The sequence below is a fragment of the Hippichthys cyanospilos genome, chromosome 8 (genome assembly GCF_059441005.1).
Source record: "Hippichthys cyanospilos isolate Australia breed blue-spotted pipefish chromosome 8, RoL_Hcya_1.0, whole genome shotgun sequence".
Lineage (NCBI taxonomy): Eukaryota > Metazoa > Chordata > Actinopteri > Syngnathiformes > Syngnathidae > Hippichthys > Hippichthys cyanospilos.
This window is the reverse complement of record NC_142376.1, coordinates 8943938-9015276: the sequence shown is the minus strand read 5'-3', so window position 1 is coordinate 9015276 and position 71339 is coordinate 8943938. Positions and strand designations below refer to the sequence as shown.

At 39.4% G+C, this 71339-nt stretch overlaps 4 protein-coding genes across 10 annotated transcripts in view; 3 read left to right on the top strand and 1 right to left on the bottom strand.

Moving 5' to 3' along the window:
- vax1 (ventral anterior homeobox 1) overlaps window positions 1-5930 on the top strand; it is a 6820-nt gene extending 890 nt beyond the window's left edge. For both annotated transcript variants that reach the window (XM_088422250.1, XM_088422249.1), the window contains 2 exons: window positions 1098-1285; window positions 5394-5930. In XM_088422250.1, the coding sequence (XP_088278376.1) occupies window positions 1098-1285; window positions 5394-5924 (719 nt within the window). In that variant the 3' untranslated portion in view covers window positions 5925-5930. The remainder of the gene's footprint in view (window positions 1-1097; window positions 1286-5393) is intronic.
- Window positions 5931-19315: 13385 nt separating this feature from the next.
- atp6v1ba (ATPase, H+ transporting, lysosomal, V1 subunit B, member a) lies at window positions 19316-40112 on the top strand. The gene is made up of 14 exons (XM_088421588.1): window positions 19316-19535; window positions 27178-27233; window positions 27867-27965; window positions 29729-29822; window positions 30261-30338; window positions 31131-31270; window positions 32543-32644; window positions 33663-33760; window positions 33835-33958; window positions 35787-35937; window positions 37394-37476; window positions 37558-37662; window positions 38598-38727; window positions 39222-40112. Exons 1-14 carry the CDS (start codon window positions 19430-19432, stop codon window positions 39362-39364), a joined length of 1509 nt encoding a protein of 502 aa, XP_088277714.1. The 5' UTR covers window positions 19316-19429; the 3' UTR covers window positions 39365-40112.
- Window positions 40113-40314: 202 nt separating this feature from the next.
- On the top strand, window positions 40315-55367 carry shtn1 (shootin 1). The gene is made up of 15 exons (XM_088421564.1): window positions 40315-40460; window positions 42338-42390; window positions 42720-42780; window positions 45611-45705; window positions 48146-48308; window positions 48966-49063; window positions 49727-49808; window positions 49949-50043; window positions 50162-50308; window positions 51956-52109; window positions 52569-52689; window positions 53232-53311; window positions 53509-53609; window positions 54679-54729; window positions 54950-55367. The coding sequence occupies exons 1-15, from the start codon at window positions 40406-40408 to the stop codon at window positions 55091-55093; spliced, it is 1500 nt and encodes a 499-aa protein (XP_088277690.1). The 5' UTR covers window positions 40315-40405; the 3' UTR covers window positions 55094-55367.
- eno4 (enolase 4) lies at window positions 50502-67916 on the bottom strand. Of its 6 annotated transcripts, none has more exons than XR_015866397.1 (16): window positions 67717-67916; window positions 66804-66932; window positions 65902-66086; window positions 64877-65010; window positions 63932-64098; window positions 63688-63819; window positions 62549-62617; window positions 61917-62081; window positions 61693-61818; window positions 61436-61610; window positions 61228-61305; window positions 60126-60203; window positions 59434-59495; window positions 57358-57450; window positions 54044-54121; window positions 50502-53746 (listed from the first exon to the last, which is right to left on the bottom strand). XR_015866397.1 is itself a non-coding variant. In XM_088421560.1 (16 exons), the coding sequence occupies exons 1-15, from the start codon at window positions 67876-67878 to the stop codon at window positions 57377-57379; spliced, it is 1860 nt and encodes a 619-aa protein (XP_088277686.1). In that variant the 5' UTR covers window positions 67879-67916; the 3' UTR covers window positions 50502-54121; window positions 57358-57376. The 6 variants fall into 6 exon arrangements, 5 of the variants coding, with proteins under 5 accessions (XP_088277686.1, XP_088277689.1, XP_088277685.1 ...); XM_088421560.1 differs by adding an exon at window positions 57849-57966 and having other exon boundaries at window positions 50502-54121; window positions 59428-59495; XM_088421563.1 differs by having other exon boundaries at window positions 50502-54121.
- Between the last annotated feature and the right edge of the window lie 3423 nt (window positions 67917-71339).

Here is a 71339-nt window from a genome sequence, read left to right as displayed (position 1 = left end):
TTAATTGCACATTTCTGTTAGTTCAATAAAATGCCGTTCTGAGGTCCAGTAGTTTTTCCCTATTGGGAATTCTTTCTAATTGTACAGTTATGGAATCATTATAGTGAATTCAATGGTCACTTGAAAAGCAATAAGGACAAAGATGATCATTTTAATTATTTAAAAAACAACAAACAATTACTTAAAACAATGCATTCTTCATTGCGGACAAAATTCAATCTCAGTTCTTTTACAATTTTGTTCTTAATTGTTGCTTGAAACTTGGGAGCAGGAGGGAATAATCAAGGTGAAGTTGTTACTTTTCTTTTGGCAAAAAGAAGATTTTTTTTAAACAGAGTTTTTCTTAATCTATTGTAATTTACATTGGTAAGAATGATATGAATTGATTTAAATAGATATTAACCTATTGTCATTTACATTGGTAAGAACGTTATTATGAACTGATTTTATATCGTTATTATTTAATGATTAGTCTACAATATAGGCGGTTTGCTTAATAAATGAATGAATTATTTGATAATACTGTAGATAATCAAATCACTCAATTTGTAATAACTATGTTTGTATTTCCTGATAAATAATTTCAGTAAATTATTTTTCTGCATCTAAAATGGTTTTCTTTCTCCTGTTTGTTTAATTAGTATATTACTAATACATTTCTATAAGTATTATTCTATGTTTTAATTTATATTCCTTAGTGGACAGCACTCCGAATGTACAAAAAGAAGGGAGGGGGTGGGGTGATGGGTTTGAGTTAAACAATAATTTAATCAATCAATTTGTTTAACACTTTAGCACCCGTTCATTTTATTTTAAGGGTTTTATTATTTTGAGTATTCAATTTTTTTCATCACATTGTATTGATACATTGCCATTCAATACGTATATTTTTTTAGTAGTCATTGATTATAAAGGTCTTGGATTGTGATTTAAACAATGATCGAAAATCATTTGAAAAATAATTTGTCTGTCCATTGCAGGAAGAAAAAATAATTTTTAAAGTGAATGATCAAAACGTTATTACTTGGAGCTGTGATTCTTTTGATGTCAGACTATGCTGTGCGGTGTGTGAGTCAGCTTTGTCGTCATTGTTGCAGATGCAAAAGGCTCCATCAGAGAGATTATCCTACCAAAGGGTTTGGATTTGGATCGGCCCAAAAGAACCCGCACCTCTTTCACTGCGGAGCAACTCTACAGATTAGAGATGGAGTTTCAGAGGTGTCAGTATGTTGTGGGAAGGGAGCGAACTGAACTGGCCCGTCAGCTCAATCTGTCCGAAACTCAGGTAGGTGCTCATTTTTAACTGTGCCTTTTTTCAGTGTAAAAATTATTCATTGTCCTGACGTTTCTTCCCCTTTTAGTTTGTTTTGATTATAATAGCTAATGGGTATACTTTTTGTCAATTATTGTGTGAAATGTAATTACTTCAAATGAATGTGTTGATCCCATAGAATTTATTGGGAATAGATTTTTGCAGGTTTAACAATACAATGCTGAGTTCAAAAAGCAAAATAAATTATGTTAATATTTCTTAAATAATATTAGGTTTTTCTTTGTGCCTTAAATGTCATTTTTGTGTTTTATGTAGGCATTTAACTCAACAATGAAAAAAATAAATAATGAGATTGGTGACATATTCATCCTTTAATGGCCATTGTATTTTTATAATAATCCTGATTAACCCACACTCCGAAATGTTCGGAAATTTCGAATTTGGGCACCAGAAAAATCATTATCACGCTTTTCAAGAAAATGAGAACGCAAAACAAGTATTTTTAATCTTTTTCATGACATTTATAATTGTATCAAAAACAAAAAATAAATATTATGTTCAGTATATTGCACTCCAATGTGATATTGTTATCTTTAGCTGCGTTTTGAATTTATAGGCCTAGTGAAGTTGTGGTGGTAATTAGACTTCGATTTACTGTACCTTGGCCAGTGAAGAGGTACAAGGTCTATAGGACACTTTGACTCTTTTTTTTTTTTTTTTTTTTTTTTTTTTATGTTTGCTGCAAAATGTCTTACTTGAACTACAATAGGTTTCAAATCATATTAAGCAAAACAGCTTTGATTGAACTTGTATTTCTATTCACGTACACGTAAACATGCTTCAATTCTCAATCAAGGATTGTGCCGATGAGTGTAATGGGCCTCACAGATACACACCTTAACAGAGTGGTTGAGCGCTTTTTAGAAGAATGTTATTATCACGCTTGTTTTTTTTTTTTTTTGTTATGGTTTTTCAAAATTAATCTAGATGGGAAACATGAATTTTACATTTCTGTAATTCTATAAGCCCACAATATTATACAAAATAGCTTTTCATTTTCAAGATTACGAAATGCAATGATTAAACTCCCCAAATATTTTATGAGCATACAAACACAAATACAATGTGTGTAAAGGTTAGACTATTGTACATTTCAGTACCTCATATGCTTCATATAAAACTTACACGGAGCTTACAATGTGCTCGATTACAACTAGGGCAGCGATAATGAAAGTCGCCATGAAACATATTGCGGACGTCCTCACTTATATGTTCGAGGGGTCAGCTAGAGTTCACGCCTCATGGATGAACTGCAGTTGCACTCTTGAGTTTGACATCTCATTTCAAAGCAGGTCAACTCCTAACTTTGTAGGCTTTGGACTTGAAGGAATCATGCCAGTCGTTTCAAGCTAAAGTGCGGTTTGTCCATTTTCTCAAAACAGGCTAACCGTATTACTGTCCTTATCCTTGCTGCAAATTAAATTGTGTAATTAATTGTGGTCGTCATCAATGGCTGAAGATGGTAGGTTCTTTGCAGAGGTTAAGCTTTTCACACAAAATGAATTCAAGACCAAAAACACTTTTTCTTTCAGGAAACGAAAACACAGGTGCTAATCTTGAAAGAAAAGTAGGACCTCAGTATTTCTCAGTGTTTGTTCTCACTAACCAAACGACAATGACGAGGTTAACGTTTGGCCCATAGAAGTCACATGCGATTACTATAAGCAATCCTTTTTATTTTCAGCTTCTCCTTGATGTGTGACCTCGAAACCGGACTAAAATATCCTTTGCTCCTTTGGTATGAGCGGTAATGCTTATCAAGAGAACTTTGTTTCCATCAAATGGTTCAATTCATTCAGTCATGGAAGTCAATCACAATATACTTTTGGCTTTTGGGATTAAGCAGTCACAAAATGTAAACATCACCTCTGAACAAATAACAAACACTAGAAATATTCTTATTAACAACAATCTTGCATTCACGTTTACCGAATATGAACTACGTGCACAAAAATTACTGGTGAGCCATCACTTCCTCATAAAAAAATGATTGATTTTATCGATGCAGTTCATTTAGTTTATTTTTATTTTATTTAAATAACGTACCCCAAAACAAATATGAGATGATAGATGACAGTGAATGGGATTTAAGAAATGAAAATTGAATAACAAATTAGAAATAATGCTATATATGGCTGTCTTTATATTGTCATAAATCTTTATTATATTCAGTACTTATAACAAATATACATTATTGAATATGTTACAGTTAATAGTTAAAAAATGATTATTGAGTTACTTTCACAAGCCATGCATTTCTATGATAATAATAATGCATGATTATGATATGACATCAATTTTCAATACAATCACTTCCTAACAACAGCATCTAAACTTCCATACAAGCTAAAAGGAAATATCAACAAATTCAACATTAACTCATTCATCTACTTCTGCACATTAACTATATTTAAAAATATTTTATAGTGTAATTCTCCAAAAGGTTTGTGCAAAATGTAGATTTAAAAAAAAAGGAGAAGAACAGAAAATAGTTAATAGAAGTGCTATAACTTACTCCTTGAGATTCAATATTGTTTAGCAAGTAAGTTCTAGTAGATGAGAAAATATATTGGATTCAACTAACCGTACCAGGTAACACTTTTACAGATTACGTGGGTGATCCTCACAAACCTCAAATGAATTCAAATCCAAACATGTAAAATGTCCCGGACAGTTATCTTCAGATAAAGTTATTTTAAAATTCACGCTTAGCCTTTGAATGTACACAAATGAGTAAAACACTATATGTGTAAACATGAACGCTCGGCTCATAGATCTGTTTTGTCTGAAATCTCATTCCATGGACGAAACATTCTCTGGTGTTTTGAAAATAACTGCATTATGCAGTGTTTGTGTAAACCTTTCTTGCATCTTTTCTGTCTTTCATACTGAACATCCACTTGTATGTACATCACACTGCCTGAATAATGCAACCTTGAAATATAATTCCATTGAGTGTAACCTGGGATTTTACTGATCACTGGCAAAAATGCTTTGAGTCATTGAGAAAGGAATTAATTAGCAACGCTCCATAAAACACCTTTTGTGACCAACACAACAAGCAAGTTAATTCGGTATTTAATCAACATGGCTGTCGAGCAACGGCAATAATTTGTGCATCGCTCTGCTGTCAGCTTCAAAAGGAATAAGAATGGCCCAAAGGTTAGTTAATAGCTAAATCAAAAACAGTAAGCTCCAATGGCACCCTAATATATACTGTACCTCCGATAATACTGTACCTGAAATGGTACAGTTCATATTCCATTTCGGCACAGTAAACGCAAATTGATGTAATCATTTCAGTGCGTTTCATTAATTTAGCTCTGTTTATGTTTAATCAGCAAATAAAATTTCATCAAGTAGCTCGAGGCTCTTGAGATGCCCTTGAGCAAGGCCTTAGCTCAGCACCATTTAACATTTCTTCTTGAATGCCAGTATGTGTGTGGTGAGGAACCCGAATTGCAAAATACATTTCTGTGGGATTACAATGAACATATTTTCAAACCTTGAAAAACTGCATGTCATAAAATGGTGTCAGTAAATCAATAAATATTGTCAATGTGTGGGTGTGGCTGATCCCAATTGAATAGAGGGGGGTCAATGGCCCAATGTAAACACGTTTTTACAGACTAACTTGTACTAACTCGTCAATCAGCGATCGGCTCCAAAATCCTGTTTGTGTGAAGGCATTTTTTTTTTTTTGGATCATTTATCAGCTGTAGGAAATGAGAAGGGTTGACTGGCTTTAAAGAGCCATGTGTGGAAGCCATATGTATTAACATGAATGACCAATAACGGAGTGCTATTATTGGCGTAGTGGGTCATACGCATGGCGCGCAATCACTCCATCCTTCATAGTCACACTGTGTTCAATTGCCAGCAATTCTAGAATATTGTTGGCCTGTGATTACGCAGTCATACGGGTAGCATCCACTGCTCTTGATTCTGAACAATGTATGTATTTATGTTGGTGTTTCCTCCCCACCTTTGTACAGTACAGGTCTAATTGCGTATTTGCGTAATTACCTTTTTTTTTTTTTACATGCGCCTTTGTTTACAGGTAAAGGTTTGGTTCCAGAACCGGCGCACAAAGCAGAAAAAAGACCAAGGGAAGGACTCAGAGCTCCGCTCGGTGGTTTCGGAAACTGCAGCGACCTGCAGTGTCCTCAGACTGCTGGAACAAGGCCGTCTGCTCACGCCCTCAGGCCTACCGGGCATGTTGCCCCACTGCGGTAGCAGCACTTTGGGCTCGGCTCTGCGGCCGCCCTCCATCAGCATGGGCGGCAATAGCAGCGGCATCGGAGGTAGCAGCGGAGCCGCTGGCGGCAGCCCAACTCTACCCGCTGTCACCAGTTCCGGGACAGTGCCGGGGCTGCAAAGCTCAGCGGCAGCTCACAGCTTATTTAGCTTCCCCGTGCCCTCCTTACTTAGCGGTGTCGCCAGCCGCATGTCGTCGAACCCGCTGACCATGGCCAGTTCATTAGCCGGCAATCTGCAAGAACTCTCGGCCCGCTACCTTAGCTCTTCGGCTTTTGAGCCTTACTCGCGGACCAATGGCAAAGAATCCATGGACAAGAAGATTCTGGACTGACTGGTTATGTTTTCACGTGGACGTATGCTTGTTTCCTTTGGAAATTTTTGGCTGTTATTTGAATCAACCTGTCTTTGTTATATTCACCGCCTCATCTGTCTGTGACATCACGTTCTGTGACTGTCTAGTAATCTAGATACTTAGCAAGACCCACATACACTCATCTCAATCAACAGATATAACTTTTGGCAGTATTATCCGTGAAACGATAATAAAGAGATAATTTAGAAAAACAATTCTTAAAAAATTAGAAAATGGTCAAAAGTATTTAACTTCCAACTATTCATTCGAAAAGGTGAAAAAGAAATGGAGGACCACACAGTACAAAAAAATTTCACATGGCAAAAGGAAGCCGGCATAAAAGACATTTCTTTATTGCGTAATATTATTTAATTGTATCGGGTAGGTCAAGCCAGACACTACATGTGAATAGTAGTAGAGAAAGGAGTCATTTTGTGTAGCAATATTTCAGATGAAGCAAATCATAGTCAGCTGGTTGTATATTCATTTGTGAGAAAACCTGACTTCAACAAAAACATTCAAGAGATATAGTCATGTCTATTCAACAGAATCACGCATTGTCTTCTCACGGCTTATTGAACACTGAAATGTTTTTTTCAACACATCTGTGGCGTTTTTGTCCTCAAGTTTCAGTACCTAACCTTTACTTTTGATCATTTTTGTCATCTGTGATTTGGGTACCATTGTGAGTTTTGCTGTATAGTCCTAAAGAAAAGCTTTGCTTTTCACCATCTGTGTGCTGCTTGCTGTGATTATCACCAAAATGGGAAAAAGGTTTATCAGCCTTGAAGATGTCCCTTTAGCTCCTTTGTGACATCAGCGGCCATTCAGGCAGACGTATTTGGAGAAAGGGTGAAATGATTGTACTATAAAAGTATGTGAATGAGAGATGTATGTTTAAAATTGTTATTTTATTGTAAATTATTCAATTATTGTCATGGTTTGTTGGGTTGTGGGTTTATTTTGAGGGGTTCTGTTTCTGTTTACGTTTATAGTTCCGGTTTCTGCCCCTGTCGCGTCTGCCTGCGTTAGTTTTGATTTGGTCCACCTGTCTGTTACCTGCGCCTCGTGTCCTCCAATCTGCTCCCTTTGCCTGTTGTCCCTGCCCAGCTGCCATGTGTTAGTTTGATTAGTTTGTGAATGTATTTAAGCCTAGTGTCTGTTACAGCCCGTGTCGGATCATTGTCTCTGTCGTGTCAGGTCTTTGTCGTCTTGTAGTCCCGTCTCGTCTCGCCCATCAGTTTCGTGTATTCCTGCCAGCCTGCCCGTAGTGTTTGTTTTCCGTTTTTCCAGCTTGCCTGCGCCCTTAGTTTTTGCCGTCCTGTTTTTCCCGCTTTTTGTTCCCGTTCGTTGTATTAATAAACATGGATTTCATCAACCCCCTGTCCCGACGCTCCCCTGCTTTTGGGTCCTCCGCAACCACGCCGGCGTTCACACCCGCCGTGCACCCCCGTGACAGAATGATCCGACCAACGCAGGACCCAGCGGGAAGCCCGCGGCGGCGGACACGACGCCGCCGCCCCGTCCGCATCCGCTCTCAGCCCGCCGGCCAGCCCCGTTCCCCCAGTGTAAGACCTCTTGTTTTTTCTTCCGTGTCTTTCCCCTCGGAGTCCGCGCCTGTCCCCGCTTCTGATCTGTCCCCCGCGTCCGTCACTTCCGCGTTTCCCTCGTGTTCCTCCGACCTCCCTTACGACACGATTCTGTCCCCGCACGTTTTTTGTAGTTCCGATTTCGCTGATTTGCGTAGTTCACCTTCCGTCCGTCCACCTGATCACTCTTCCTCTCCTGCTCGCGCTCCTCACTACACGTTAGAGTCTAATTTTTCCGACATCGAGGATTGCCCTCCCTTCGTCACGTTTCGTTCCAGTACCGGTCCTGATTTTGTTTACCCGCGTCCCTCTTCCGTCAACACTTTTTATCATATTCCGTATTCGAGCCCGTGCACCTCTGATTATGATTTTGATTCAGATTTTGACTATCAGTCCGGCCAGTCCTTTAACAGTTCGTCCGAAGACTCCGATTCAGAGCCCCTATTTGGCCGTGACCTTTTCGTGGGCTCCCGGTTGGCATTTCGTGGCCGCCGGTGGAGGGGCCCGCGAAAAGGCCACCGCCCCAGTGACCACCAGAACCCATCTGTTCAGCCTTCCGATCCGTTCCCTCCTGTCTCTGTGTCCCCCTCTTGCCGCGCCCTGCCTACTTCCTCCTGTCCTGTACCACCCTCTTCTTGCACCCTGTCCCAAGCTCCTGTCGCGTCTGTACCACCGGTCTCTGTTCCCCGAACTTCCTGCCGGCGGGCTGAAGCGGCACCCGCCCCTGTCCCAGCGCCAAGGCGGCTACCCGTACCTGTCCCTGCGCCAAGGCGGCTACCTGTCCCTGCGCCAAGGCGGCTACCTGTCCCTGCGCCAAGGCGGCTACCTGTCCCTGCGCCAAGGCGGCTACCTGTCCCAGCGCCAAGGCGGCTACCCGTACCTGTCCCTGCGCCAAGGCGGCTACCTGTCCCTGCGCCAAGGCGGCTACCTGTCCCTGCGCCAAGGCGGCTACCTGTCCCTGCGCCAAGGCGGCTACCTGTCCCTGCGCCAAGGCGGCTACCTGTCCCTGCGCCAAGGCGGCTACCCGCCCCTGTCCCTGCGCCAAGGCGGCAGACCGCCCCTGTCCCAGCGCCAAGGCGGCAGACCGCCCCTGTCCCAGCGAGCCGGCGCCCGGCCTCTGCGAACCCTGCGAGCCGGCCCCCGGCCTCTGCGAACCCTGCGAGCCGGTCCCCGGCCTCTGCGACCCCTGCGAGCCGGTCCCCGGCCTCTGTGACCCCTGCGAGCCGGACCCCGGCCTCTGTGACCCCTGCGAGCCGGACCCCGGCCTCTGTGACCCCTGCGAGCCGGACCCCGGCCTCTGTGACCCCTGCGAGCCGGACCCCGGCCTCTGTGACCCCTGCGAGCCGGACCCCGGCCTCGGTGACCCCTGCGAGCCGGACCCCGGCCTCTGTGACCCCTGCGAGCCGGACCCCGGCCTCTGTGCACCCTGCGAGCCGGACCCCGGCCTCTGTGCACCCTGCGAGCCGGACCCCGGCCTCTGTGCACCCTGCGAGCCGGACCCCGGCCTCTGTGCACCCTGCGAGCCGGACCCCGGCCTCTGTGACCCCTGCGAGCCGGACCCCGGCCTCTGTGCACCCTGCGAGCCGGACCCCGGCCTCTGTGCACCCTGCGAACCGGACCCCAGGCTCTGTGAACCCTGCCCGTCTGCCTCCCAAGCCAGTCGCCCGTCTGCCTCCCAAGCCAGTCGCCCGTCTGCCTCCCAAGCCAGTCGCCCGTCTGCCTCCCAAGCCAGTCGCCCGTCTGCCTCCCAAGCCAGTCGCCCGTCTGCCTCCCAAGCCAGTCGCCCGTCTGCCTCCCAAGCCAGTCGCCCGTCTGCCTCCCAAGCCAGTCGCCCGTCTGCCTCCCAAGCCAGTCGCCCGTCTGCCTCCCAAGCCAGTCGCCCGTCTGCCTCCCAAGCCAGTCGCCCGTCTGCCTCCCAAGCCAGTCGCCCGTCTGCCTCCCAAGCCAGTCGCCCGTCTGCCTCCCAAGCCAGTCGCCCGTCTGCCTCCCAAGCCAGTCGCCCGTCTGACTCCCAAGCCAGTCGCCCGTCTGACTCCAAAGCCAGTCGCCCGTCTGACTCCAAAGCCAGTCGCCCGTCTGCCTCAGTCATCCCAAGTCAGTCTCCTGGCATCCCCGCCGTTTCTGATTGGCCCCCAGTGGCTGTCTCTGTCCAGCCGGCCGTTCCCAGTGCTGCCAGCCACGGCGCCGCTGCCTCAGCCTCCTGAGCCACCAGCCACGGCGCCGCAGCCTCAGCCTGTTGAGCCACCAGCCACGGCGCCTCAGCCTCCTGAGCCGCCAGCCTCTGCGCCGCTGCCACAGCCTCCTGAGCCGCCAGCCTCGGCGCGGCAGCCGCAGTCGCCTGAGCTGTCAGCCATGCCACCATTGCCGCAGACGACAGAGATGCCAGACGGTTCCCTGTGGTCGCCCCTGTCCCAGGTCAGTCTTGTGCTCTCACTCGTGTCTGTGGTCTGCACCCAGTGGCTGTTCCCTGATGGCACCCCGACGACGCCTCCGCACCTGCCTGACGGCGTCCAGCCGACGCCTCCGCACCTGCCTGACGGCGTCCAGCCGACGCCTCCGCACCTGCCTGACGGCGTCCAGCCGACGCCTCCGCACCTGCCGGACGGCGTCCAGCCGACGCCTCCGCACCGGCCTGACGGCGTCCAGCCGACGCCTCCGCACCGGCCTGACGGTATCCAGCCGACGCCTCCGCACCGGCCTGACGGCGTCCAGCCGACGCCTCCGCTCTGGCCTGACTGCGTCCGGCCGACGCCTCCGCTCTGGCCTGACTGCGTCCAGCCGACGCCTCCGCTCTGGCCTGACTGCGTCCAGCCGACGCCTCCGCTCTCGCCTGACGGCGTCCAGCCGACGCCTCCGCTCTCGCCTGACGGCGTCCAGCCGACGTCTCCGCTCTCGCCTGACGCCGCCCTGCTGACGTCTCCGCTCTCGCCTGACGCCCCGCCTGCCGATCTTCAGGGGCAACCGGGATACAAGCCTACCTGGGGTGGCTTGCTGTTCGCCATCGGGCGCCCAGGTCGCCCACCTGACTCGGCCCGCCGGGCACATCTGCTCTGGCGTCCTGGCCGCCCGCCTGATTCGCCTCGCCGGGCGCCTCTTGTCTGGCGTCCGGGCCGCCCACCTGACTCGGCCCGCCGGGCACATCTGCTCTGGCGTCCTGGCCGCCCGCCTGATTCGCCTCGCCGGGCGCCTCTTGTCTGGCGTCCGGGCCGCCCACCTGACTCGCCCCGCAGGGCACCTTTCGTCTGGCGACCGGGTCGCCCGCCTGACTCGCTCTGGCGACCGGGTCGTCCTCTGGACTTTCCCCCTCGGGTGCATCCCGTTTGGCACCAGGGGTGCCTTTGGACTGTTTTTGTTTTTCTCCTGTGCCCTCCTCCGGTCCCCCTTCCGCCCACCCTGCCTCGGTTTTGTTTGCTTGTCGGTTTGTTTTGGGACGTCTGGGATCCGTCCCTTGAGAGGGGGGTTCTGTCATGGTTTGTTGGGTTGTGGGTTTATTTTGAGGGGTTCTGTTTCTGTTTACGTTTATAGTTCCGGTTTCTGCCCCTGTCGCGTCTGCCTGCGTTAGTTTTGATTTGGTCCACCTGTCTGTTACCTGCGCCTCGTGTCCTCCAATCTGCTCCCTTTGCCTGTTGTCCCTGCCCAGCTGCCATGTGTTAGTTTGATTAGTTTGTGAATGTATTTAAGCCTAGTGTCTGTTACAGCCCGTGTCGGATCATTGTCTCTGTCGTGTCAGGTCTTTGTCGTCTTGTAGTCCCGTCTCGTCTCGCCCATCAGTTTCGTGTATTCCTGCCAGCCTGCCCGTAGTGTTTGTTTTCCGTTTTTCCAGCTTGCCTGCGCCCTTAGTTTTTGCCGTCCTGTTTTTCCCGCTTTTTGTTCCCGTTCGTTGTATTAATAAACATGGATTTCATCAACCCCCTGTCCCGACGCTCCCCTGCTTTTGGGTCCTCTGCAACCACGCCGGCGTTCACACCCGCCGTGCACCCCCGTGACAATTATGTAATTATTACATTATTAGTATATCTGGTACATCAAGGAAGAATGAATGTACTGAGTGGATTGAGTAATCAGTTAAAAGCTATTTGGTGCTGTATTGTGAGATTTGTAAAATGTGCGGTCCAAATGTGGATATATAATCTGTATATCATGTATACTGTTTGACTACATGCTATGTTTCTTTTCTTTAATTCATCTTCTTATGAATCAAGTTAACTGATAAATTCCATGACTGTTAAATATCCAATACATAGTGGTTTGATTAATTTAGACTTAGATTCTTTTCCAATCGTTCAATGCACAAAATTGCCATAACTGTTAATGCCAAAGCAAAGCCTCTTTTTAAAAGAAAGATATTTAAATAAGATTTTTACGAAACATTTCACTACTCCCTTGTTTAAATGTAGAATTGAAATAATGGCTGTTAAAAATGGACATCATATTAATGAGTAGTCAGTGAAAAAGATTGTTTTTCAGAACGCTATGGCTAATCAAGTTTATGTGGCGTTCCCACCAGTCCACTGTCTTCTCACAGTTTTGGATGTAATATAGTTTGCAATTTTATTACATGCTGAACGAGTATTTCTCGAACAACCTGTCGAGCCTCCCAATTTTTTGGGCTGTACCTTTTCTCTCAGAGAAAATGACATATGAAGCAAGTGACTGCTGCATTCAATTGATTAATACAAGGTGGTTGAAATGTAACCTACTTTTTCACATGTAATATTTTTCTCATTTTTTTGTGTGTTCCATGATGAACGCGAACTACATCTATGTTCTTGCTTTAATTTCTTTTGCAGATTGACTATTTTATTTCAAATTTGAAAGACTATAAAATTGACTGGACGTCTGACCGTACAGGAGCATCTTGCGCAAGCTATGCTCAAGTTGAAGCAAAGACGATCAAGAGAATTAACGTGTAAAACTCATCGGTACAGGATCTGGAGCTGATACCCAAAGAAACTGGGCACGTTCCTGTAGTGTCAGATGTCCAGCCATTTTTAGAGGCTTTCAATTTTCAAACAAAATGATCAGTCTAGGAAAAAAAACAGAACATAAATGTAATTCTCATACATCAATGAACATACAGTACAAAACTAAATTGAGAAAAATATGACAAGATATGAAAAAACTAGATGTATTTTACAAACATTCATACACCACTTGAAAAATCAGTAAAAACAGAAAAATGGACTCAGAACGTCAACTTTGAACCCAAGCATTACAAAATAACAATGTGTCACGTAAACTAGACTTGAATTATATATAAACTTAGCTGAGGAGTACAGGAATAATGACAAGACTTTTATGAGGAGGTAACTATTTGGGCTCAGTCTTTCTAAAAAAAGAATTAAATAAAAATCTGGGGTTAGAAAAAAAAAAAAGAAACCATTTGTTTCAACAGCATCTGTCTTGGGAATCCCCCTGGAAGAGAACAGGGTGGTGGGGGTCGCATTTATGCTTCCTAACACCCCTCCAATGACCCTCCAAAGCTCCCCCACCTATTCTCTTCCTTCACCCTAAATCCAATTAGGATGAAGATATGTGTTTTTGTGTGTGTGTGTGTGTGCGTGTGTTTGTGTGTGTGAGAGAGAGAGAGTGAGAGAGAGAGAGCGAGCGTGTGGATGTGTGTGTGTAGGTGTGTGTGTGTGTGTGTGCGTGCGTGTGCGGACTAAGGTGGGTGGGTAGGTTGGGGGGGCTTCCTCTACACTGTCAAGGAGCAGACCACCAACATTTCCTCTCATCACATGTTCCTCAGAGTATTCAAACTCTGTCTGAGGAAAGAGAGGTCACATCCTGTCTGTTTTCCTCTTTTTCTTTCTTTTACTTTTGCTTTGTTGTACCATGGGTTTCAGTGCTAACTAACATGCCTCTTGCAACAGTAATCCTGAGGTCATTGCACTGTGCAAAATATTTCAAGGAAAGCACCTTTTGTCAGCAAGCGTGTAGGGAGAAAAGATGCTGCATAGCTTTGTATCCTCGTTTTCAAAATAATTAATCCTATTAAGTCATCAAGTAATGATAAATGCTCAACTTTTGGATTTCTAGAACAGAAAGCCAATGTACGTAATAAATTGTTGGCTTGCATTATTTTCTGAGTGTTGTGGGGTGGCCTCTAAAATTTTGGGGATGGTGAGGCAATCAATAAATGAGTATTCAGTCGATTAAAAAATTCAAGTATTTCTCTTTTCATTTCAGGGCTTGGAAACAATTAACTTAAGCGCAAGTTTGTAAAAGACAACAACTACATTAATTAACAGGAGTAACATTAATGACTATATTCATAAATAAACAGATAGCTAAAAATAATGAGAATATGGAAGCTAGGAGCTATGACACAATTTTGCTCATTCTTTGAATTCTTAATGTCTTTCAACTGTGAGCGTTTTAATCCGATGAGGGAAAGAAAAAACTGTGAGAAGAGTGTGAAGCGCCCTTTAGGATGCTTTCTCATTTGGTGGACAATATGCCGCAGTATTAGAGGTGTAGTCGTGTAAATGACCCACTAAGTGTAATTTAAACATCTGTACAGCAAATCTATTTTAATCTATCTTTCGTAAATTCTGCGCAGAAAAAAAAGTTACTCCCCTTTGTTAAATCATTCATTACTTGCGGCTAATAGAATTTCTGAAAGGCTGAGTTCATTTAGACGAACCACGGTTGACTACTTTCAGACCAGTGCAGTCAATAAATCACTTGAACCCAGTGTTGGGAGTAAAAGTAATAGTAATATTTTATTTGGTACAATTGAGAGTAACACAATGCATTACAATGCATTTTTAGCTTGACAGTGATGCTTTTCCCCAAGGTTAGCCAAAAACACCACAAGATCAGAGGATAAAAATCAGAGGAGTAAAATGTTTACTTGCTCTTGTTAGTACATATATACTTCAGCAGAGATGAATGCAGCAGCATCAGAGAACAGGTTGAATATGGACAATATGTACACAGTTCATCAGAGATAAAGACAAGAAGAATATAATAGGTACACTGTGTGCGTGCCACCTAAATGTCTGTCCAATTCGCATAAAAGCTCCGGTAATTTGACAAGATTTAGAGCGGTGCCATAGTCACGTAAAGTTAGCGAAAAGAAAACACATGGAGGATTGAAAACAAAGCAGGAAAAATGATCGTTCTCTTGCTCAGAGATGCCACTTCGACCTCAATAGGTTACGAAACTCCCGGCGGAGTATGTCGTACGTAAAAAAATATGCTGCAGTGTTCTACAATGGATTCACCAGCATTTCGAGACCTTGTCAGCAAGTTCCCCATCACAACTCGCAATAATGACAAGGTAAGCTAATGCTAATTTTCACTGTACAATTGCTATTAATAGTAGTCTATAAATAGGTCTGGTCAATGGGTATCAAGATGAAGCATGCAAAAACTCATATTAAACAGTATGTTAAACACAATAATGATGATGAAGGAGGTAGCTGCTAAAGTCAGCCCCACCAAAACCATCTATTTTTGAATCATCTGTCCCTAACCTAGCCGACTGAACTTGAAAAATTTACATTGAAATTGTGGAATGCACCAACTGTTTTTGCCTGAAGCAGAAATAATGCATCTTGAGGCTGTGAAGGTAAGTAAATTGATTAAAATACAAAAAAAGATTCAGTATCTTGTCATGTCTTTAAAGCTTTACAATACAATACCGATCAAATGATCTGTACTGTGCTTAGGCTTGACCCAACCTTCAGCTGGATGTGTAATGAGCACAATACGCAACAACTAGAATGGCAAATTCATATTCCTAGTTATGCTGGTGAGAATAATGTAAAAGTAATATTAGCAATAAAGCAATAGTAGTTTACTGCATTACAATTCAAATACAGTAATGTAACTACTTATTTTGAAATGACAGTAATAAGTAATAAATAATCCATTTCAGTTTTGAAGTAACTTGCCCAATATTGCTTAAACCAAATCTACCTATCTGACAGGGTATGGCCAGAAATGTTTCTATGGGGTCACCACAGTGTTACAACACCTCAGTGAAGGGTGGCCAGGCGTGGTATGCACAGTCAGGGTTTCCTGGCGTAAAACAATTGTATCTTAACATGTGAATTTAAATGGAAATATGCCAGAAATATACAGTAAATAGCTGGCCCTCATCCATTGATCTGGGAATAATGCAGGCATCTAAAAAAGACAGAAAAATCTGATTAAAAATCAAATCAGACCTCATATAGTTTTACTCCTGCTGTAAAAAAATGAATAAGTAAATAAACAAATAATTAATAAATCCATAAATTAAATTGTCCTCAAAATGTTTGCCAAAATCCATCATACAAAATACATAAAAGAACAGATGAGAAAAAAGTACCACTAATTGACATCTGTCTTTCTGGAAAATTTTACAAAGCCATTCCTAAAGCAGCGAACCACACTGAGAACCGTTACCGCAATTGGAGACAAGAGGAAATAGTGATACGGCTTTTCATACAGAAGTGTGATTTTTAATCCTCTTCGTACGGCATGCAGGTTTATTTAATTTTACATATCAAGGAAGCTTGGGTTTAATTGCTCAGCAATTATACTCATTCACAAAAACATCAGTCATTGTAAAAGATAAACTGTTCATTGTTGGATTGTTTAAAAATGTTGATCCCCAACTTCAAACACAGTAATTTGGCAGTCCTTTGTTTGATATGCCTTTCCAGGTGTGCTCTGTGACCCGCAGGATCTTTTGTTGATACTCATTATCGCACCCGAGATATGATGTTTTCAAACATGCCAAAGACCATTTCTTCAGTTACTTGACTGCATCTTGGAGAAAAATAAAAACGTCGCCTCATTGCGGCCAATTGAATTCAGGAATAGGCTGTAACCTCATAAGTCATGCACAGGTCTGTAAATGATTGATGAAAATAAAATTAAACTGCAAACTAGGGCTATAAATATTATTATTGTTCTTGTTAAAATGTACTAATTTAATGTGTCCCAGTAATTTTCGGTCGAACGATATAATAACAAAAAAATAGCTTTATTCTTTATTTTGACTCATTGACATACCAAACACTGGAAGGGAAACAAAATTAAGTTATTGTAATTAAAATATTACTAATGTTAATAAAAAAAGCATTAAATATTAAATGTAAAATTTCATATTATAATATTTTTAATAAATAAAATTAATTAAATTATGAATTGTGTAATTTTTAAATTACACATCAAGTAATTACTATTAAATTATTTTCTAAATTAAATTCTTATTATTAAATTATGAAAGTAATTTCACCTCTATAATTCTTTTTGATATATGTCAGCTAATGTAGATTGACAGGAAGCCCACATTATTTAAAATTAATATTTAATGCACTGATAGATATTTTTTATGTCTGAGTTTGAAATGTCTATCGGGGTTTGAATGCACCACCATTTATAGTTAGCGGCTAGCGCAAAGGCCATATCATACAATGACGGCATAATTGATTAGCAGGGTCTTCTGTGTTATCTATGGCAAAGAGTTCAAGGGGAGACAAAAATGTGAAATACATTATAAAGTTTGCAGCCTTAATCTAAACTGTTTGTTTAAGTGTTAGACTGTTAAAGTATGATTATAAAATACAGTTTTCATACCAGGGGAGATCAAATTCCTTTGAACTCATCATAAAAGAGTGGAGACATTAGGTATTTATAAAATGAGGGCACAGCTTGTGTAGGCAGAAGTCCTTCAGTTGCATTAATTTTCTATTTTTGCATGCAAACTGAAAGAGCTCTGGTGGGACTGTCATCAGCCTCAACCTGGCAGTGCTTCCCTCTTCGGTTTTCTAGGGCTTTTTTCCACCACCATTTAATCTATGCATGTCTGTATGCATGGCTGCAGTTGTGCTGGTTAGGTTGGGGGCATGGTTCGAATATCATCTTCAAACACATACTTAAGAGCTATCGAGAGAACGTTACAGTGCTTAAAAAACAACAAAAAAAGTGGCCAATACCACATGCGGCATGGAAGAACAATTTAACACAAAGTCAATTAAAAAAAAGTCCATCAGTACACAAGTTGTAAGATATATGTCAAATTGGAACATAAATGGAGCAGAAAATAATCTGGGGATACCATATTGTGTACAGTAGTTTAATTTGTAAAAAAGTAAGAATTTTGATCTGATCTCATGCTGTGTATATATTTTCTGTCATTAAATAACAGCACAACAAAGGTTAAGCATGTTTGCCTTACTGATTAGAGGTACTTCTTCAAATATCATCTGTGCACGACTTTAATGCCCAGCGCAAGACAAGCTGACGCGCTGTCCAACTCTGTGTGGAGGCAGGCTCGACAAAGTTTGGGTATTTTCACAGGGGCACACAGTTTGGCATAATTAAAAACCAGTATTTTTACAACGGTGTTGGCTGAAAATGACATCTTAGTTGTTCAGGACTAAGGTAACAACAACCAATCATAGCTTTTTTTGAGGCGGCAATCAGTACATGAATGCCATTTTAGATTTTAAAAACAAGAAAGCACTTAACACTGTAGTAAAGGCGTACAAAAACACTAGGAGATTAAAATATTGCATATATTGTCAAAACATGACAACTTTCAATTTGCCATGCTGCCGTCCCTTCTGAGTGCTTGCAGGTGTCAAATTTTTCGAAATCGTAAATAGTGTATTGTCAATTTTGGACATGTTGAAAACCTGATGCTTTATCATGCATTTCTCCCAGTTTTTTAATTAATCCTTTCAACAGCGACTCAAGAATGGGGCACAACAGAAATGTTTGCGTTGACACCCCAAAACCACCGGGTGGTGCTAGTGGCCAACCAACCTGTGACATTTGCAAGCCTTTCAATCACTTTGATGGTTGGCTTAGCCTGGACTCCATATGCATAGATAGGACTGATGCCATTGAACATTTTGTTGGGTCATAATATGGCTAGGCTAGTGAAAAATCACCTGACACCCAGGGGTTAATATGATCAATCAAATCGATTTTAACCAAGGTAATCCATCCATCAATCCTTTACCTTACCCCCTTATGCTCAAAGGTTTTGTAGGTGTGCAGGAGTCTAACCTAGCTGTCTTGGGCAATGGGTAGCGTATGGTTGTCAGGCAATTGAAGGCACAAACAAATTCACAAAAACATCAAAGGAAAATTTTAGAGTGGAGAAATTGGGAAAGAGTAGAGCACCCAGAAAAAAGAAAAAAAAATACACAGGCACAAGGAGAATATGCAAACTCCACACAAGATGGCCGGAGCTGGAAGTGCACCTGCAACCTCTGAAATGTGAGGCCTTTGAATAATTACACATGACACCAGATCAGATTGACCCAGGATGTTTTTATTATTTTGGAGTAGCAAACATAACACACTGGTATAATTTAAATATTGTCTTTGTTACTTTGTGAGTGGGTTTCCGATTAGAAAAAAAAACAATGACAAAAAAACTGAGTTTTTAACACATGAATACACACATCTCTTGATCATATTGGCCCAGAGACATCATTGATGTTCTTGAGAAACTAACAGACATTACTGTTTAAAACAAAGTATTGGATTATGACTAAACGCATTTATGTGATTTAATATGCCCCCTGTGTCAAAATGACCTGGGGAGATTATTGCTTTTCCTTGCAAACAAATATAACAGGATGGTTTAAAGCAGACAGCGGTAAACAATTTGAATATTACAAACGTAAGTTTCACTGAAAAAAGCCAGGTCATTACTTTTTGCTTTTCTATAACTACTATCAAAGTGCAATCTGAATTTAAAAGACCGTGTGTGTGCGCGCGCGTGTGCGCGCACGCATGCGCATGCAGCGTCATCTGCTTCTGCAGTCATATGACCAATCCTCCACTGTCAACCGTGTTTTGCACCAGCAAACGCAGCAGTTAGCTAAGCTCACCGACCGAAGACCGTTGACCTTTCGCGACTTTCCGTACGTTTATCCAGCAATGGCAACGTTGGTGGCAAACAGGCCGATGGACAACGGCTTGGCAGCAGGAGCGAGGACGCACACTCAAGCTGTGACCAGAAATTACATCTCTCAACCAAGGCTAAGTACGTAGTGGCTATTTTGAGATGCTATCGTAGCTAAAGGCTAACGCCAAAACACACACTACATTTGCAGTGATTTAAAGGAGATTAAATGTTATCCGTTTCTTTAAATGTTATTACCGTTCTTATGTGAAGAGTTTGGCTATAACAAGTTTCGTGTGTACAAACGAAATAGGATTATCTTGTCGCTGTATCATGCATGTAAAATCAGACGACGATTAAATGAATTAAAATGGGGAGATTTGAAGCAGCCTACAACCAAACGAACGACGAAATGATTGTTTACGGTTCCAGGTTTATGTGCATTTGACCTGTACCTTGTTGGTTTTTGACAAATTTACAAATCGTGTCATTATTAGCATTTGTAACAAATCGGCTAAGCTACATAGTAAGCTATTGCTAAGAGAGGCTAACGTGGCTGATTTAGGCAAACCAAGATTGTGACGGGGACACTTTTCAATGATTTGTTGTTGACCAAGTCGATATGTTTTAAAACTTGTTAATGCAGTTTTTTTAGTGGGTATTTTAAAATGTATTATTCGATGTGTCGGGACGACTTCACTGCAGTCTTTGGCCTCCGAGTTCTGTGATAACGGTAAAGACTTGGCCACCCGTTGTGAGGATTTCTTTAATTATTTTGGAGATTACAATGCTCCTTATAAGGTGCCTCTGCTAGCAAAATGCTATGACAGTATCACATTTTCATGGAAACTTGGGAGAGTGAATATTGTTAGTGAAGACAGAATGATGATGACTTGTCATGTGACACGATCACGAGCGTTGCAGCTTGTAGAGTCACGTGACTGACACTGAAATCATTTATCGCTGCCACGTTAATACAACCTTAAGTAAAAATGCCCGCCTGACTGTGCAATAATTGATGTGGAGGACTGTACAGTAGAAATAAAATGGGCCAAATCTCCAGAGCTTTCTGTATGTAACCGAAATGCATTTTATGAAGTGGAAGTAAAAAAATGTATAAATTAATGAATCGAAACTGGATCGTTCCACTTTAAAATATACTACTACTGTTTGTGAATAATAAGGCACTGCATGTTCAAGATACAATCAGGTCCATCAAATTTTGGACCCTGACAGATTTTTTATCATTCTGGTTTAGTACAATACCACAATGGATTGGAAAGCAACAATGGGGGGGGGGTTTGATTTCAGTACAGCCCCCTTTTTTTGTGTGTATTTACGTCTTTATTAGGTGAACAGTGTAGCTGTTAGAACACATAATTTTATGCCTTCCACCTTTTTAAGGAATCAAACGTAATTGGACTGTTGGCTACTCAGCAGGTTAATCCCAGCAGTGTAACAACTTCATTGAGGTTTTCTACAGTGTTGTTTTGAAATCATATTCATTTGCCAAATTTGGGTGCTAACTTGATTACACCGACATTGATGTATAGTAACTGTTGCCAGTGTTTCCTGGGGGCTCAGGCCCCTTTTTGCTGCATCTAGCATAAATTAGCCGCTAGCTAGTAGCACTTGAGTAGATGTAAATGTGCACATTTTGATCTTGACAACCTGACACAGTTTCTGTTCCTACTGATTACTTTTTACTAAACAATGCTGACTCATATGCGGTTTAAGATGAATTTTTTTTTTTTAACATTTTGTATGTAATAAAAATACACAAGTTCTTAGGTCATGTGTGGATATTTAAATACATTAAATATATCTGAAATGAAGTAAAGGGCTCATGAGGTTATGGAGTCAGCATCAGAGATTTGACTAATTTCAAGCAAAAAGTGGTCGCGATTTGTCTACTAATCGAAAAAAATAATCAATGAATAATTTACTATTGAAATAATCTTTAGTGACAACTCCACTTAAATGCAATCTATATCGTTTCATTTCAAATCCAATGTGGTGTTGGACAAAGATGGTTTGCTGAGAAATGTGTTAATATCCTAATCTTCATGAACTTTACTACATGTATCAGATTGTCTTCTATTAGAGAGATGTACACCCTGATGCATATGTTTTTTTAGGTCTTGATACTGTCTTCTGATCACGCATGTTTTTGACAGTTCTCTATTTGATGTCGTTCTATCCTTATCTTTGGCCTTGCAGGTTACTGTACTTAGTTTGAGTCCTCAAATGGTTGATTACTGACGTGAATGTTGTAATGTTTTGTTTTTTTTTGTTTTATATATGAATCAGCCTGCTCCCAAAAGTTGATTTATGTTGTTGAACAGACCAATTTTGTACCCTTATCCAAGTGTCAGAGAGGCAAGTATGGACTAAAAGCCTCTTTGAGAACGAGAAGAAAATTACTTAATGGACCTTGGCCCATCTTAAAGCCACGGTAAGAGTATTTTGTGACGTAGTCCTTGCATTTACTCCTAACCATCCTACCTCTGAAATGTAATTCTTCAGGCAACCTTTTTTCTGGCGAAGCATGTTTCTAAACTGATACAGCTCGAGATCTATTTGGTTACAGTAATTTGCTGCAGCAATTCATTAGCCAAGGACTAAAGATTAGTGCAGATGTCAAAGATTCTATGTAGAGTTTCAGAAGTCCTGTTCCAGTTTACTGTCACAAACCTTTTTTTTCTGCCTGTTATTTGTTTTAACAAAATTGAAGGTTCCTGAGGAAAAATGCGTCTCATTATTGATAAAATTTTTAAAAAAGTATGAAATTACAGCTATTAGCCCAGCCCTAGGCAAAACCTAAAACATTTGTACTGTCTTGTTTAACCAACTTGTTCATCAACCAATGTCATTGAAAACTCAAAATTATTTATTTGTCTTCAAGTTACAATATCCCATCATCAGAAGTTGTTTGCATTTGAATGAACTGCATTTGTCATGTTTCGTCAACCACATATAAGTGGATCACCCTGCTACTACTAAGCAAATTATGTAAATGATGAATGAAAAAAATGTTCAATACTTTGACAATCATGTGGGCATGTGTCAAACAGTTCATAAGGTCAACATTAAGATGCGTTTTGTGACATTTCACTTTATTTGTCAGAGCCCATAGAATAGCAAAGGTTTAAAAGCCTTTCTGAGAGAACAACAAAATAAACAAATGACATTTTTCATTATACCACATCTTTTCTTTCTGGAGGCCTTTGTCTCCCTTGTGTCAAACAGGACAAAAGCTATTAGTCCCATGAAATGGTGGCCTTTGTTTTAGTGGCGCATTCTGACATGAAGTGCCATGAAAAGACATAGAGCAAGGCACAGTACGGCTTTTGTGAAGATTTAATTAGTGGTAATAATGTCGTTGTGATAATTTAAAGACTCATCTGTCACTACCAAAGGCATTTTGAGAAATCTGTAATTCTATAAATGTTACCTAATTTCTATTCTAATTAGCCGAAAGCAACTTGCTTTTCAGTAATGGGATAAAAAGGCCTCTTTTGAAGGCAACTGTCTGCCTTTTCTTTCTGTCAGCAAGAACAGGAAGCAATCCACGTGATCTGTCTACTAGTTACTTGTCTACAAAATCCCCTTTTCCATTACTCAACTTCCCTATAGTTTTTTTTTTCTTTTTCTTGACTCACTCGGGATAGATTGAACGACTGGGCCGATCATCTGTGTGAATATCCTGCATGACGCAGGACTGTCCGCTATTATGTATGTGTTTTGTTAAAGAAATCACTCAACTCTACCTTGTTTTAGCTACACCTGATAAGGATATTTAAAAAACAACATGGCTCATATTGCTCTAAAAGGTTGAAAGTGAGCAAAAATATTTGGTGATCATTGCATCTATTGTGTTTGGCAACTTGCCGCATCATTTCAGAATAGGGTCTCGTAGCTGTCGCTCCTCGGACCTCAATCGTGTAAAACAATTGACCATGAAATCATTTGTCAACATAAAAACAGACAATGTGCAATGAGTCAAAGGATGTGAACTGAATGTCATGATAATGATTGTGTGTTGGGGGACAAGGTGTGGATGAGTGCTGGGTTTTGAGGCAATTAGCATTCCCACTTTCAGTGGGGCTGTGGGAATCCCTCGTAGTTAAGGCTAAGATGTGAATTTGAAGCTGCACATCGCAGCAGCGACTGCTTTGTTGCACTCATTTATTGTGAGAACAGTGGCGCCCCATCTCCATCCCAGCTCCAACCTCCTTGCCCCCCCCCCCATTCCCTTTTTAGCTGGAAAATTGAATTGTGTTGGAATGCTATGTGCCCCTTTTCTCTGGCACTTGAATGGCCTCTTCAGTATTTCACACCAAGGTGTCCTTCAGGGTGTGAGGTCAGGCTACCAAAACAGCCTCTAGTGGCAGATTAGGACCAATTAACATCTTTGTTCACAAAGGGCTTGGCAGTTGAACAGGCTGCAGGGTGACCCACACTGCGGTTGCATGCCAAGCCAAGAGACCGCTGCACTTGAGTTGAAGTAGAAAAGAGGGGTGGAGAAAGTTTTCCAAACCTAATGGGAATTGTTGCTACTTCACAACTCATGAACATATAGTCGATTGAGGGATGTTATAAAGTGAGAGCAAACTACCTTCATTTTTTTACTGCAGTAGCACATAATGGCTTACAATGAAGTGCCTTGGTTATGTTCTTGCCACGTTTGGAAAAGTGCAACCACAATTTCAAAAGTTAGGCACTTTTGCACACAGGCTTAGTGCCACCAGTCACAAGGCATTAACAGAAATACATCTTTAAAACACTTGAACAACCTCTTTTTTTTCCCCCCTCACAAGGATAATAAGCCATTTCAGAATTTTGGCAGACTAAAATACTGTTTTTTATTGGTTTGGCCTTAACACTCATATTTCATTAAAAGAATAGTTTGACAATGAAGAAACATTAGACACAAAAGGAAATGCTTCGCAAAAAATAGTTCTATTTGTAATGTTGCAGCTGCCAAGATCACACCCGCCCCACTGCGACATAGGCTGTGGAATACTGTCACTGTGATGAACATCAGATCACAAGCACAAGTTGGTGAAACAATATTTCATAGGGTGAGCTACTTACCACCACAAGTGGTAACATGACCAAGACCATGACGATTCCACCTTATAACGTGTGACATTTAGCACTTCAATCAGGCGGCTCGGGAGCACAGTGAGTAGCACATCTGCCTCACGGTTAAAGGGACCAGAGTTAAAATGCACCTTCCTCCGGCCATTCTGTATGGTTTGCATGTTCTCTCAGAGCCCGTGTGGGTTCTCTCCCGCACTATTGGACACTAAATTGTCCTTAGGTGTGATTGGGTGCGTGAATGGTTGTTCATCTCTGTGTGCCCCGCAATTAGCTGGCAACCAGTAGGGCACACGTAGACAAACGACCTCTCATGCTTCCAATCACACTTAAGGACAATTTAGTCTGTCCAATACACGCCATGCGTGTTTTTGGAGTGTGGGAGGAAGCCGAAGTGCCCGTAGAGAACCCACACGGGCTTGGAAAGAACATGCGATCCGGAGAACTCAATACAGTGGACCCCCGTTTTACAACGTCCCTGACTTACGTTATTTACATGTTGCGACGTGGAGTTTTTTCATCCCCTCTTAATGGTAGTTTCCTGGTTTCGCGCCCAAAATAACTGTCATGACCTCAGGGGCTTGGCTGTATTTTTGTTTTGTCTCCATCTGCAGGCGTTTTTAGGTAATTACACTTATTTTCAGTTGCCGTCCCTGCAAAGCGTCACTACAATTCTGGTCTGCTATTTGTTGGCGTCTCCTCACGGAGACGGTCGTCTGCTATTGGTCAGCCTCATTTGTTTCAAAATGGTGGAACGGTAAAGCTTTGTTCGATTGTGAGTGGTTACAAAGCCGTATTTATAGTGCATTTTACTGCTTAATTCAAAATTGAAAAGGATAGCCATGGTCCCAAAATTGCTAGTGATGTTAAAGAGAGAAGTAAAAAAAAAGGAAAAAAAAAAATATATGGAAACGATGCTGGAGTGGGCATAACAAGCGCCACTCAAAGGTAAATAAATCCTTTCTATATTTTTTTTATTTATGGTGTTTTCTTATTGTATACATGTATATTATATATACGCGGCACTTACTATACTATTTTGGTATCAATGTTTAATGTGTATGTACAATTTTGATGTTTTTACCTGGGGTTCTAAACGCATTAGCTATTTAATATAGGTTTGGATTGCCCGTCATACGGTGAATTCACCTTACGACCCCAACCGCGGAACGGATTGATCTCGTAGCACGGGGCCCACTGTCTATTCAAAGTAAGCCCTCTCAGTAAGTGGCAACGCAAGCGTACAGCAGTGGGCTATCTTCTTCAGGACTTTCCAAATAATTGAACTGGCTTTGGCCATCTCTGATTGATTTTTTCCATCTTTCCGCTCCAGTTTTACTTGTTTTTCACCAACTGACAGCTGTCTTTTTATTTATTCCATATTTCAAATAGTGTATGAATGTACATATTTTTGGTTGGCTTTTCAATCCCTCATCTTATTCATCTTTTGTCCTCAAACCCAATTATTTTCAGCAAATGTAATGGAATTACCCTCAATCATGATGGCTACTCTGAGTGTTGAAATGCATGTTTGAGTCCAGTTTAATTCTCCTCGTTGGCAGGCTGCTACTGGATCTGCTATTAAGATGCTGTAGATGTACAGATTGCCAAGAGGTTTCTATACAATTATGTGGAGCAATTTCCCCAGCATTATGATTATTATTATTATTATTATTATTATTTCTCAGTAAATACTGTAGCTGTATGTATCTCTTTTGAAAATTTCTGATCATTTGTAGGCTGAGGGGTGTTTACTACGTTTATATAAACATGGCCAACAAGGCTTGCAAGCTTGAGACTTGGATGAAAAAAAAGGGTCAGTTATTAAATAAAAATGCTTGAAATGATAAAGGGCATTTAACATAAAAGCATGTTTTCTGTTTTCTGAAGGGGCATCTTTGGATCAAGGGTTCTTTTTGAAGTTCAAGAAAAAATATCTGAGCAGTTTCTAATGGCGGTTAGATGCACGTATGTGGTGTAACCTTATTATCGCCATAATGTTTTCTGAACTATTTTAAATTTTAATGCCGTTGTAAAGGTTCATTAATACTCTTCTTGTTACAACAATAGGGCTAAGCACCAAAGCCAGTGGGGGTAATACTTCTGCAAGGCACTGTACTGTATGTGCTCAGTGTACCTAAATATTCCAGTCACAGACAAATCCGTACCGAAGGGTAACAGATGGCCGACATTAAGTAAAAAGGATTGACCTATCACACCCAATCTATATCATCTATACATATATCAATTAGAGAGAAGAAAAAAGGTTTGTGTCTTCTGACCAAGGAAATGAATACAGAAACAAAGCAAACACACACGGACACCTTTTGTGTTAGTTCTTTTTTTCTGTAACCTTCTTCACAGATGACCTGTTATTTAGAGACAATTTATGAATATGGTCATAGATTGCTTTATGCCATTGTAATTTTCTTTGCCCTTCATGGCCAAGTGAATTTTATACATTTTTATGGCATTTGCCTGCCTTTGACATTTAGACCTGAAGCATCTAGTGTAGAAAGCTGTGTGAATATTTTACTTAAAGGTCAGCTTTCAACCGTGAAAGTAAATTGGAATGCTGTATTTATATGGTCTCTATTTGATTGCCATGTAGACTCTTGAAATAAATCAGAAAAATACTTTTTTATTTAAAAAAAAAAAAAAACACTCTCTTGTCTTTCAGCTTATTCTACAGTGTCAGGTGTAAATGGACCCTTAGTGATTCTGGATAATGTCAAGGTGAGGCAATGAGTCCTACGTACTTTTTTTCCAGCTGATACTGTATTATTGTATTGAGAACTGGAATCTATTAATCACATGACATAGAACTACTGATTGGCCGCCTGTGTTAAATTGAGTCTCAAACCACTAATTATTTCTCAAATATTCATATTTAAAAATATTTCATAAGACAATGTACAGGTTGATGCTAAAAAAGATAAGAATAACATGGGAAAGACTATTTAAATTTGTTTTAAAAAGTGAAACTTGTTATAGGTAATCACCATACACCATGTGAATTTTGCAGTTTTGATGATGGCACAAAAAAACAGTATTTCACAAAATTAAAATATTTAATGTGACCAACACGAAAGGATCTTAAAAAGAGAAATATTGTCAGGATGTTCTAGTTTTATGGTACTGGATTATTTTAAGATTATGTTTGTGTCTTTCTGCCATAATCATCAAAATAGAAACAAATAAAGGCTTGAAATATTTAACTTAATATAACATACAAGTTTAACTATTTGAACCGAATTATTGAAATGAATAGACTTTCCCTCGTCACATTTTTTGAACACCCAACTGTATTCAAATTGTGTTCAAAATTGCATTTGTTGATATGATAACTATTTAATCCATTTGAACTAGTTCCCCAGATATGCTGAAATTGTTCATCTGACCTTGCCTGATGGCACAAAAAGAAGTGGTCAAGTCCTGGAGGTGATTGGAAGCAAGGCAGTTGTTCAGGTGAGACAGACTTTCATAATAGCTGACTGGCCCCATCCACTTTGCCAGGCTGTTATCATGCAATTTTAAGCAGTGGTTGAGGAAAGAGACCCCCCCCACCGCAACAACTATGAATTTATCTATAAAAATTGGGTGAATATATCTAAAACTGTATCCTTTTTAACATTAACAAAAGAAAAACACAATATAAATCAACTTTCAACAAATGTTACCTTTCGTATTTCTCCCAAGTACAACTCGGCTTTGAGTCGACCCTCCCACCCTTTTTTATGCAATTTGGGGGGATTTTACAAAAATGTGAGTATACAGTTTCAATGCTTTCATATATCATGGCTGTCCAATTAAAACTCGTAGTGCGCATTATGAAATCAACAAAATTACAGCACTTTAAGAGGCATTTCTACATCGCATAATTTTGCGATGGAGTGGGGGAGTCGGCGGGTAGTAAGACTTACTCTTGCTTGTAACCTAATAGCTAGCCTTACAGTTGTTGTGCTCCATAGCATATTTCTCCACTTCAATTTTGAAGTGGGCTTCATCGGAGTTTCTTTTCCTTTTATAATGTGTCAAAGTCTGACGAAAAAATTAGCCATGCAGCCAACAACAAAGAGGCAAGAGGCACTTGATGAAGTTGTTTTTTTGCGATGTTCTGTGCAAACACTCTAAAATGGATACTATATAGAATTAGAGGTAAGCAAGTATATATAATCATTTAATAATCATTGTATGTTAGGTCAATTGGACACTCTAAATTGTCCTCGGGCGTGAATGGTCGTTCATCCCTATGTGCCCTACAATTGACTGGCAACCAGTTCAGCGTGTCCTCTGACTACTGCTGATAGACGGCTGGGATTGACACCAGCTATCCAGCGACCCTAATGAGAATAAGCGGCTATAGAAAATGAATGGATACATGATGCTTATCCTTATTTTATTCAAATTACACTTCACATGGCAACCCCCCGGGCTCAGGGTTAGCATGCAAACTACACACAGGAAGGCCGGAGTGAAGTGGGTTTGAACTCAGGTTCTTTTAACTGTGAGGTATTCACTGCGCCACTGAGCCGCGCTTTTCTGTTACTCATTCTATTAATTTACTTTTATGTACTGTATTTTTTATTTGAGCTACTGCCATAATCTCATCACTGTATATAATAATTTAACTTAATTTGTCCAAGGTACAGTTGGTGGCCATCTTTTTAGCTTTTTCATCATTCTCATTATTTTGTGTTGTGTGTTTTTTTTTGTGTGAAAGGCCTAGATGAAGTAGATATTTTTCTCATCAGGACCATTCAATTAGAATATGGGTATGTTTGACTTATTTTGGCGAAACATTTTTTTCATGAATGTTTTGGTTGACTACTTATTATATTGGAGTTCCATGTGGTGGCACTATCAATGCTAATTCTGTACTTTGAAAAGCAAATCAGGATTACCCCACCTCTCTTTTCTGCAAAGATGAGTTACTTTTATAATTAATGAATGGGCACTTATTTTAATCAGAAAAGCTTTTCTCCAAGGACATTTGTCAGACAGCTTAGTTGGTGAAAACGTAATTGTTTTCACCACTGCACACTGATTTCCTTTAAAACATTTCTATAACCTACTTAGTGATCTCTAAAATGTTTTTAAAAAATGGAAACCAGAAAACAACAACGAAAACACATTTTGAAACTTCAATTTATATTTACTTGTAAGATAATGGATGCCAACAAGCAATAGATGTTATGCAAGGTAGCTTAATTAATGTTTCCTTTGTTCAGGTGTTTGAGGGAACATCAGGCATTGATGCCAAGAAGACAGCCTGCGAGTTTACCGGCGATATCCTGCGTACGCCAGTCTCCGAGGATATGCTTGGTATGAAGAACATTGTGTAATGTAGCCAGACTTCAGCAATTCGTCAGTTCCATTAATGTGTTGTCATATTTTAAACTGTTGTTTGTAGTAATTAATGCCATTTAATTGAAATATTCATATCAGTTTATGAAACTTCTCCAAAATAACAGTTAAACTTTCAAGCCCTTTGTTTTAATGATCTATTATTCTCCAATGTAATAAATGTAAATCTCGCTATCACAAGGTAAAATATTTGGATGGCAGTCAAAAATAAAAGTAAGCCAACTTTTGTCTTTCAAGTATCATTAATCGTCCATGAAGTCAGCATTTCCTATGCTTGTTACTTTGTGGATTTGATAAGAGGTACTCTCAACTGCCTAATGTGTAATGTTCCAAAAAACACATTAACTGATCCAAAAGTCTGTTATTTGTCTGAACGAAAAACCCCTTCTCTTTCAGGGCGGGTGTTCAATGGATCGGGCAAACCTATTGACCGTGGACCGAGTGTTCTGGCTGAGGACTATTTGGACATTATGGGTGCCCTACATTTTTTTATCAATTTTTGTTTCTTTTTCTTCCCTATTTTGTAAAGTTTGGCTGTCACCGATAACCATGTTACACTGGGTTTTATTCTAGATGTATATGGTCTTCATCGTTGGGTTGTCCCGATCACATTTTCTTTCTTTCTTTATTTATTTTTTTGCACCAGTCTCGGAATCCGATCACGTGATTAGGACATCCTAGTGTAGTATGGTATTCATAAAATAATAAATCTGTTGATCTTTTAAAGAGGAAGCCAAAATTATTATTTTTTTCTTTTACAAAAATATGCTTTTTGCACCCCCACTAGTCTAAACACAATATTCTGATTAATATTCTGTTTGTGGAATACGGATTGAAGAACAAAATCACCAAGCAAACCACCATTTTTTATCCATCTAACAGGGTGCCCATTTTGGCACCTGTTGAAAATGACCACAGTTGTTCAGACAACTTTGTTTGTGACATTCACTAACTGTCGTGATAGGTCATTAATCTGAGCCCTGATTAACTGTGATGTCATTTTGAGTCAACAGCAAGTGGCAAAATGGCTCCCCCCTGAGATGGATAAAATCTGGGGATTTTGCTGGTGAATTGTTATTCCACAAGTACAATATGATTAAAAATACCATATCTAGACTAGTGGGGCTGCATAGAACATAATGTAAAGAAAATGTTGATGTTGACCTCCTTTAAGATTTTTGCACAATATTATACTGTATATATTTATCATGTAACTGCCATTACTTCAGTGATTAAGCGAAATAAAGCTCTGCTTTTCCTGTTCAGGTCAGCCTATCAATCCTCAATGCCGCATCTACCCAGAGGAAATGATCCAGACTGGTATCTCTGCTATTGATGGCATGAACAGTATTGCCAGAGGACAGAAGATTCCTATTTTCTCTGCTGCTGGGCTGCCCCACAATGAAGTGAGACCATATGTACACTCATAGGCTGTTGGTACTCTTTAAGAATAGCCATCAATAGTCATTGAAATTAATTGAACCTAGCATACAGTACCTAATAATTAACAAAGCTAAAAAAAAGAGGTTTTAGCAGCGCCCATGTCACATTCATGAAATGGAAGTCTTGAGGCAGAAGTGAAGCTATTAGTTTAATGATGATACCGGTATTAGTTGCGTACACCAGATGGGGACCAATGAAGTCGACAAAGCACATTGTTGTGGAATTTTAGGTATTTATTTGCCTTTGGGATATCAGTACTATTATTGTATATTCAAGGTAAAAAAAAAAAAAGCTGTCTTAACACAATAGCATCTGTTTCTTGAATTAATATTGTATTATAAGCACAAATGCATCTGTCATCTTTAATCTCTACCACATTTCATAATTGCTTGATCAAAGGGGTCCTACTGTAGAATTGGTCAAATAAACATGGCTTGTATAGCCCTCCTAATGATGGCCCACTTGTCCTGCCATCTGGCTGGTGTGAAAACCTGGCTGGTTATTTAATTAAGTACATGTCACATAGGTCATTCATGTGGGGGTTTTGCTCTATGGACCAGGTGCCTACTCCCAGGGTGCATGGAGGGGTCGGGCCGGATCAACACACATTAAGTGAAAAGCATGAAATTCCTCTTCAACTCTTGCAACTCTTCATCTACAAAGAAGTGGCGGGCTTCTTACTCTTGACTTCCTACTCCAGTGGTCCCAAACACCACACCTGCCTTGCACGACAATTACTGTACGCCGAACGGTTCCCATGCAAGCTTGGAAAAAACATGACGGAATTTGGTTTGATACATTTACTGATCTAAAGAAAGTTTAGAAATTATTGATTCCAAAAATGTTCCTACTAGTAGTGCAACAGATCAGATCATTTTGGATCAGAAAAAATTGTGACATATCTTCATTTATTTTATAAAACATTGGTCTGGTTGAATACTCAACTGATTGATTAGCTGATAAGGTACACCCTTTTAGATATGAAGTGATTCTTTTCAGTAAATTATTAGTGTTAAAAATGAATTAACAGCACTCTGAGACCTTAAGACATATGGGCAAATTTAGCAACCTGACCATCAGATTTTTCTAATACAAATAAACGTGATGTATTCCAAGGGCATAATTGAGCTAATTAAAAAAAAAAAAAGCTGGTATGAACATTACTACATCGACTTAGACACTGAATAAAAAACAAAGGACACGATAGTTTATAAACACATGCTGTCTGTTTTAAGATTGCAGCCCAGATCTGTCGACAAGCCGGCTTGGTGCAGAAATCCAAGGATGTGATGGACTACAGCTCGGAAAACTTTGCCATAGTCTTTGCAGCCATGGGGGTAAGCAGGAAAATGAAAGCATCTCGCCAACATGTTTTCTATCATGCGCATCTGTGGCGCTAATCCACCTCTTAACCCTGACACGACAGCCATCCGCATTTCTCCCAGCCCGCTTTCAGGCTTTTATTCATTAGGTGATTTAACCTTTAAGTCGTTCTTGTTACTTCTGCACCTCTGAGCATATCCTCCTGCCATGTAGAGGTTACTAATTCAAGAGACCCTTAACACTGTCATTCTGGCGATATCAAATTCCCTCCCCTTCAGCTGCCTCTCCTGCCTGCCTTTTGTGACAGGTTGACCTTTACCAAACTCCCAATTTGCTTCACTTGCTGAATACTTCCAACCCCCACTTCACTTAATCACATCCTATTGGAATAATTCCACTCGAAGAGTTTGCATATAACATTGCAAGTATTTTTTTACATGTTTTGGGAGGGCAAATCCAAAGAAATACTAGGTTGACTGCAAAACGTCTTATTTAATTTCATTCATAAAATATTTCCATGAAGTCTGCAATTGGGTATGTTACATAGGTAGTTTCTCATTCCATGGATTGGATGGATCAGTTAGTTATACGCAAACAGCTGCTCCATCATAATCCATCTAAAGATTGTCTCTTTTATTACACATCTGATTTATGGCATCAAATGAGCTGCATGTTAACTTCCTATGTAATGAATTTATGATGTTTAAAAAATATTGTTAACGTCGGGCCAGAACTTCCTGTCACAATTGCAATAACTTAATATTTCTCTGCCAATCAATCCTTTTGGTCAGTCTACATCTGTGGATTTTATTTTACGGTTTCTTGACCAATCTTACTGTAAGTGATTAGAATGGCTTGGACTCCTTGACAATACATTGTTAATGAGTGAACAAGTGGCAGTTCCTGAAGAAAGCCTCCACCCCATCACCCATCCTGTAAAGTGATGATTGTGTATGCATAAGTATCCTGTCCAAAGGCGCTGATATCAATTATGCTGTGTCATTGACATAAGCTTAATCAATTTCCCCCCAGGTCAACATGGAAACCGCCCGTTTCTTCAAGTCTGATTTCGAGGAAAATGGCTCAATGGATAACGTTTGCCTTTTCTTGAACTTGGCCAACGATCCCACGTAAGATTTAGTCTGGCCTCATTCGGTTTTATTTACTAGCAACAATATTCATTTTATTCTTTGTTACCAATTAGGATTGAGCGTATCATTACTCCTCGCCTGGCACTGACTACAGCGGAATATCTGGCCTACCAGTGTGAGAAACACGTCTTGGTCATCCTCACCGATATGAGTTCCTATGCTGAAGCTCTGCGAGAGGTAACACGTCTATGCAAGTTGGCTAATTATAATTAATTATATAGAGTTTTCATTATGTTGTTGAATTTTTCTTTTTTAATTCTTTCATTTAGCATTGTTTAGACCTGTGAAAAAAAGTTGACCAAGTTGGTGGGTCGACTTTAAAAATTGTCACCGATCCTTATTATGCCTCCTTCTAGGGCTGCACAATTAATTGAATTTTAATCGAGATCATGATTTTGGCTACCATGATTAATTAATCTGATCCTCTGCAATTTTAACATTTAAAAGCCGGCTATGTACATGTCAGATCAAGTACTTTCAGTCATCCTACCGCCAGGGGACTAACGCAAGGTGAAGACTTCATTAAGCTTAAGAAATAGCAAGCAAATCCTGCAAGAAGGGCAGCAGCTTGGTTTATGCTTGACCCGTTTGCGAGTTCGGCATCCACGCCCCTTCGCGCGGTGTCTACGCGAGTCAGATTTTTTGCAACGCGTACCTTCCAGAATTTCTTTCACGCACGGAAGCGCCGGGCAGAAAACATGGCCAACAAATTACTGCTAATGGAAGTTCGCCGGTACATGACTTGGCTGAAAAAGACTACTGCCGAGTAGTTTCTTTAAAAAAAAAAAAAGCAGCAAATAAGTTAGTTGTGTTAGATCAGCATTAGGCAGATGTATAGATACAGGTAAGTTTAATAGAAATTGTTTTAAATTTTAAAAAAAATACTGTAAACATGCATCATACTGTATTTTTTTTCGTGGAAAATAGTTTGTGATCAATGTCTCTGAAGTCAATGGAAATTATGTTAATTTTAAACTTAAAGTCTACACTGCACTTCCTACTAATGCAGAGTCAAGTAATGGCAGTTTTTTAAGAGGCAAATAACAGGGGCATTTTACTATTCTGTTTCAAGACCTCTAAAAAAAAAAAAAAAAGAATGACCAAAAAATGACTTAATCTGTTTTCGTTCCAATGTCAAGTGAATTCAGAGCAAAGGGGAGAGTAAAATCCAAGCCATTTATCTTTGGAGTCACAGGCTGATGTTAAGGATGAGGGCTAAATACATGTCAATTGAAGACTCAACCTTTACATGCCTGAATAGGAATCTTTTATGTTATTTTCCTCAAGGATCTTTGTATGTTCAGAACTACACATCAAGCAATTCAACTCTTAGCTGAGTACAGACTGCATGGGTCAAGGCTGGGGTAATCACAAATGCGCCATTAAAACCTGGAATTGTGCAGCCAGTGTATTGAAAAGCAAACTGCACAACATAAAAGGATTACCACGGGGATACAAAAGGGTGAGTTGCAAGGATCTTACTTCCGGGAACAAGCAAAGAAAAATAAAGAGAGGGGTTAACAGGAATCAGTACGTAGCAGTAGTTTTCCTCGTAAAGATCAGCTGTTACGGTCAAAGGTTTCCAACCAAAAAGGATTCTTTATTTTCTTTCTTCTTACTTTAAGAGTCATATTTGTACTAATATTTCACACAATACCTTTTGGCTTTTTGTTTGATTTGGCATCAGCTATCCATTATGTCCTCACCTCAGCACCTCTATATTATTTGAAAGTTTTAAAAAGAATAAAAACACGATATGTCTGAAATATTTTTTTTAATATCCATTGGTGGATGTCTGATTGCACCCAGCAGCATTGCAGCAATTCCTTACTCGTCCTAGAGACTTACTGGCGCTACAGTCATCTTGAGGATTTCCTCATTACATTTCAATTTGTCTTTTCTGTCCTTATGGCTAAAAAAATCCATTGATTCAAAAAGTCTTTTGAGTGGTGTGAAATGTTGCTTTGGGGTGGTCATTTCACTCACCACCTTATCCGTTGCTAAGGTGTCTGCTGCCAGAGAAGAAGTGCCTGGACGTCGAGGCTTCCCTGGTTACATGTACACTGACTTGGCCACCATCTATGAACGTGCTGGACGGGTAGAGGGCAGGAATGGCTCCATTACCCAAATCCCCATTCTCACCATGCCTAACGACGGTAAGCTATTGATCTCCCTCCTTTGACGGCCATTAAAGCTTCCATATTTCGTAGCGATGTAGCCCGTTTTCAGGCACCCAAAATTTGGGTCCAGAAATGGCAACAGCAAAAAAATGCATTTTCAGTTTTCCGCCGAAAGACAGTAAAACCAGAATACTACTGAAAAAGGACGTTGTAATGATGCAGAAAAACGCAGCTTGCAAGCATCTGTCTGAATTCTCTCTCTCACACACACACACACACACACACACACACACACACACACACACACAGAAGAAAGACGGGTATCGCTTGGCAAGCAATTACTATGAAGAATTTCAATGTCAGGGAAAAAAAAAAAAAAAAAGTCCTGCCTCGGTCAAGCAATATAAGTCACACGCCAATGGTGTGTTGCGAAGGTCAATTTCAAAATAAACAAACCAAATAATACTTTCACACTCATTCAATAGCCATTGAATGCTCTTGTTTTGAAGTCCTTCGTAGCTGCGTTAGCAGATTTACTAGCTTGATTCGTCGCCACTCCACTTTTACATCCATTCACAGAGTAACCAACACAAAATCCCAAACATTTTCAGTCACTGACTGAAGGAATTAAGAATGTGCTGGTTAATTATGCTGTCATTGTACGGGATAACATACGTAAGTACTGTATCTTAACTACAGTAAGTGTTGCACGTGGAACATTCTGCTAAAGTTAATGTGGGTTTTGTTTTAATTTATAAAAGCTGACATATATATCTAGAAGAATGATGGGGGTGAAATTGCTTTGATATTTTACCCCAAAAAAATGGTCTATCTATTCACTTATGTTTACAATACATAATCAAATAACTGGGCTTCTGTCTTTCATTCAAGTGGTTGGTATTTCAATGAATAAAAATAAATAATAAACCTGACTTTGTGATATAATTTATGAACGCTAACATTTAACAAAAAAAAAAATGAAGCTCATTTAAATTCATCCAAGAGAGTGTGTTTGGGAATTTTTGTCCATTATATTTTATTGTTTGCTTTAAAGTCACCTTTCTGGTCGCAGGGATTGTCTATAACGTTGGGGAATCCGTTAATGTAAGCATTAGAAGTGGGCTTACTGGACTTTTCTGATGCCTGAAGTTGCCATAGCAACGACAGTTTGTAGCGCACACTCATACTGTACCTAGATGAATAATAGTTCCCCATTACGGCACTACAGGTTGCGTGAGTGTGTTAACCTTTGCTGAACACTGCTGGTATCCTAGCGGTTCACAGGCGCTTGATTTGGACTGAGAAATGTGTACGAAAAAGCTGAATTATGCATTGTGATGTTCTATATTTAGCTTTTTGCGCCAGTTTTTGCATCTTCATTTTATAATTTCAGCCAGATTTTGAAAGAGGTTTATGAAAACGTCTTACTTTATCATATTGTTCCACTGTATTTTTTTCCCTCACGTTACACTTGTTTTATCCCCTCGGAAAGACATCACCCATCCAATTCCTGATCTGACGGGATACATTACTGAGGGTCAGGTGTACGTGGACCGGCAGCTGCACAATCGGCAGGTAGGGTGGCCAGATGCCCCAAAACAATAATCTGGTGTCAGTATTTTATTTTCTTATATTCAAAACATGCTTGTTTTACAGATATACCCACCCATCAATGTTTTGCCCTCTTTGTCCCGTCTGATGAAGTCCGCCATTGGAGAGGGTATGACCAGGAAGGACCACGCTGATGTCTCTAACCAGCTGGTAACCTATGTTCTCTTCTAGTACATTTTCAAAGTATGAATATTTGAAATATAACATATGCATCAGGGAAGCGCAACAGCTTTAGGAGAAGGAGCTTTTTGTTTTGTTTTTTTGCGTATGTATATCAGTTCTAACTTCAGCCTAAATTGATGGACAGCTCAATGTTACTCCGGCAATGTCATTTTATTGCTTTTTTATTGATCAAGGCTCACCCGCGTGATGCCTGCAGGTTCCTGGGAGCCCTCAAGGACCATAACTCACAAGAAATAGCATAATCTTTTTCTAGGAATCATGTACTTTAGAAATGATTTTTTTTTTTAATCATGAGCGCATTCATGAATCTATTTTTTTAAAAAAACAACTTGCTGATTATTATATATTTCATAATTGTGTGAGAAATCAGTAACACGATCAGTGTCTTCTCAAATTAATATTATTTTAATATTTCAAGGTCATTTTCATTTCTGACGATAACTTTCTATTGCAGGTTTACGTTGCTTTTTTTCTGGCAGTTTTTTCCTCAAGTCAGAGCAGTTAAAATAGCAGTTTTATGTATTAAAAAAATAAATCAAATCAGTCTCTACTAAATGGATTTTCATTAATGACTATATATCTATTGCAGGTTTCCCTTGCTATTTTTCTTTATATTTTTCCTATATTTTTGAGTCAGACCAGAAAAAATGTTTTTTTTTAATTTGTTTGTTTGTTTAAACCAACCATCTGAAAATAAAAGGTAACAAAAAACAGTTCAAAATCTGGTTTGCTGATTTAGGTTTCTGATGGGTTTTTAACCTTTGTGAAAAAACAAGAACATTTTCCGAGCAAACTTTGCATTAATAAGTACCCAAGAATTAGTTCAATTTCAAAAACAGCATACAGATTTTTTTTTTTTTTTCACGCAACATTCTGAGAATTTTTTTTTTTTTTTTTTTTAGTATGCCTGCTATGCTATCGGCAAGGATGTTCAGGCCATGAAGGCTGTAGTGGGAGAAGAAGCCCTCACTTCTGATGATTTGCTCTACCTTGAGTTCCTGCAGAAATTTGAAAAGAACTTCATTGCCCAGGGTGAGTGTAAACATGTTTAGTTCCCACTTCACTTTTAAAGTCTGTGGTCTAGAAGTCTCAAAATTTCATTGTGAAATAACTTTCGAACATGAAGTCTGATATTATGCTGTATAAAAAGCATCTTATTACTGAAAATATTGAATGTATTGCTTTATTGAATGTTTATTTCAAAACAGTGACAGTGCACATTATTCATCAGTTGTGTAAATATGCCACTATTAGCTAAAAAGCTAGTTTCCAACTGTAGTCCCTGTGCAAAGTGTCAAATTGGCAGCTAAACTCAAAATACGTCACCTCAACATACATTTGTATACAGTGCATTTAAAAAAGAAAACAATAAGGGAGGTATTGATGCATTTTACATGCTTTTTGTAAATATACTAGTGTACGAGCATTGATTGGGCTAGCCGAAGCTAGCAGGGCTAACTGCTATTCCACAAGGATCCTATTAACGGTAATATTATATACCTGTTATGTATGTATCCATCCCTCAGGCCCATACGATAATAGAACGGTGTACGAAACCTTGGACATCGGCTGGCAGCTTCTCCGAATCTTCCCCAAGGAGATGTTGAAGAGGATTCCTCAGAGCACGTTGGCCGAGTTTTATCCCAGGGAGTCCGCTGCTCGCCACTGAGGCACCAAAGGGGATTTTGTGGTTCTTTGTCATCTCATCTTAACCTGCATCCTCACTCTAGGATGCCAGCAGTCTTGTCCTCTACCTTGTTGGCACGGAGATGAATGTTGTCGAGTACCCCCCCCCAATCCCATCCCAAGGTTTACTTATTTTCCCTGAGGTCACCTCCATGTCCCTAAAATACTCTCCTCTCACACCAGAAGATCATAGTAGTAACTTTATGTCGGTGTACTGTAGTGTATTGATGTTCGAAGTATGTTGTGTACGAAAAATATCTGTGGTTGAATTGCTCTTTATTGCAAAAAAAAGTGATCATATCTGCAAACTTTTATTCGAAGACATATTACATCTGTTACTGCTGGATTCTTACCCATTATTATTTTTTAAATGATTTCATGTCCAATGTCACAAAGCATTTCTCAGTGAAGAATTTTCCTGATGTAATAATATAAGCAGAAATAGTTTCCTTGCAATTAGCGCTGATCCATTAATCAAATGAACACTCAACGCCCTCACTATGAACCAGGTTCATGTAAGGCAATATAATTGTCATGCTGTACTTCATGCTTTTGGTTCCTCATACGAACTATATCATGGATGTTTACATTAGCGCATTGTTGTTCGGTTTGTGTTATGAAAGTATAAGAGTATATTGAACATTCCCATTAGTCTGCAAAAATTATTTTTTGCTGTGCAATCGTGATTGTTTTGAGTTTGTGAACAGAAATAAATTAAATTATGAGTACAAGTTTTTATCATGCTTTACTTATCTATGGAAACCTTCTCGGGCTTATTCATTCATGCACACGCAACTTAATATTACATTTTATGGATTTTAAATTTCACGAATACACAATTTAGGCTTTTGTGTTTTGTTTAACACAGATGAGTTGTTTTATTTGAGTTGCATGCGCGTTCGTGAGTGAGTGACAGTACTTTGAACTTCGGTATTTGTGCTTGGACCAGCTCGTCCCACTGAATGAAAATGTGCAGGTGTGTCACGACGTTCACTTCCTGTTCCATATCATTTAAAAAAGACGTATGGCTTCCGAAGAGCTTGCAGAAAACGAAGTCATTACTGAATTGACAGACAAAGGTAGGCCTGCTGTGCGACGTTGAGGTTAAAAAAAACATTTCGTAGCATGTTAAATTACACGTGTTTGATGCTAGCTTTATCAATTATACAGTACAAGCTACTTTAGCTTACACATTCATTTGCATTACATCTACGTGCCAAAACGAAACCGGCTTGAGGAGTTTTTCTGTAACATATTGTACTTTGGAATGGAATGAGAGTCCACCTTGTGACATTCTATGTAGGCCTTTGGGCCTCTGGAATTAATCATTTGTTCAAAACTGAACTGCAATGAAATCTAAACCAAGAAGACCCATTTTGAAACATATTTCCATATTACATATTACTGCAGTATCAAAACCAGACGCGTAGCGGGACGTCGTTCACGACAAAATGTTTCGAGCTTACGAACGAATCTCAACGAACGAACAGTGTAAAGTAGTACTGTACTGTATTGTGGTTCCTGGCTTTAAAAAAAGTTGCACTGACTTCAGTAATGCTTACTGACGCGTCAAATGAGACTCAAGTAAATAATTGGGTTACGTCGCAGTCGTGGGAATAACGCTACCCCGTGAATCGAGGACTCTGCATAGTAGTGTTCCCTCGTTATTCGTGGTTAATGGGGACCGAAAAACCCTCGCAGTAAGTGGATTCCGCGATTGCCGCGAATGCCCATCTAATCTCCTCTGTAGCCTCCCTTTTCATTTTTTTTATTTTTGCATTAAATATTTCAATGGTTATCTCAGGCTCATGGTGATAAATCATGTCTGCTTGCCCAAAATGTTGAAAACTCCCTTTTTTTATATCAACAAAGTGTGCCTAATTATTAGGTATTTGAGTACACAAAGACTTAGTTTCACCCAATTTGATAATGCCAAAGAACTTTAAACACAGGGGCGATAGCAGTCGTTTGGGTATTTTTTTCTTAAAAAAGAAAAAGAAATATTTTTCCCTCACATGGGGTATCTAGTTAATGCCTCAACTATGAGGGGTCGTAAGGGATGTAATTGACAACTAAAACATGATCATTCTTTTATCATTCGCATGTACCGTAAGAAGTCTTATAGTTGACATTTACCCTCAAATTTGAAATAGTTTCAATGGCCAACTCAAATATGTTTTACAAATTTTGGGATTGTGATCATTTAGTTACATCACTGTATCTCTGTAGGTGTATGTGCAGGGGACGAGGAGTGGAGAATTGAATAAATTAATTACTGTTTAATTATTTCACAAAGAAAAAATGGCTGTCACTCTCTTCCTTCAACTCAATGGGCACACTTACACCAAATTCTATCTGTGCAAAGTCTAGAGGAATACCAAAAAGAAGAAAAATCCACCGATGCGTATTGTTAGACTGCACTTTGCGCTAAACTTGCAGTGAGCATGAAAATGGGGCCCATAACAGCCAAAAAAAAAACACACATTTAATCTCCTCATAGTTGTCATTATATTTTGAGTATCAAGGATGAAACTTAATCATTTGTGACCCTTGTTTATCACAATGATTTACATATCACGCTTTATCTCTGTTTTTTTATTGTACTTGTTCACAAATGTTCTTATATAAATGAGTATGGCCAGAAGCTGTTGACATATCTGACATACTGTATTTAATATATTTAATGTTACTGCAAATTACCAAAAGTGTAATTTTCCATACAATTCAGGAACTGTAAAACATTCTATAACTATTTACAGTATTGGGGAAATGGATTTCTTGACTTATACTGCTGCATTCAGGTGATGCAGAGGAATTAGTCAGTTTGTGGGAAGTTATCACATGTTTGAGAAGTTCCCATGTGTTAAAAATATGAATCGAAACACTCGGGAGCTTTGACTGTTATGTGTGGATTTTGTTTTGACGATGGATGACTGGCATCCGTTGCTTCCCACAGCTATACAGGAATATGAAGGCCTGCAAAGGAGACATGAAGCAGCAACTAAAGAGGTGAATATGAGTTACAATAATATACATATTATATACTGATACCAGCTTCTTTTTATACAGTCGTAGCAGTAGATCATCTTATTAGTTTACAGTATACTTTCTTTGCCTGTGAATATTCTCACTCATCCTGCTAATCTTCAAGGCATTCGCTCACTTTGATAGTGAAAGCTATGAAATATGACACATCATTATATCATAAGGATTGGTACAGAAATCCATCCATACATTTTCTGTACACAAGATCAAAACATAAAATTGCATGTACTAGCCAAAAAGGCTTTTAGCGCAAAGGAACAAAAATGCATTTAAATTATGTCTGCGTCCCCTAGTGCAAGATACTGGAGGAGGAACGAGATGAGGCAATTAAGAGGCTCAATGAGTTTCAACAAGGTATGTTTTTTTTTCCTCTCTCTCAATACATATTCACAGATTCATTTATAAAAGTAAAATCAGTCTGCACAAATGCCTGATAGGAGTATATGATGTATTACAGCTAGGGAATTAATCAAAATGTAATCGTGATTTTCAGTTTGGATTATGAATACTGCTGCTTGCAGAAAAAAACGTGTGTCATGTTATTTTGACTTCCCTGAGCATTTTTAATGCAGAGGTGGCCATATATTTTTTTATCTACTTTATAAATGAAAAACTCAATGACTGACCTACGCTAGCATATCTTCATCTTTATTAGGGCTCAGACTTGCATGCCAGTGGTGCCTCCAGAAAATGTGTATGGGGTGGCCAGAACGGGGCCACTTTAAATTTTGGGGTGGCACAGCAAAACTAAATTCTAGAATTTCAGGGTATCATTACACTGTTGTAGTAAACTGGCCAGTAGAAAAGTATAAGAAAGAGTTAAGGAAATACTAATCCTCTTTGGTGTGTTGTGGTGTATTTATGTACCTAACGATCCTGAGTGCACAGACCGATAGAGTACAGTCAATATTTTGAGTTTTGTAATGACCAACATAAGCCTATGGTAGATGATTGTCTATTACTGATGAATATGCAGCAGAAAATCCTAAAAGTGAAGGTTTAATTCTTCAAGAATATTGAAGCCAAAATGTCCTCCAATTCTGGAAGGACCCATAACCATTATTTCAAACAAAACAACACCCAAATTCTCCATTGGCCTTTCGCGTTATAGTAACCGAATGACCTTCAAATTGATTTGAATCAGAGTGCACATATATAATGTGAGTGCTTTAACTGTGCAAGGACCATTTCCACTTTTTTGTCAAGGTAATGTGATCCACATGGTCAATTTCAAGCATAAATGGTAGGTTAAAAAGTTACTAAAACATGTACCAATCTTTTAAGCAACTGTAGATTTTGAATCCTGGTCAAAATCCTTTTGGACTTTGAAATGGTTAATGGACTTTCACTTATATAGCGCTTTTCTACCTTAGGTACTCAAAATGCTTGACACTTACTAGTCATTTACCTACTGATGATGCAGCATCAGGAGCAACTGGAGGTTCAGTGTCTTGCTCAAGGACACTTAGACATGGTCTTGATGGTCGGGGATCAAACCCACGGCCTTTCGGCTGAGAGACGACCACTCTACCACCGAGCCATGCCGCCCCTTTCCACCCATACCTCTTTAACCCAGTAGTTCCTGAGATAAAATGGTTCTTAGGTTGACCATACCACTTTATGCTGAAAATCTTCAAATTTGGTGGGCTGTAGCTCCCAAATTCCTATTTCGATTGGCCAAATATTTGAGATTTAGCATTGTGCCCTCTCTATCAATAAATACAGAGCGTTTCATTCAGATCAAAATCTGCTTGGTGAAGGTCAAATTTCACTTGAGATTGCACATGGCATCAAAGACCACAGTAATAATCTGTGTCTGGCGAGAAATGTGGAAATGTTGACGACTACGGCTGAAATTTGACATGAAGTGTATTACTCTTTCCCAATCACAGCTACTGTAGACCTCCCCTTAACGAATTGCCCACCCACTTAACTAATTAACCATCATGGCTGAACACAGGAGAAATTAAGCCTTCGCTCGGCAATTCCTTCCCCCCGGCGTCGCCTAATTAAGACCTTGATGAAGACCGGGACGAGGCGATACCCGTGTCCTCCCCGCACCCTTCGCATCGACCATTCAGCAGCACTTAGCTGCCAGTTTTCATGTCGGCCTCGCTTTCGCGGCGATCTGTCTGTCGCCGTAATGCCCCGACCACTCTAATAAATCTTCCCGCGGACGCCTCGAACTTAATGACATGCTAATTATGATTACCGGTAGCCATGGTAAACAAACAGCGGTGTAGAAGTGCTGAAAGTCAGCGGGGCCCCTGACACATCAAATATGGCAGGCTTAATTGTGAGTTTTGGCATTCCCATTATCCTCATCATCACTCCGTCTGTTTTCTTGCCTCTTTTTGTGTCCGTCTTTATTCATCCTCTTCTCAGGAAAGACAGTGATTACCCCGATGCCGACGTGGCGCATAATGGTATCAGCGCCGCCAACAGAACAGTGAATTAAATTGTATCTGCAGCCACCGTGAAGCCTTGATGAGGGGGGCAGATGCCTTTGTGGTGTTATCATTATAACACAATGGTCATGTTGTCATCAACCTTGCCATCGCCAATTGAAAAGGCATGATTGTGTGTTAGGGGCTTTTTGTCCCGTCCTCCAGCTACCCCTCACCAAGCCTGCCGCCCCACCTCCAGCCGTTTTGTTGTGAATAGGAGCAATTTTCTAAGAGCTATGAAATCACGTAATAGCTCCTAATATGCAGCTGCTTGGCACAGTGAGGCAGCCTCTATTAATGTGGAAGTCAAACATAATATGTGTTTTGGCTGGAGAATTGCTGAATACATGAGCGCCGGCTAGATTTATTCAAAGGAAAATCTACCGCGTTTCTAACTGTCATCGTCACAAACACAAACTATTTGCTCCCCCTTTTTTTTTTACTTCTCGTTCTCTATTTCAAATTCTGGCTTCGGTAAAGTGGTCTCAAAGTGTTGGGCCGGAGAATCGTTCGGGGAAAATGAATGGAGGGTCAAAACATTTGAAACGCGCGTCTGTGCTCGTTATGCTCCTTTCACCTGTGATGGATTTTAAAAGCAAGCGTCCCATTTCAAAGTCTTTGTTGTATTTTTTTTTTAAATATGCTGCCGTCTTTATTTAAACCAAGGCGCATTAACGCGGCACGACACAAATCAGGGCAGGATTTGTGGTTAATCAATGTGTTTGTCTTTTCTCTAGTCTCTACGATGGTCATTGAAGAAATCAACGCCATTCAGGAGAAACTGGCAATTGAGAGGACATGCAGAGAAACCGCCGAAGCCTTGGCCTCCAAGGTACGCTTTTGCATAATCTTTTTTTTTTCCCCACGTCGGTCATCCAAAACGACTTACATATGTGACAAAATGTAAAAAGGATCGCTAGGTGAACATTTTGGAAAGTAAATGCTGCGCCAAATCCAGGATAACCGTCCTATGGGAGTCATTCCATGACTTGAACAAAAGCAAAAGCACTTTGCGCCCCAGCAGTTCTTCTTCTGTTCTCTTGTCTACTGTGACTAAAATTGCATTCGATTCTTTTGATTCAGAGCACAATTTTGGAGTCCTTGCTAAACTGCGAGTTGTTATTTGAGAGTGATGGAGTTTGGGCACAGTGTTTTGAGCGTTTCATGGATGAACATATCACTGTAATCATTTCTCATTCAATTCCTTGACAAAAGCTCCAGTCCGCCAGGTTCAACCAAATGTTGGCAAGTTCTAGACTTGAAAAATTGATCGTCAAGCCTTGCTTCTTGCTTCCCTAAATCGAGCCCAATGCTTCAGATTGTTCTATTATCACCCTATTTATGAGCTTTGACACCCAGGGGTGTCAAATTCATTTTAGCTCAGGGGCCACAAGGGGCACAATGTAATCTCAAGTGGGCCGGACTGGCAAAATCAGGATATACAACTTAAAAACATTTCGTGTCAAGTATTTGTAGAAATTCGTCATGATTATATATATGCATCTAAATAGATATATGTCCTTCGACATCATGCACTTCCAGACAATTTTGAGTTATTTAACATCGTAAATTTGTATTAAAATGAGCTGTACCTAAATTTCTTGGCATTTAGAAGGCTATCAAATGAAAATTCCCTCGCGATCTGATTTTTTGTAATACATTTTAAGAGTTGAAAACATAAATGCTTTATTTAACTAAATCTCGACTTAAATGATCTCAAAATAAATTAAGTTCAAGGGAAGACATTTCCTGATGATACACAGATTGAAGTCTATTTTGAAATCTTTTTGTATTCAGTGATGGTTTTGGGCATACCAAAATTAAGATGCCTCAAATGTGATTCATAACGGCATAAGTCTGATTTAAAAAGTTACTAGACTTGTGCTTGCGATATTTGATGTTTTTGTGTTGCGATAAAAAGAAGGAATGAAAATATTGTGATAAAGCCTCGCTATTTCTTGGTGCTTTACTCCCAATGTTTATTTTGCATCTGTTGAGGAATATTTTAAGTTCTTCTCCACACTACCTAGACTCTCTCCAAAAGAAAGGCCTTCAATCTTATCTGACTAGGGCGCCATAACATATTTATTTCTGGCTGTTCTTTACCATCTTCTCTCTTCTCTTTCCTAGAGGCTAGATTTTTGTTTTTCTTTGGAATGGGCTTCTTATTTGTTCTGATGATTGAATTTGTTGAAAATGACATTGGAATATGCTTCCCTCATGTTGAGTGGATCAATCTGAAACTATGTTTAAGAAATGTTCTGAAATGTTGATGCAAATATAAATGGCTTGAAAAAAGTAATCATGCATAAAAGGAGGGAATCTGCCTCTTTCTTCATCTGTGGTCTTCTAATGGTTTATGTTTTTCCACACCTGATCATTGCGTTTGCATGTGTCCTGCCATTATCACTGATTGCAGGGCAAAACAAGAAACAGCTCATCTAGCCTGTCACTTGCGCAGTTTCTACGTTTTGTTGCCTGATTTTCCTGATTGTAATACAAACTCGCTGCCACTTCACGCATTTGAAAATTTGAATATGAGTTTCCTACACGAGGGCGGCATTGTGTTTCAGCGTTGCGCGGGGTAGCACCATGCATCATGAATTTATGTTGTATTAAATGAAAACAGTGGTTAGCACCGACTCAGTGGTACACATTCATACAGAATGTTCCACATTAGTTTTTTTATTCAATTTTATTATTAATGGATTTTTTTTTCTTGTTAAAGTTTCGAGAACGCAAAGACCTGCAAATAATTCATCATATTACATCATTGACCCCAGATGTCAACAGTCTAAAATGCACAAGGACACAATGACATTTTGGCAAAGTAGTTTAAAAGAAAAGTAATTACGCAGCTTATACTGTCATTTATGACTGTAACATCACCATGCATTGTAGTGCTTGAAAAGCCCTTATTATGTACTGTTCAGCAAAATATATCCATACATCTCTTCATATTCTGTCCATAATGAATAACAACCTCGTCAAGGTCTTTTTACGCTTTGAATGATTTCCTGACTTTTTGTTGGCAACAAGTATAAATGCCGATGTTGTACTTTAGGATAACCACCTGTTAATCACCACTTTAACATCACATTACTATTTCTTAGGGTGTTAAAGCCTTCACCTTGGATATAATTTAAATTTTTGTAAAGCATTTAAAAAAAAAAATCACCTCGGTTAACTCAGTTCTATTTACTTCATGTGGCAGCTGAACCCTGTTAAATTTGACAGCATTCACCTTTCATTTTTATGCCTTATCCCCGTAGTTGAACCATCAGAACCACTCCCTGAAACGGAAGAGCATGATCTTGCTTTCCCAACTTAGCCCAGGGACCATCACCGAGATAAACCTTGACGATGAGGATGAAGAAGGCGACGAGCTAAATCCCGCCAACTGCGTGTCAACCACGTGCCAGAACAAAATCTCAGGTGAAAAATTTCTCTCAAGAGTTGTTTACAGTACGATGGTCACTACAAGTTCAATTTTGCACATGGACTTAAAAAAAGAGTTAGTTCATTTTATTAAGTAATTTGTTATGACATTCATTGATGTAATGTGTCAATGTTTTCATACATGCACTTTGATCTTGTCTTAAAAACATTACTATTAGTCGCATTTAGTCTAGATCGCTGGTTCTCGACCTGCTTTCGAATGGTGTACCCCTGTGAAATAATGGATGGAGGGGGCTTAAAACATGAATGTGTCTTAATTTTTGCATTTGTAGTGGTATCTCTTGGTGTATGTTATTCAGGAACACCAGAAGACAAATTGTGTAACATTATCCGAGGTTTTTTTCTGTCTCTTCTGTCGAACACTTTAATTGCAAATAACAATGCGCAAAAAAAAATCAATAAAAACATACAGTATTTTAAAAAATTAGCCATGAGTTGCTTCACGTTTCAATTAATTTGCTTTTAATTTGAAAAGAAAAATGTATTGTTCCTAGCACAGCATTAAAGCACATCCAATTTGTTTGATGTCACCTGCAGAAATTATGTTAAACTTTCACGCACCTCTTGAACTCCCTCATATGAAAACCACCGCTTTACATTAGTATCTTGTTTTTAAGATGTTTCTTTTTTCAGAGACGCAAAGTAAATTGCAGTTGAGAGTCCGAGAAAAGCATCATGTCTCTGATAATCTTGCAATGCTGAAAGAACAACTAGAGGAAACCAGGCAAGAAGTGAGTGCTTTACCAGGAGACTCCTACAATTTTGTGGTCAGGCAAAATGACCTGTTCTGGTGGGCCAATAAGTGCACTTTTTATTTTATTTTCATTTGTCTACACTGTAGTGGGAATTGAGTTTTGGTGTATATCATCTCGGAGCTACCCTACCAAGTCCTTGTGTGCTTAGTAGAGGACATCCTGTCTTTAACAATGTTGTTTCATTTTGTCGCAATGTTGCTGACTTGCTGAGACAAAATAGACACAACAGAGCACACAAATGAATAGGCCAATCAAGTTTTTTTTTTCTCTCACACCTCTAACGCTGTATACCATCACAGTTTTTTTTTTAATCACTTTTTTAAATTGTGTTTTTAAAATGTATTTTTAGAAAATGCTTGGGGTCTGCTAAAATGTGGATGGCAGGCCGCAAATGGCCCCTGGACCGTATCTTGGACATCCCTGTTTTTGAATACTATTCTGTGTATATACTGTATGCATCATTTTCAGTGTGGGAGAGGAAAAAAATGGTTTGTTGTTGCTGGTGTGCGCGTCCTTTTCTTGAATTGGACTGACGGACAATGAAGGGATTTGCGTCACAGTGCTAACCACCGACAGACTGCACCGCAACTGACCCTTCAATGTTTACTGTAAATCGCATCTCGTTTCTTGTCTCTGCAGCTGCTGAAAGAAAAAGGTGCTAACTCTGTTTTAATGGCCGAGGTGGCGCAGCAAAAGAAGCTACTGGGAAAATATAACAGAGGTTAGAGTGGGAGAAATTAAATAAGATTTAGAAAAATTGAAAGAGTATTTTTATGACTCACAGTATTTTTCTTAATTGATTGGGTGCTCACGGATAGTTAACCTTATTAATTAAATCATAAATGTGGGATTACTATTCAGTGTCGAAGTTTGCTGTGGAGGAATACGAAGCCCTACAGGACACCTTGAACCTGGAGCGGGACTTGAGAGAGGGGGCAGAGAACTTTGCCAGAGCAGTAAGTTAAATTCCAATTTTTATGTTATCGTTGTAAGATATTCATTATGTCTATATGCCACTTGCTACTACTGTATGTCATCCAACTACCATCCCAATGTTGCGATTTGTTGTTTCAGATGGTTGTTGAGCAAAAGAAGCTTAAAAGGCAGAGCCAGATTCTGATGCAGAGCACAACGCCGAGTCATGCTTTACAGGAGGCACTCGGCCAGGTTGCATCTCTGACCAAGGATTTGGAAACCTTGAAGCAGGAGCACCAGAGCCAGGTACAACTGACACTAGACTAGACACTAAAGGATATAAAAAAATCAGAGTGGGCAAACCTGAATCTTCACGTTGTTTAACCTAAGAGCGCCTCAATCTGACAGTGATATCAATCGGATATAAACAAGAAATAAACATTCTCCAATTATATTGGTCTACATCCAAAATCTCTGATATTAGCACTCACAGACGTCCTTTAATGCATCTTGTATTTATTTTATTAACATGCAGTAGATCGTCATGTAGATCTATACAACCCCAATTTTTTGAATAAATGGGTCATATTTTCTCATAATTACTCTTGCTGTCTATTCCAGGGGCATCCCAATACAACTGCTGTTACAATATCGATATTTGAGCCTCAAATATCAAATCAAATACAATATTACATATACATACATACAATACAATATTAGCAGGAATGATACGATAATTTATTTATTCTTTTGTATGAAATTTTAGAAGAGATCTGATCAAGTCGAATAGTTCAAACAAAAGACAATTGTCAGCACGAGTATGTATGAGAAAATATGACCCATTTATTCCGAACATTTGGGTTACAAGTTGATCTCAAATATGTACTCCATATGAAGTAAATAAATACAAAACAAATGACAGAATCCTGAGAAATAACGAAAAACAATCTTCATTTAAAAACAGGCTGGAATTGTCTTCTTGTGTATGAGTGCTAGTATCTTTTTTTTTTTTTTTTTTAACTGATATCAGACCAGTTCAGGGCACCCCCTTGGCTATCCTTCATTGTTTGAATATCACTTGATCAAGTCTCTTTTAACGTTTATACTTTAAAAAAAAAAAATAGTAATAATAATGGTTGCTGATATCATCCTAAATTGAAATTAGTATCGGAGAGTAAGTTAGGCTACAATATTAATATATCAGACGTGAAAAACACCCCTAGTTTAAAACACTCCAATGAGGCGTCCATGTTGTTTTTTTATAGCCCCTGTCTAGCGCTCAGAAGCAAGACGCTGCATTCACATGTTTGTGACATCCTGTATTTCATAACTCAGTTAAAGAGGCAATATGTATTCAGAGGTACGAAGTGGCACAGGCACTCGCTTGACATTTTTATTGTATGCCGTTCGTTGTCAGATGGAATAATACAGCGAGCGCACAAACATGCACGAGTGAAAGCATAACCTCGGTGTTAACAAAACATTTGCCGCATAAAGGAAAGCGTTAAAGAACATGGCCGGTAATGAACGGCAGGAGCTTGGCCTCGAACCAGCTCCCACCTCCACTGGCTCGGATGTAAAACAATGAAAGCTGAGTGGGATCACTGATCTGTGTTGGTGTCATACAGAAAGTGAACATACCTCTCATTTGAGGAACAATTGGAACTTGGAAAAGGGGTTGTAGAGCAGGCAACTGAATGTCAGCTGGCGTCTAACCAGTACTACTTACTACGGACCAATTACCAGCGCCAGGGCTACAGCCGCAAGAACTATCACTGAAACATTTCATTCTTGCCATTTTTTTCCCCCAATCGAGCAAAATTGGAGTGGCGTTTCCTTGAAAAGTGTGTACATAATCATCCACTCATACCCCTTGTAAATAAGTTGTTTGTGCTGTGAAAGATCAACAGGAAAAATTCTCGCATCTACAAAAATGTTTACGTGCACGTTCAGATAAAGAAACTGGAAGAAGAATTGAGTGGTTGTGAGGCACTGAAGGAGCTGACAGCCTTGAGGTGTAAACTTGAGCTTGTGGAGGAGGAGAAGAGGGAGTACAGTGAGGAGTGCTCCAAGGCCCAAACGGAGGTCAAGGATCTGAGGTTTAGAGGTAAGAACTAATTCATAACAATGAAAACAAGCCGTTTTGTGAGAGCGATGTGTACTTCCCTAAGAGTAGCACACAAAAAGTATGACCAAACACCACTCCTATGTTACCTACAAGCTACCAAGCGGTGGGGTATTATGCACGCAATTAGCAAACTGCTTGGTTGTATATTTGTATTGCTTTTTGGATTTTTAATTATTGTAATAGTAAGATCTATCTATCCATCCATCCATCATTGCAGCAATCCATCCGTGCCACGATATTTCCTTGCGTCTTTGATATGGTTAGGTCTGAACTAAAGCAGACTTATTCTGTTTTTGAAAGCGGTACGGATACATCTTCATCATGTATATTCCAAAATCGTAATGTTTTTTTAAAAAACAACAAAAGAGAATCGGGTGTCTGCAAAATGTCAACGAGCAATGACTGGTCACAAAATTATTTTGTCGTTGAATTGGTCAGTCGAAGAACTTCAAAAGAAACTGGAAATGGCGACGAATGGATCACGTCCTCCGATACCTCCATGTCCACCTCCACCACCTGCTCCTCCTCTTCCAACCCCAGCGGCCTTCAACCCACTCAGGTAACTTTTCCTCACTTAATGATAATAAATTTAAACCGTGTTTTTGAAAGCAAAAATATAGCATATCCGTTTGATGTTTTCAGATGTGCAGTGTCATTAAAACAAACAAAAAAAGTCTACAGACCGCTGTTTATAGGCCAGGTTTTTGTGATATGAAAAGTGAGACAATGGGAAATCATTTAAAAACATCTTCCATTATTGAGATCTATAACCTGTAGAACTCAGGTCCCCCCCAAAACTGTTATCATAAAAGGATGTGCACACTTGAGCAACCATGTTAATAATAATTAATTAGTTAATAATTCATTTTCAAATCGACCTGTACAATTAACTCACATGGAAGACTGGTGGAAAAAAAGCATTAAAAATATTTTTTACCACAAAAACCTGGCAAATGGGGTGTGTAGAGTTTTCATAGGCACTGCAGTTTAGTTCCAATTGAAGTGCAAGCAGAACTGAACATTTGTGACAGTTTGTAAATGTGGATTCATAAAAAGCAAACAAACCAAAAAACGCGATATTGATTTGTGCTCACTTCATAGCTCTCTGCTGTCATTGATCAGAAAGAGACAAAACAGCAGTGACATTCCTCTTGTGGTCCACAACTCTGACAAGAGAGCAGGTACAACAACTGCAAATGGATTATTGATTAGTCAATACCTTTTCTATTGTTTAGGAGTAAAAGCCCAATAGACTGATTTTTAGCAAAACAGTCAAAGTAACCAAACTTTCGGCCACTAAATGTCTTTTCCTATTCAAGAATGTAAGTACAGTCACTTTTTTTTGCTCCTATTCCTCTTGCTTGTCTATTTCCTACAGAAGTGGATGTCAGGCAGCAAGCCATCGATGAAATGATGAACAGAATCAAAACAGGTGTTCAGCTTCGGCCTGTTAGCCAGAGATCTTGTAACAGGAGACAGGTATTTTTTTTTAATTTTTTTTGGAAAAGAATTATAAAGGGTGACTGCGGCAGATCATCAAAACAAAAGAGAAATGGGGGGAGCAAAGTGTGTCTTTATAAATCTTCTTTCACAAAGATGACCAGGCTCTTCCGGGTCTGAGCCCATGTTTACAAAGACGGGACAGAATAGATAAATTAAAAAAATAAACGCTAAGCAAGCCGGCCGCGCACTTTTTGGATCTTAAAAGACGGCTCTGAAAATGCAACTTCAAAAAAAGGCAAGCGTAAGTGCTCTTTTTTTTTTTTTTTTTTTTTAAATCAAAAACACAAATTTATGCTTGTGCTATTCAAACCAACTTTCTGTATCATTTTAAGGGTCACGTGTGATAACGTTCAAATTTAGAGCAGGGGTCACCAACCTCTTTTGAAACCGAGAGCTACTTCTTTTTTTACCTTCTTGGCATGTACGAAGGGATGAGGAGGTTTTGTGTCTTAAAAATACATTGTTCACCAGTGACACGGCATTATTACCTGCGAAGAACAACAAAAAACAAGAAGAATGCCAATTATTTATTGATTTGTACTAACCATGGTGGACATTTTTTAACGTACCAAATATGCTTAAATTTCTTTATTTTGTGATATTGCAACAGCGTGATATTTTTTCTCAAGGTCCTCTCACCATTAGAAACTGATATTGGCCCATGCCTAAATCACAATATTATAAAAAAAAAAAAGTCCATGGATTGAACAAATACTTTTTCAGGTAAACGTAATGAACAATTGTTTACTTCTTATATCCATCCGCTAGTTTGCTGTAAAATAGAAGCAAGGTATATTTTAAGGCCTCTTTTGATGTATTCCTCCACCACAATAATTGGGACCTGCTATATGAATTATCTTGAAAATGCGAAATGCCCTATTGAATTTGTGTATCATTATTTGATGTCTTCTTGTAAAATGCCTCCCTGCTCACCTTTGTTATGTTCTTATAATGGGAGGCGAATTTCAGACTGAATGCATTGCATGGGAAATAATGGAAGATAATATTTATGTGTTGCCTCTATTTTCTATTTTCCCGTTATCAGATGAAGAGGAAGCCTTCTAATTCTGCCTTCCAGGAACTAAAAGCAATCATGGTAATTGTGTCTCTCAAATACATTCAAGAGTTGGATCGTGTTTGCCCAAAAGTTCCACAACTTTCCACTATAATATTTCAATATTCAAATAAGAAAGTATGTCTGTTGTTATATTATAGAAAGGGGGAGAAATAGTAATTGCAATGCAAAATTACTGATTAACTCCGTAGCTGTTTAAATTCCTACTGAAGGTGTCTGTATTTGTGTTTAAATATTTTAGGGGAATTTTGACAGAAATATTTCTCAACCAAAAACGGCGTCATCATCATCATCATCATCATCTTCAGCATCATCCCAAGATGATGAACTGCAGAAAATCCTGCTGAGACGCCGCGATGTACTTGAGGCAACAAACACCTCCTAGGGTATTGCTCTAGTTTAGAGAAGCAAATTTTTAAATACCTTTGGTTCTTAATGTGAGAAAATTGTTAAATGTTAAGTCATTGTTTTGCTTTTTTTTTTTTTTTAATATTTAAACTGATCAACGTTTGGGCACGCTTGGCACTGAAATCAAACAATGAGTTATCAATGTCAGGTGTCAGAACCCTGCTGGCAAGTATGACTGCACGCATGTTGTCTCGACAAATAGTTTGTTCTGGATATTAAAAGCTTGCCTTAATACAACCAGCAAAACCAGACATTTATGGATCCTGTTTTTCTTGCTAAACCACATATCTAATATATTTTTCCTTTTTAGCATCGCAGGTAGATTTTAACAGAGCCGACAGTTCAGCAAAGTATTTCTGCTTATTTTTGATTGACTTCAACGTCAGCGCGGGAAGATATTTTTCTACACTCCTTCCCTTAGCGCAGAGAATCTGCGTTTTCATTCCTTTTCAGTTAGTGTCTGTTGAATAGCCAAGATGCAAAATACTTTGATCCAAGCAATTAGAGTTGTTTTGTTACGGTTGAATTGAAGCCCAACAATGGCTGTGCAAGTTATTATGCAAACGCTTGCTATTATGTTGTTCTAGCTCGACACCTGCGCAGATTTCCCAGACAGCTCCTTGTGTGAGCGCCTGAAACACGAGAAGTGTGAACTGCGTACCCGTCCGTCACTTATTGTACACTTTTGGTTATTAAGGTTTTAGGCTCGGTTTAGCGCAGAGGTGCAATTTCCAGCTCGGCGCCCCCTTAACCCGGTGTGGAGGAAATGCCATTGTTGTTCAAAGTCCCCTCCTTTACAAAGCAGATTCAGTCCTCAGAAGGCTTCAAAGAATCCGCTTTGCCCTTCCCAATGAGCCAAATGCTGCAGAGGAAGTCTCACTCGGACTTGATTTAATAGCAGATTAAGTGCAACTAATAGTCCTTATCAAAACGGGAACTAATCTATAGCGATTTCACAAACAAATCGAACAGCATATCGAGCTCGAATGAGGATGTGTGAATTGTTTTTGACAGCGGGCTTGGTGTTCTGTGACACACTTGAAAAGAAGAAAAACCTGTATAGATTTCACTTTTCCTCCTCGGGAAGAAACTGTAGTCTTTGTTATTCTGTAGCTCATTTTAAAGCCACTCTAATTTGTGACTTGATCTTGTGTGCTGGCGCCAACATGTTTGCTACACAAAAGGGACACGATGAGAGGTAGCATATTGCATTTTTTTGCAGCTCAAATTTGGCACTATTTTTTTTCAAATTATAATGACAGCGCCACCTCTAAGGCCCAACACAAACCATTTAAGAAAAACAGTTTACCTCCAATTTGCTCTGGATTCAAATTTTCCAACAGGGAATACAATAATGGCATTAGAAATCATTTGTTCCAGGATTTCACTATTGCCAATAGTAAGTCCGATTCACTGTAATGCTATTATGCCAATAACATACTTAACTGTCATACATGTGTTGAAATAAATTAACCACAGTATCATAATAGGTACTAGGGTGTAATGGTTCACATAGGTTTGGTACATCCTTCTTTTTCGTGTGTTAGGGGTCGATACTAGTTCAGTATAACATGAAAAAGGAACAAAAAGTCAAAAAGCAGAATTCGTTTGCAGACATCGGTGCAAGTAACAGTTTAGTGGTTTCAGAACTACCTGAGATGAAGGTAAAGCATTTGTGTGCATTTTGTCTCAGCAAGACAGCAAAGTTAATTACATCCCACACAAGCACGAGACATCGAAAGGTTAGGATGTCCTCTACTGAGCGCATTAGTACTTAGTAGGGTAGCTTGAATGAGTCAAACTATTTAGACCAAAAACCAACACTACAGTGGACACCAATGATTAGGTTTTACCTCAGGAGGATAGGGTTCTAATGGATTAGTGATGTCTAATAGTCATCAATGGCAGGGAAAGAGTTAATACTTCAATTTTACTGATATTATGAATGAATATTGATGTAATATTATTTTTTATAGCTGTGCATCTAGCTACCTTAAATTCTTTGACCTCATCCAGTGTTTCAGACCATTTATACAGTACCAATGTACAGATCCGAGCTGAAATTTGGGTCAGTTTGACTCAATTTTCTGGATTGCTTTGGACAGAACATCCCCTCCCAAAACAGGGTTATTTTGTATAAAAGGTGGGTCAAATTGAACCAAATTTTGGGTTATTCCTTTTTTGACCCAAACAGTCAAAAAGTGATCAAAGAAAGAACAATAACAGTGTGATACAGCATACAAAGAGAAGACGGTCCCTTTCAGTCTTCCTCTTCCTCTTCCTCCTCATTGAATATTTCATTGAACAGCGGCAAGCAGTGTTGCTCCTTCGGTACTGCAGATGAGACACAAATCAGGTAATCAAGTGAATGGACTCAAAGAAACTTCACCCAATGACTGAAATGATCTCTGATATTTTGCTTCGTAGGATCAACCCACAAAACGTTGCATAAGCTATTTTTTTTTTCCTGTCAGGAATCATCTCAGAAACACGTCACTTTCCATTGCGTCCTCCTCCATAACCGACAAAGGAAAGCGTTTGTCCTCGCATGTCGGTAGGCAGCCAATTAAGAGATTCAAGGTAAAGAGATTTCATCTTTGCACGTACACTTCCGCACACACTGCTTTCTTTCACGCATGAGAGAGGGAGAGAGAGCCTTCCTCTCTTGATTCGGGCCTTTGTCCGGCGGCCTTCTTCTCGGGAGAGGGAGAGCAACACTAAAAGAAACATACCCAGGATCCCCTGTTGAGACAGCTCTTCCTCTATAGAAAGCAGCCTGTTGTATTTCGCCATCGTCGCGGCACTGCTCAGACCTCCCAGTTTGATATAGTCCAGGCCCAGACCCACAGCCTAAAAGACGAGAGGGTCAGGGGAAAAAAAAAGGTGGCGGACAATTGCGCTGTGTGTGTATCTGTGCTCCCTTTTCACACTGCCTTTGGCATTCGAGGTGTAAAACGTTTATCGGCCTACGCCATTCAACCAAACGGAGCATTCCTGTGCCTGGGGGTCACATTCACACAGCTGATGTGTCTAATTAGATGCGAGGCAACATCAGTGTCTGATGAAGAAATACATTGTTGCGTTACTTGAGTAGATTTTTTAGGTATCTGCAATTCAGAGTTTATTTTTCGGACTTATGTTTTCATTTTAATCCAAATATTTGTGTTTTCTCCAAACATCTGCAGAAGATGACACATTGCAGCGAAAGACGTAAGCCAAAAGAAGGTTTTTCTGCGGGTTTGTTTTGACCAAATCATCTTAGCGGTTGTAATCATAAAACAATTTTGGAGTTGATCAGCCAAGTTGAAAAACAAAACAATAACCAATTAAATCAGATGGACCAATGGATGTTTTTAAACATATACAGTACATAGTATGATTTAAACATGTAGTTTCCTATACTATACTATACTATACTATACTATACTATACTATACTATACTATACTATACATATATATATATACACACACACACACACACACACATATTGCAAGTTTACCCTTATTCTAAGTTGTACCAGACAACTTAGAAAATAGTGATTGAGAAAAATAAAAGTGCATTTCGGTTACTGTGGGTCATTTTTGGGAACATAACCCCCGCGCTGGGAACATGAGGGAACACTAAAATATTGTATTTTGCAGATTTGATCATTGATCATCAGTAAATAATACCAGCCAAGCAATGGTTTTGCATAAAAAGCAAAAATCTGCCAATCCAATCCATCTGATCAGATCTATGTAAACTTGAATGAAAATGTATTCTCACGTTTGTGTTTACAGGTGCAATTCTTACTTTTGCATTAGTTGATTTATTAAAAGTTTGACTTCGAACACCCCATTCTGTACTGGCACTTTCCAAAGAGGAAAGTATACCTCTGCATATAAGCGCAACGCCTGCAAGGCCTGAATGGAGGGGGGATAGGTAAGCACAATCAAGAGGTGTGGCAAAAGTCATGGAAGCCGTGTACCTTCAAGTGGTCCGCCGCCTTCGTGGACGTGGGAGTGCGGCAATCAGCAGAACAGCTTGTTGCTACATGCCTCACATGAGTAATACAGTATGTGAAAAATGTCCACACTGATTCCATTTTTATGTTTGTAATGTTTAAATGGATTGAATGGAAACCTGTTTTTCATTGCAAATGATTATTTTGGAAGGTCTATTTTGCATCCAGGTGTGCTTTGAATTGACAACTGCAATGTCCTGATTTCAGATATTCCTTCAGCAGCCTAACGGTGATGCCATTAGTAATGTGGATAGGACTAAACCAAAACTCTGTTTTGTGGAAGCTGGGAACACAAACAAGACTGACACTCACAATATCTGACAGCGAGTCGTCATCGCAGGACTCACTGTTCGCAATTGACAATATGATTGAACCTGCAAGAGACATGCGCACAAAATTAGCTGAGATGAAAATACCCCACGATAAAATACTGTACATTAGGACAGTGCTTCTCAAATAGTGGGACAACATGGATGACCCCAGGGAAAAGGCTTTGCTTTTGTCACGTGAAGTGTATCTGCAATAATATAAGAATTTTCATCACTTTTTTTTCAGGCACTTTGATACTCAATTTTTTTCAGTTTTAGACTAAGGCCTAAACTGGATACAAGCTGTAAAAAATCACTGTAAACAATGAACAGCTGCTGAAAGTTGTTTTATATTGCTTTTTTCTTTTGTTGATGTTAAATAGGATACGGTAAGGTATACATTTTTATAGGTAATAATCTAATTTGTTCGTCGAGTGGGGGAGCTTGAAAAGTTTTCTTTTTTCTGCGGGGGCTTGGCAAAATATAATCAGGAAGCACTAGGACACATTAGGACATCATAACTTGCAACAAAGAGCAGAAAAACAGGCAGTTACTGTTCAAAGAGTTTCCACAAAAAATATATGTGTGTGTGTGTGTCAAGAAAAACACATTTTCGGTAGACAAAAACAACCTCTTTAAGGTCCCGACTTTTGTTTCAGAGCAACCAAAAGATTCCAATTGTAATCTGAGTCGTACCGGCTCGGACTTGGCCCGGGTCAACAAGGTCTGCGCCAGCTGTCGGGGAACCGGGGCACCCTGGTGAGGAAGGGGTTGCTGGAACGAGAGCAAGTACAAGGAAAAGCAACATGAAAAGCTGGAGAAGTACCTAGAGCCAGGTGTCTAGGACCTGTTTGCTATCAGTGATGTTGCTATCGATGTTGCTTTCGATCTTTATCCACCACTACTCAATCAGGCTGTTTGGCTATCACCAGATTGACATTCTGGATCTGGAAGTCCCACAGGATCTTGGTAATTAAGCAGCTGGACAGTCTAGGACAGGGGTTGGCACCCTTTGACATTCAAAGAGCCATTTTGACCCAGTTTCCACAGATAAGACAACACTGGGAGCCGCAACCACTTCATTACATATGAAATGAAGATGTTATATACTGTATATCAAAAGTATTCTTACGCTAATGATGGTAATGGAACGAGTGAGAGGGTGGAAGCAGACGGGTGTTAGCAGCCAGAGGAATTGCTTACAGCAGCTTTTGTAAACCAAGGTTGTACCACATGATTTTCATTAAAAGAAGCAAGCCGACCGAACCAATGTTTGAATCCCTCCGTGTTCACAAACGGGCATTCAGATGAGATGTACAGTATTCTGTGTTAGGAATTTTTCAAGCGGTCCAGTTTGTATTGTTTACTTACCTGTGCTATCTTGTTGTTAAATATCTGCTTTTAATCTGGAAGTTACTCCAGCATTTTTACATTTCCATTTCCAGTTTCTACCTTCCCAAAACTGATTGGTTGTCTCGCGTCACGTTTAGTGTCCCGTCGCACCAAATACACCCTATAGATGTCGGCCTATCACCCATTAACGCAAACGTTATTGACTGCAATTCTAACACGTTGCTTGCTACGCTGGCCACGTAGTTGATCTGAACGAAGCATTATTTATTTTCCCAAACACGGAGAACCACATCATAAGGATGAAAGAGCCGCACCCCTACAGTCTAGGGGTTAACAGAGCACTGACTTTGACACAGTGGCCAACATCCAGTCAGGTTCTTAGGCAAGACCCTTCAAGCTATGTGCTTATACCTTGGAAGAGTAACAGAAATATTAATGCTCATACCGTCTTGGACGTCGCCCTGGTCAACGAGATCCGCGCCAGCTGTTGGGGAACCAGGACACGCCGGTGAGGAATGTGAAACTGAAACAAGACAAGCGTAAAGCACTCAAGAAGCAGGAAGGAAAATAACTGTTGTACTGTTGAAAAAAACTCCAACTAATCTTTAAAATTGTATCCCCATGTGCCATTCAGGAGTGCACCGACAAACTACCTTGTTGCTCAGAAGTGATGCGGATCAAATCGCTGACAGTTATCTCGTTGATGTGTTTTAGAAGATAACCCGTGACTCCAGGCAGGGGCGGAGCTTGCGGCTTGTGGGTTGCATCAGAGAGCAGCACGCACGACGGTCCAAGTACAGTGCTCAGCTTCTCCCACGGTTCTCTGTCCTTTCAACGTCCACAAACACACAAGGTGGCAAAAGGTTTGCATTTTTCAACAAGATTAAAATAAATACCAACATTTCCATACCTCCTTCCTGAACGGGTCAATTAAAGCCACCACTCCAGTATATTTGCTGATAAGGGTTTGATACAGGGTCACCAGCTCATCTGGAGACTTAAAACTACCTGTGGCAATCTCATATTTTTGTTTGTTCTGGAGACAGAAAAAAAAGAGGCAAGCATGCGGTTCTCAGCACAAAATCTCACTTTTGCTGCCATTTCTGATTTCGATGTACTTGTTGACACATTTACATAGTCCATGAGATCAGGGCCCCCACAGTTAAGTGCCAGATAGAAGTCCGTTCCCAGTTCCAATTCAAGGTTATTGCAAGCTTCAGTGATGAGATCCAGAGGTTGTTCAGGACGATCAAAGGTCATGGGCAACACACCACTGTTACTCAGAATTGCCTGGATGACCTTGGAGCAAACACAAGGCACATTTATCAAATGAATTTTCGATAAAGATATTTAAGATGCTTATGTGCTAAATGCATGAGTTTTTACGTGAAATCCACTTGTATAGAGATGTAACATAAAAAAAACCTAGCAGTGTGGCACTGACAATAAATGATTTCTTGTTGGGATTGCAAGGTTGTAGCAGTTGAATGTGCCACTCACAAGTACCATTGTTAACATTCAGTTCTGCCGGTGTGAATGATTGAATCATCTTTTCAGGATTTCAGGATTTTACGTCTTCATTAATTTGAAGATGGGCTTTAAAAACATAATGCACATTGTAGTTTTTATGAATGCTCAACCAGAAAATCCTTTCACTACTCTTTTCTCATAAAACCCGCCACAATATTGTTGCGGTACTTGTGAAAATATGCCACAATATTGTTCCATTCATGTAGTCTCTTCCAATAGATGAAAATGACCCTCACCCCAGGTTTTGCTGAAGCACTAATTATTCTCAATATTTCCATCTGTAACTGGGTTGCCATTGTGATGATCTGTTAAAGGAGGTCACAGTTCAGCATGACATGGAGAAAACATGTTAAAAAAAAAAAAACACTTGACACAAAATAGAGGATGCTTGCATAGATGACTATGTGGAATTCCAAATAATGGCACAACACGGGCTCAAGGCAATTATGCGTTTATTGAAGATGTTTCATCTTAAATTCAAAAGACTTTCTTAGTTCTAAAGCATATGTTTAGTTACCCCATTGTTTGTCTCTGATAAGAGTTTGTCAAGTTACAGTAAACCTGGTGGTGGTCAAATTATTACAAAAAGGCAGAATTTTGGAGTCTCTGTGTGTTCTGATTTGTACATTAAAGGAAGGAAGGAAGTTTCTGCAAGCATAACATTGAGAATTGAGTGGAATTGGGAATTTTATTCTTTAAAATGCTGGTGCTAAATTTAAATTATTATAGTATATTTAGAAAATCAACACATTTAGCCCATTCATTGGCAATCAGTAGAATGCTTCAACTGCTGCATTATTATATTTTCTCATACATTTCAAAAATAGCATTTCTGTTATATTACGTTAGCTACTTAGTAAAAATAGCCTTTTGAGCAACTTATACTGAAGTTCGGAAACAGGAAGTGTTCATGAAATTAAAGAACATGAAGTTCATGATGTGTCTTTTCATTTATTTGTTTAAAGAACTACAATCGAATGGAAGAACAAAAATCCAACCCGGAATCATCCAAATTCAAACAAAGCACAACCCTGACGATACCACACTTCAAGACCCAGCAACCCCTGGCCCAAGACAAAAGCTGCTTCGCAACAAGGACAAAATCCAAAGAGACAAACTCAGGTGATTTTAAACCATGTTACACATTTTAACTTTTCCAGGCTACCGTTTTATTTTATTTTGATGTTTTTAAAAAACATAACTTCTTCATATCAATTTTTACATTTTCAAGCTGAAAAACCCAGATTATGTAAACAAACACACAAAACTGCTTTTATCTTAGGTAAAAACTTCTCTTCATAAACATCATGACTTCTCACTGAAAAAAAACAAAGAAAGGGAAAACGCTTCTGTGAGTAGTTGGAAAGTTGAGTACTTGTTTGATATGTTGTCCTGCCTTGGGGATCACTATGACTTCTTCCAGCAGGTTCAGTTTTCCAGGAGTAGTCTTCCCGCAGCTTAATATAGTTACCAGGGAGAGAGGAATGTGAAATCCATCTTGATCCTCCTGTACGCACATATTCAGACATTTTTACATGTTGCACAAAGTACCAGTAGTCCTTCAAAAAACAAATAATGTGCGCTGTAATTGAGTGTCATAAGAGTCTGTTGGCTCTCACCTCCGGGTTCTTTAGGGCCCGGATGTACTTGTAGAGTGGAATTCCCTTTATTTTGGCCGCAGTCTTGGCCACGGCAAAAGACACTGAGCCAATGGCCATGGAACCAGGCAGCACTGGTTCAGGTGGCTCTGCTGGTAAAAATGGCTTCTCTGACATGCCTTTCTTTTCTGTGGATGGAAATATCAGAAATAAATAGTGTTGGATCACAAGTTCTGAGAAAGGCCTTTCCAAAAGTCTTGCTTCTACCAAGCATTTAATATGAGGTTTTTTTTCACATTGTTAATTTTTTTACCCTAAACACCCCCAAAGTCTTTTTTTTACTTCCTTGATGCACTTCTAACAATTAAAAGAAATGGATCTGCACACTCAGGAACGGCCCTGCTTGAGCAGATAATAGGGATTTCTGCTCGCGCAGTGAGGAGGAAGGCCCTCATACTACTGCCGCTACACCACTCTCGTACAGCCTGTGCAGAGGAAAATTTATGCCCACGTTATCCGAGGAGTCGCTTAACTTCCGTTTTCATTCTGGAGACAAATGAAAGCTGGCGCAATTCCCACGTTTTCACCCGATGGAGAGGCCATAGTTGTGAGTACACATGAGCTTCATTGTATTGAAATAAACCATAAGCATTTGATGAATTTATACAGCACATTCATGCTGTAAAACGACAGGATTTTTTCATCTGCTACTAATTTCTCACATTTCTCCATGTGACGTACCATAAATTTTACACTGTAAGGTGCATATTTAATTGCAGAAAGTTTAGAATACCAGGATACATGTTCTTTAAAATGTGGTTTAAAATCACTCTGAATGCCATCTTCTTATTTAAGTTTCTATGCATGCTCCAATGTTTTACATTTAAGTGAGAGGTGCTTGGATACCATAGCTGAGGTGTTCTGTCAGATATATAATGTGACCAAAATGTGAAAATTGCTCATTACTTTTATCATTCTTCTTGTTGTCCTTCTTCTTTTCAGGTGGTGAAGGCGGAACTTCCACCTCCTGTTCAGCAGCAAGACTCTCCTCTCGTTCTTTGTTTTCTTTCTCCTCCTGAAGGCGAGCCATGAAGAAATTGCTGTGCAATTACCAGACATGAATATTATAATGTAATAAATCTATTACCTGTACAAAAGAGTCACCACAAGGTCCTGCATTTCATTTCTTTTTTTTTTTAAACGAAGACTATAAAACATGATCACAAACCGTGCACTTCTGCATTTTGTCTTTCATGTGTAAATTGTAGCAAATGTTTTTGAAGAGCTGTTACACCCCATTTCCATTATGAGCTGCATAGCAATTCACTCATCCTCTCTACGAGGTCATGGGGCATATCATGCAAAGGCTACCAATAAAGGGGGCCGTGTGCATCATGATGATATGTTGGCACAAAGCCAAACCCTCAAGAGCCAGTGTGACAAATAACTGTTTTGGAACAGAAAGACATACCTTTGTCATGCTTTCGAGAGAAACTCTTCTTCAATATGCATCACTGATTGTTTGAAAACTAATCAATAATCAAATAAATAATTTTGATAAGTCGAGGGCGCAGTGGTAGAGTGGTTAGCAAGTCCGCCTCACAATTCAGAGTCCAGAGTTAAATTTCAGCTCGCTTTTCCTGTGTGGAGTTTTCATGTTCTCCCCGTGCCTGTATTATTTCACTCCGGCTTCCCCCGCATTCATTAAACATGGATGGTAGGTGTATTGGACACTCTAAATTGTCCTTAGGTGTGCCTGAGTATGTGAATGGTTTTTCGTCCCTGTGTGCTTTGCAATTGGCTGGCAAACATTCCAGGGTGTCGCCCGCCTACTGCCCAAAGTCAGATGGGATAGGCACCAGCAAGCCAGTGACCCTAGTGAGGATAAGTGGCTATAGAAAATGACTGTCTAAGTTTGAAAACTGCACATACAAGCTGGTCATTGTTGAACTTACAGTGTGGACGCAGATGTAACTTCAGCTCAAGCCTACCTGAGATCCTGGTCAATTTCAGTTTGGTGGCATGGGTTCTGTCCCTTTAGCATGATGTTTAGAGGTTCAACTATCCACTGGACAGCAGTTGTGGCATGAATCACTCTTTCCTCACTCTTTGCTTGCCAATCCAAGAAAAGCTCCTTTTGGCAAAAGTGGCTAGAGATGGCAGCAGAGGACATCCACTGGAAACAATGACTGAGAATCAATCTTTTAGATACTCCTGGGGTAAATCGAGAAATTCTGGACTTGGTTCCTGAGGCTTGAAAGCCACTCATGCTGAGACATGAAATCTGAGCAGTTATCATAATAGACACGAATATTTTAATACAGTATTGCACATAAACAACCCTAAATATAAATATAAATATAAATATTAAATATAAAATGGGGGTTTAAAACTAATTAGTGTTAGGAGGAAATAAATCGCTACTAAACTTGCCCCGTGTAAATAATAATTGCCTCCTCCCTTGTTAAGTCATTGTGATTAATCACAGTTTAAGGGAAACTAACTTCCGTTTTAACCAGGCCCGAATCCGAAAGAAAAGAGTTGATGCAACCAAGTAAAAAGTCCAGTTTTACATATGATTAGCATGCTAATGTATGCCTTTAAATGGGCAGTTCATGCTTGAAAACCTAAAGTGCCAAAATCCCCCCATAGTGATGCGAAGGATTTATCGCAAACACTTGATCTCAGTGATTGCGGTCAAGGATGGAACGACCAGCAACTATACATTAGGTTTAGGGAGTAATTACTTTTTCAACAATGGGTCAGACAGAATTGGAGGGTTTTTTTCAATCCATTTAGAATCTGTGCAATTATTGTACTTGAATTGTACATGTGAATTGCATGAAAATGAAAACATTCCTTCAAATCACTGTATGCATTTACTGAACTTTACCTTTTCCTCATTGCAGATGACACAAAAGACTTCAGCCTCAGCACAGACGTGGCCTCTTGAATCATAGACCTCCTTTCCATTCAGTCTGCTGATTAGAGGATGTGGTGAGAGGTTCGTGAAATAGTTTGCCTAGGAAGTCAATTAGGGAAAAACATGTTAAAATGTGAAAAAATAGGAATCGTAAGTTTTGAATGTAAAAGCATGCCGGGAAGAGTAAAGTTACATTTTGACCTCTTCCTCACAGTGAACGACAATGTGATATATATATATATATATATATATATATATATATATATATATATATATATATATATATATATATATATATATATATATATATATATATAGTCATGTGTGTAGGTACATATGCTAGTTCTGTTCTTAATTTATATGTTAATTAACACGACAGTCGATAATTTATATATCCTGATATATCCTATATTCGTGAAAAAGTCACGTTTAAAAGTACATATGCTAATTATGTTCTTAATTTATATGTTAATTAAAACGACAGTCGATAATATATATATCCTGATATATCCTATATTCGTGAAAAAGTCACGTTTAAAAGTACATATGCTAATTATGTTCTTAATTTATATGTTAATTAAAACGACAGTCGATAATGTATATATCCTGATATATCCTATATTCATGAAATAGTCAAGTTTAAAAGTACATATACTAATTATGTTCTTAATTTATATGTTAATTAAAACGGCAGTCGATAATTTATATATCCTATCCCCTTGCATATTTGCAGTCAAAAAGTATACGCGATGTAAACTGGCCTTCACGTGCAGCGAATCAATTAATACGTTAGTAAGTTCGAATCATTAGCTAAAAAATAAAAAGTGATGAAACGTAAAGTAAGCTAATATGCTAAATATCAGGAAGTAGAAGTTTGATGCACCAGATAACCGTGGACGTCCTCGGGGTCCTGGAAGAAAAGCTCTCCCAGGGCTTTCTCAAGCTGCTCGGGTATTCTGTTCGCCCGGTAAAACTCGGCAGCTGCGTTTTTGATTTCGCAGAACTCTTGGTCTTCTTCAGAAAGATAGTTGACGAAAGCAGACATTGTTCAGCTGTCGTGCGGTCCTCGCTCACACTGCTTTTTCTCGTTGCCATGGGAACGGCACGTTCGCGTGACAGTAGGAGGCTCGGAAATTGCTCTTTCTCATTCCCTTTGTGGCTTTCCCATCAAATAGATCCAAAACAAACACATTTGCGCGCACGGCGCTCCATACGCAATAGAATGGATCTGTCAACAAGAATCGAGTTAGTGTAGCTAATTGAATAAAGTCACTGAAAGCGGTTTCAGCCTTTAACTCATATGGACGAGTGTTCAATGAGCTCATCGCAGTTCAACGCACCACTCCAGCGGCAGACGTGAAAAGTTTTTCCAAAAACCTAAAATATATACATATATATTTTTTTAAGTGTTTGTCGTCTTTTTCGTCGTCTTTATACCTCCTTTGTCTTTAATTTCTTATGTCCGTATGGAGCTATTAATTTTGATCGAAGTTACAAAGTGACTCGAGTATTAATTAAGAAATGTAATTTCTATTCTACAAATATTATCCTACAGAACTTGAAAATATTACTGCAATATCTGACGCAATTCGTTGTTGCACCACTTGAATGTTCAAGTAGATTAATAGAGCCATTCAAAAACGCTTAAAATGCACACACAAAAAACTTTAATGTAAAAAACGGCAAGGTTTCGTGACCAAAAATTACATGAACGCCTTTAATAATTCCCACTTCATCTCTAAAAATATTCAAAACAATCACCATCGAATTTCGTTTTGTTTTTCTTTTGTTTTTTGACGTTCAGACATTTTGTTTCTATAGAAATTTACTTTGGAGGAAAAAATATAACGTCACCTAATGGACCATCGGCAAGATTCAATTGCAAAAGGACAATGTTGCGCTCATGAAAGTCATTGTTAACAAAATAGTCCAACAACACTATTAGTTAAAGCATTCATAAAAATACAGCAGATTTGGGGGGAAATAAGAGAACACACGTTGCAGTTTTGCATATAAACACATTCTTTTTTATTAGCATGGCTTTATTTGATTATGACATTATTATCATGATGTGATAATTTTATCATGTTAATTTTACATGGACGTTATCTCTCCAGCAGTTTGGGGAAAATTTTAAAAAACAGGAACAACACTGTGTATGAGAGTTTTGCTTTGATTAATTAAATTTAATTAAAGTGCCTCTTTGATGGAATGAATAAGTACAAAACATGCACATTTAGTCTATTTAATAAAAAAAAAATGTATTGGAACAATGTTTTGACAAAATGTGTTGACTAAAGTCTCTATTTTCTATGCCATTGTTTCAAATAATTATTGATCTGCACATTTTATTATCACCTTAAAAGTATTCTTAAAACGTTATTTCATAGCAAGTGTTACACTCACAAAACTGAAAAACATTCAATCCTAAGCAAATGTCAATTGATGCATAGACTTTTGCTTTAATGAGGAGCACAAATAAACACACACACTGTGTACATTTCACTGGGTGATTTAGGGTGAATCACAGATATATGACAATGACAACATACGACGTAATGTTAAAGACATTTTTTCATCATGCTGTCAAGAAGAGTGACAATGATACATACCCAAATATGTGTCCCATCACAGCACTCTTAACAATATTTCCTCTCAGATATACCATCTATAGTTTGCCATAATTCAATTATAGCAAACATGAAAAATTTGAATAAGAAAAACACTTTTTAAATTTATATTGTTTTTTTTCTGGAAATGATTCACAAGCTTCAGAGGTCTATGCCACAGTATGCCTTCTTAATGATTGTCATATCCTTGAATCCTGCTTGATTTCATCTCAAGGTCCCTCTGGAACACAGTTAGAATGGTTCCAAGAAAAAACAAAAAAAAACTAAGTTTTTAAATGAATATAGTCAATATGCATTACAGTATGCATACACAAATACAGAACGATTAACATTTCAAAAAGAATCGTCCTTATTTCGCAAGGCTCTCCTTCAATGGAATGGTCCTTAGACACATATTGATTTTTCAAATCTCTTTACTTCTGCCATTATTTCCAACGTCTTACAAATGTCACAGTTCAAAGATATTTGCAATTACACACATTTACGAAATATTGACAATATTGTTAACCATTATATTTTTAATATAAAAAAATATGACAAGCAGAAAAAAAAATCAATGACAACAATTATTCATGTTTTGTTTATATTCTCTTTGTTTTCTTGCCTGAATGAAAAATGTTGCTTCACTTTGATCACTTGGAGTTTATTTTTTATTCTCTGTCGAAGAATCACATAAATAAAAATAAAGCCTTTTTTTTTTAATGATAAAGGCCTACAGAGCAGAATCCTCCCACCCGGAGCAACGGTTTGAGCATAACCTTTAGAAACCAAAAAAGACCACAAACCCTCATAAGTTAGAAAGTGCCAATAATGGTGAACTACAGCCTCCTCGTGGACATCCTCCTGTCATATATGAGGCTAAAATAGGGCCATCATCGTATTCTTATTTTTTTCTGTCCTTCGGAGGACAGGAGGTCACAACAGCAGGGTGTCTGCACACTTAAAAAAAATGCTCCTGCTGCAAGTGACATAAAAATGTACCCCGGCCACTCTGGTCTAATTGACATAAATGGCACATGAAATTGGGCTGGATGAAAAGTGTTGGAAGCTAATTTATCATTGAAGAGTAACACTGAATGTGTGTTTAAATCACTGGTTTCCATTGTGTAGGAAGAGTGGGTCACTAGCCACAAATTTCTGCTGCTTTTCTGATTGCGTGTATTCCCCATGACAAAATTGAACTCATACTTTTTTTAAATTGAAGTGTGGCGCCGAGGCTTAACGGAACGGCATGAAAATCGCTTATAACAATTGATCTCCAAAGACATATGGACAATTAAGTACTAGGCTTAATCTGCTTCAGAATACACAATTTAATGTTTCGAGGACAGTCACCTGTTGCATTTTTTTTTGTGCGTACTGCTCATTCAAACCTCACGCGGTGAAAGTGACAGCGTTTGTTTACGTCAACACACGCGCTCTCATTCAAATGAATTCCCATTTGGTTTGTGTATAAGCCGTGACGTTCAACAGCCTGCGTGGGGGCCTGTATAGGTCACATGAATAAAAGTAGCCTTCAGCCTAATTAGTGCATCTTTTTTCTCTCTTCCAACTTAAGAGCACGGGGGCGCTTTCTTGGTCTATGTATGGTTACCATCTCTAATTGCATCTAATTAAAATATCCTAGTCATGTTTTCAAACTTGGCCAGGTGTGCGTTCAATGGGAACATTGACGTTCTTTAAACTGTGGTTTCAAACTGGTAAGAATCACTTTCGATTGGTGGTGGGAAGCGCTGTGTTTCTGAATAACATTCTGTATATTTGTTCAGATGTCACGTTTATGCGTTATTTGAATTAGGCCGTGATAAAAACCAAGATAAATCATTTATAAAATGGTATTATTGTGTCCTATAACCTGTGCAGCTCAATTAAAAAT

Excerpts from the sequence above, each read along its gene's own strand:
- shtn1 (XM_088421564.1), top strand. The coding sequence starts at position 40,406 with ATGGCTTCCGAAGAGCTTGCAGAAAACGAAGTCATTACTGAATTGACA. Across the intron at positions 42,781-45,610 it reads GCTCAATGAGTTTCAACAAG|TCTCTACGATGGTCATTGAA; the intron begins GTATGTTTTTTT and ends TCTTTTCTCTAG. Across the intron at positions 49,064-49,726 it reads TAGAGGAAACCAGGCAAGAA|CTGCTGAAAGAAAAAGGTGC; the intron begins GTGAGTGCTTTA and ends TTGTCTCTGCAG.
- atp6v1ba (XM_088421588.1), top strand. The coding sequence starts at position 19,430 with ATGGCAACGTTGGTGGCAAACAGGCCGATGGACAACGGCTTGGCAGCA. Across the intron at positions 27,966-29,728 it reads GAAGCAAGGCAGTTGTTCAG|GTGTTTGAGGGAACATCAGG; the intron begins GTGAGACAGACT and ends TCCTTTGTTCAG. Across the intron at positions 33,959-35,786 it reads ATGCTGAAGCTCTGCGAGAG|GTGTCTGCTGCCAGAGAAGA; the intron begins GTAACACGTCTA and ends TCCGTTGCTAAG.
- eno4 (XM_088421560.1), bottom strand. The coding sequence starts at position 67,878 with ATGTCTGCTTTCGTCAACTATCTTTCTGAAGAAGACCAAGAGTTCTGC. Across the intron at positions 64,099-64,876 it reads CAACAAGAAGAATGATAAAA|AAAAGAAAGGCATGTCAGAG; the intron begins GTAATGAGCAAT and ends TTCCATCCACAG. Across the intron at positions 62,618-63,687 it reads CAGGACAACATATCAAACAA|ATCATCACAATGGCAACCCA; the intron begins GTACTCAACTTT and ends CTCCTTTAACAG.